General features: G+C 35.6%; 3 protein-coding genes across 3 annotated transcripts; 2 read left to right on the forward strand and 1 right to left on the reverse strand.

Moving 5' to 3' along the window:
• Positions 1 to 2,785: 2,785 nt before the first annotated feature.
• LOC132300690 (aquaporin PIP2-7-like) lies at positions 2,786 to 4,282 on the forward strand. Its single transcript, XM_059797886.1, has 4 exons — positions 2,786 to 3,203; positions 3,304 to 3,599; positions 3,702 to 3,842; positions 3,959 to 4,282. The coding sequence occupies exons 1-4, from the start codon at positions 2,909 to 2,911 to the stop codon at positions 4,076 to 4,078; spliced, it is 852 nt and encodes a 283-aa protein (XP_059653869.1). The 5' UTR covers positions 2,786 to 2,908; the 3' UTR covers positions 4,079 to 4,282.
• Positions 4,283 to 25,090: 20,808 nt separating this feature from the next.
• Positions 25,091 to 31,118, forward strand: LOC132300691 (uncharacterized). Its single transcript, XM_059797888.1, has 5 exons — positions 25,091 to 25,247; positions 25,354 to 25,450; positions 29,646 to 29,724; positions 29,862 to 29,943; positions 30,763 to 31,118. The coding sequence occupies exons 1-5, from the start codon at positions 25,215 to 25,217 to the stop codon at positions 30,901 to 30,903; spliced, it is 432 nt and encodes a 143-aa protein (XP_059653871.1). The 5' UTR covers positions 25,091 to 25,214; the 3' UTR covers positions 30,904 to 31,118.
• Positions 31,119 to 51,957: 20,839 nt separating this feature from the next.
• LOC132300692 (probable 26S proteasome non-ATPase regulatory subunit 3) lies at positions 51,958 to 69,376 on the reverse strand. The gene is made up of 10 exons (XM_059797889.1): positions 69,259 to 69,376; positions 69,088 to 69,167; positions 68,907 to 69,002; positions 68,519 to 68,709; positions 55,441 to 55,578; positions 55,210 to 55,346; positions 54,949 to 55,003; positions 54,758 to 54,868; positions 53,255 to 53,494; positions 51,958 to 52,843 (listed from the first exon to the last, which is right to left on the reverse strand). The coding sequence occupies exons 3-10, from the start codon at positions 68,989 to 68,991 to the stop codon at positions 52,331 to 52,333; spliced, it is 1,470 nt and encodes a 489-aa protein (XP_059653872.1). The 5' UTR covers positions 68,992 to 69,002; positions 69,088 to 69,167; positions 69,259 to 69,376; the 3' UTR covers positions 51,958 to 52,330.
• Positions 69,377 to 72,089: the final 2,713 nt, after the last annotated feature.

Here is a 72,089-nt window from a genome sequence, read left to right on the forward strand (position 1 = left end):
TATTATTTTTTTCTAATGGGAGTTTTATGCATGATTTTGATAGTAGGAGGAGATTTTATGATTTTAAACCTAAAAATTAGGACAATAGGAGTAAAACATAATATATACTGTAACTTCATCTAAAACATAAAACGACATTTTTTTCAAAACTTAATTTTTTTTTTAATGCTAATCTAATGCATATTGAAAAATTGATAAATAAACGTCTGGTCGAACTAAACAACAAAAATACAATACACCATGAAGCATTGGAAGGGAACTCACACTGAATTTTACCAGCATTTGGTTCATGGAATTGGTTATTTTGGATTTTTCAAAATTAATTTTTGTCTTTTATTTAGACCCTAAATTTAAATTTAAAAATTTAAGCCTAGAGGTTTAGAATATATATATATATATATTTAATGCAGGGTTTTTCGAATATCCAAAAAGAAAGATGCCATAGAAAAGATTGCGGCTTTGGGTAAAGCTGATGTCATTATCGTATGATTCGTATGAGAGGCTTATTATTATTATTATTATATTATCTAGATATATATATATATATATATATATATATATATATATATATATATATCCGTCTCGATTATCTTGTGGAGAATGGCGGGTCGCTTTCCAGAAAGTGAAAGGCATTTAACGTGCGCCAGGGGATATCTTCACTCACTCTGTCGTAACCACAAATTTGAAAAATGACCGTTGAATATGAAAAAGAAAGAAAAAAAATGAAAAGAAAAGCTGAGAGACCAGTCCCTTTCTTCCCAATCTCCAACGGTTAAAAAATAATAGCTTGGAAACATCCAGGGTTTTGCAGTCCTAATACGTGTCACTATTGAATTGGTTTGAATTTAATTAAAATAAATTACAATAATATTTTTTAAGTTTGGATAAATATTATATATGAGTAAATCGTGCAAAGTTTATTAGGCCTGGTGGTGCAAGTACTGAAGGGTTCAGGCTTCGTGTTTGAGTGACCTTATTTTTATTTTTCTTTTTCTTTCCTTATATTTTTAGTGATTAATTTTAATTCAATTCTTATTAGTTTAAGTTTAGTTTGACCAAATTATAGAAGAAGTATATGAATATATGATTAATATATATATCGAGCCACACAAAAAATGTATATATTTTTGCTTTCCAATAAAGCCCCTGGACCACTAGAAGATTCCTGCAAATAACTAAGATACCGTTACATTCGTATGATATAAAGATGAATTTGTCTGTATAATAGTAGTATAAAATTACACGCTCTTCTATGAGGAGGTTATCGAGGGACATTTTGGGAAAAAAAAAAAAAAAATCTTTGGGACAGATGCATGATTGATCCGGGTAATATGTCTGTATGGTTGGTTAGGAGGAGTGCTAAGATATAGTGTGTGTGTGTATATATAGTGTTCTACGTCTTTACCATTCATTCATTCAGTTACATAAAATAGCAAGGATGATGGATGAGGACAGATCAAAAGACAACTTTGAGGATGCTTCCACCTAATAAAGAGAGTCATTCTGCAAAAATATTATTGATTTATTGGTACTAGTAATTAAATATTGAACATGCATGACTGTTTTTTTTTTTAATAAACAGGAGTCAATTTTAATTTAATCTAATAATATCTCAGTTTTGGAAAAATCCTATTTAGACCAAAGCTTAAGCATCAAGTCGTATTCTCCTTTTTTTTTTTTTTTTTCATTATTTTCTACGGAGAATTATTAATCATTTCTCTGGTAATACTTAGTTTTTTAAAATTACTTTTAATTACTTGTTCACATGTAAGTTTTGGATTTTGTTAAGCGTTTTTGATGGATGTCTCCCTATATGATATATATGATCATACTTTCTAAGCCTATTTTTTTCTAATTTTATCACTAATAAGAGTGATATTTTCTCTAATTTTATCACTCTTAACTTTGTGATATCCTAAACAATTTTCGTATATGATGTGTATGTCCTTGCTTCCTAGCAATTTGCTCCGTGTAACACAGATATCTTAATAATGTTATGCTTCACTTATGCTCATATGTATAATGTTAATTTCCATTATAAAAAAAAAGTTGAACACCTTGTGTTAGAAATGTTACAATGAGTTAAGTATCCAAAATAATAAAAGTATATACAAAGTATTGGACATGTGTTCGAGAAGTGTCTTACAAATTAAAGTATCTATATCGAATGAACACGATTCCTTTATAAAAAGTGTGTGTAGTTTTTAAGTTATCACTTACAATATATAAAAGAACTATATATATATATATTTACAAATTATTTAAGACGGGATTATCAAAAAAAAATAATAATTAATTAATTTTTTTAATTGCATATTGACTAGGGTCACAAATAACCCAAAATTTTTCCCTTTTTTAAGCATAGGGACTAGGTCACAAATAAATCCCAAATTGCAAATTCACCGCATTATTCATGTGACACCCCCAGTAAGAAGGAGAGTCCCAACTGTTAAAGTAAAAAGGGTGTGCCCTGAAGGGCAAAATTGGAAAACAAGGAATAAATATTTTTAAAGAGAGAAAAAGTAAGCAACAGACAACATATAACCGTTGTGAGGCGTGGCTTTTAGTTGGAGGCCAGGCTGACGAATTACAGTCCCCCCGGAAGAGATGATTAGCCATCACATGGTCTCGCTGTCTTAGTGGTCCCCACACTCCACTTTCTCTCTCTCTCTAGAAATTAAACAGAACCATCTCTCTCTCTTTCCTCAAGACATATATTCTCTCTCTCTATATGTATCTATATATTCACAATATTTAATTCCCAAAAAAGCCCCTAACTTATCCATAAATGCTCTATCTCCATTCTTAAAAGCAACTCAGTCTCATCACTGCAATTCCACTCCAGAGAGAAAACAAGCTTAGCTAGAGAGACACAGATTTTAGAGAGAGAAAGTTGTAGAGAGATAAAATGTCGAAGGATTTGAGCGAAGGAGCATCCGATCAACACGGCGGCCGGAAGCAGGACTACGTCGACCCACCACCGGCACCGCTGATCGACATGGCGGAGCTGAAGACGTGGTCCTTCTACAGAGCCCTGATCGCCGAGTTCATCGCCACCCTCCTCTTCCTCTACGTCACCGTGGCCACCGTCATCGGCCACAAGAAGCAGAGCGGCCCATGCGACGGCGTCGGCCTCCTCGGCATCGCTTGGGCCTTCGGCGGCATGATCTTCATCCTCGTCTACTGCACCGCGGGCATCTCCGGTAAATAAATCCCCACAATACTCCCTTCAAACCCTTTTTCTTCTTCTCATCATCATCTAATCCCTCTATCTGTTATGGTTTTTTCGTAAAAATTGCGCAGGTGGTCATATAAATCCGGCGGTGACATTTGGGTTGTTCTTGGCGAGGAAGGTGTCCCTGACAAGGGCAGTGGCTTACATGGTAGCACAGAGTTTGGGTGCTATCTGCGGTGTAGGGTTAGTGAAGGCTTTTATGAAACACTCCTACAACTCACTGGGCGGTGGCGCGAACTCGATTTCTACAGGATACAACAAGGGCACTGCCCTTGGTGCTGAGATTATTGGTACTTTTGTCCTTGTCTACACCGTCTTCTCAGCTACTGACCCTAAGAGGAGCGCACGTGACTCTCACGTGCCTGTAAGTAGAACTCCATATATATAAGATGATGAATATCTGTATATATTTATATTTACAGATGTATGTATGTATATATTTATGATGGGTTTGATTTGCATGTAGGTCTTGGCTCCTCTACCTATTGGATTTGCTGTTTTTGTGGTTCATTTGGCCACCATCCCCATCACTGGAACTGGAATCAATCCTGCTAGGAGCTTTGGTGCAGCTGTCATCTACAACAACGACAAAGTTTGGGATGAACACGTGAGTTCTATATATATATATATATGTGTGTGTGTGTGTGTGGGTGTGTGCGTGATGTGTGTGCAGTTGTGTGTGAATGTTGTTGTATTGACATATGGGTTGATGTGTGATTGCAGTGGATTTTCTGGGTTGGACCGTTTGTGGGAGCTTTGGCGGCGGCTGCATATCACCAGTACATCTTGAGAGCTGCAGCTCTCAAGGCTTTGGGATCCTTCCGCAGCAACCCCACCAACTAAGCCACAAGAGATCTGTCAAAAAATTTCTTTTTATCTATTTGTTGGCCTTTGTGTGTATGATGACATCTTGTTCATGAGCTCTCTCTTCTCTTTTTATTTTTTTATTTTTAATTTTATGTTCTCACATAGTTTGGTTTCTGTTGTTAATTAGGGGTTTGTTGTGTATTTATTTGGTCCCACTAGTGTTTGTGTTAATTTATTTCAGTCTCTTCTCTCTCTCTTTTATTTATTTTTATTTGTGTTAATTTGTTCATGAGCTCTCTCTTCGCTTTTTATGAAAAAAAAAATACCGTTTAATTAAAGTCCTATCTATTCCATTTTTTTCTAGTCCTTTATCAAAGAATTTCAATTTTCCTCGGTCTAGAGATTTTTAGTCTATTCTAGATAGAATTTGTTTTTCTTTTTTTCCTAAAAACATTTTAGTAATGGTCTTATATTTTCAGAAAGACTAAATATTATTTCATAGTTAAAACATTTTCTTTTTCTTGCAGCATTTTGCTATCGGAAAGAATAAATAAATAAATAAAAGAGGGGAGAGCGACAGAAGAATAAATAAACAAGGACAAGTTCTTAGTTCTTACTTCGAAAATCATCAAAACTCACCATATAAACATTAAATCAACAACTTGGTCATTAGTGTAACCGGTATACTTTCTTGTACTTTTTAAATAATAAGTTATAATGATATTTGCGTGTATGCCTGCGAGTATTTATCCAATCAAATATTGTATGTTTTAGGGGGGACTGCACAAAACACAAAACACTATTGAAGTATGTTTTTTTGTAACATTTTTATTTATATTTAAAAATTAATAATATTTTAATATTAGACAAATTTATTCATCATAAATTTAAAATAAATTAGTATTGTAATATTTATTTTATCTTTTTATTTTTCTTAAAATGCTCGTGCAATCATCTTCTGTCGTCTTGTGCTCGCCGTCTCCACCATTGATCCTTGTGTTTCACGCCAAAAATTTCGGTGTTCACACCTGATCCGTCTGCCTCAAACCTGACTATGAGAACCCCGTAAGGACCAAGGAAAACAGTAAAGAGAGACCCAGATCAACAGAGGCCTTTTAGAAGGTTCTCAAGAAGCCAGAGTAGAAAAAGACCCAGAGCAATCGACGACGTTGGCCTTGGAACACTGCCACAGAAGACGATCTCCACCGGTCCTGTTCACTGGATTCACCGTTAACATCGTGGCTTGACGTCATCTAGATGAAGAGTAGGGGCGGCCCGAGGAATCGACAGTGCTATTCGCATCACGACCGCTGCCATCACTGCATCTTCCTCCGCCTCACCCGGATCCGAACTCTCACTAGAGAGAAATTTCCCGGTGAATGGTGGTCGAGGATGGTGGGGTTGTGGTGATTATTGATTAATTTTTGGGTTATGGCATTAATTGATTCTGGTGTTGGGTTGTGGAGAGAAGATAGGGGTAGTTGTTGAAGATGAATTATAGAGAGAGAAATGATAGTATCTTTAAAAACAAAAAACAAATCTCACAGTAGATTTTTGTGGTTGGGTGAGGATGCTAACTGGTTCTGGCAGACTCCCACCCAAGTCAAAGACAATAAGCAAAGGCAAAAAAGAACCAGGTCTTGTGTGGGGAGCAGGAAGAGGAGGCGGTGACAGAGTTGAAGAGATGAGAAGGGAAAAACAGCGTCTTTTTTGGTCTTTTTTCAAAAATAATTATTTTTATATATTTTATAAAATTATTCAATAAGGATAATTTGGTTAATTTAGATTTTAAATGTTTCAGGAAATCTAATTGCATCAGATTGAAACTTGAGTAGTGTTTTTTTGTACGTAAAGGGTATGATATGCACTGTAAGCATATTTTAAGGATGTTTTATGCACTTGACCATATGTTTTATAGTAAATTATACAGATATCTCTCATAGTTTGTCATAATTACATGAGTCTTTTTTGTGATTTGAAAAATTATTCGAACCTCTTACAAGGATCTTCATAGTGACGAATCGTCAAATACACAAACAGATTTATCTAATTACTGAAATAACTTCAAGCTGTTATAGTAAATGACTGTAGTACTAATATGGATGTATGAGACAAATGGACTAATGATAATGTTTAAATTTCAATTTTTCAATACATGACATCAACAAAGTTCATCATTAACTTATGTTGACTGTAACAAAACCATGGGCTGTAATTATGATAAATCATAAAAAAAAGCCCATATAATTTACCCTATGCTTTATCATCCATGGTATAAAAAATGCGTATTTTTATATAAAACAGTGTTGCAAGTTACGTAGTATCAAACTAATAATATTGCATACGTTGCTATGTTATTGAGATTTTTGTGACTTATTGACGTCTTCTTTATCTCTCAAAATTAATGGTAACAATCCGAGTGAGTAAATTGTTAGTAAGGTGTTAAGCAATTATATAATAAAATTTACTATATATATATATATATATATATATATATATATATATTTACTTACACGTAAGAATAATAATTAAGCGAACCAATATGACCGTCTAAAATCTTCTCATGCAACAGAGGGAATCTGGATTCATAGATGATGCTGGGGCGAAAATTGTCATGACAATAACATCTGGTGTGTGCATTAAGACACGTGTCACTTGTAAAGCACCTACAAATTAATGACCTATAAGTTATTACATGGTCAAAGATTATTGATCCTAATGTAATCAGAGTTAGACAGTATAAAAATAATATATAATTTTTACTTAATTTTATTTTAAACTTATATATCTAATAATTAACGAAACTAAGAACTTACTTAGTTTACAACTATGAAATTATTTTTTATTCTCGAAAAATTATTTTCTGTTGTTAGAAAACTAAAAACAGAATATTGTACAAAAAATTTTGTTTGATTCAATTTTTTAAAAATTTAGTTATAAAAATGTTTGTTTTTTTTTTAAAAAAAATTATTTTTTATTTTTAAAATTTTTAAAATTATAAATCAAACAAACCCTAATAACGTGGAAGCATCTAAAAGTTTATGAGCTTAATATGAATTCACGGATGAATTGATGCCTAGGGCATAGGGCATGGGGTGAAAATTATGAGCCCAAGTCATGGACATAACATCTGGTGCGGTGCATCGTGACACGTGTCACGTGTAGAGCAATAAATATGCCATAACGTGTCTTTGGGTCCAAGCCAAGTAACCAAAACTCTTTTCTTTTCTTTCTGAGTCTCACTTCTCTCTCTCTCTCCATTGTAGCCTCTGCAAAGTGGTCTTTAAATTGTCATGACAAGTGCCTGTCTACTTTTGGACTACAAGACAACCCAATACGGCTCGTGACTTTGCCATCTGTAATGGACACGTGTTTCATGTCTATTGGCTGCGGTGCTGTGTGATCACGTGGATGGGTAAAAGAAGAAGTAATAGAAATTATAGAAGAGATGGTACAAGGAAAGTTCAAAGTTGTGTTTCATATCGAATAATAATGGAGAGAGAGAGAGATAGTTGTGTTTCACATCTAATAATAACACAGAGAGAGAGAGAGAGAGAGTTGTGTTTCACATCTAATAACAATAACGAGAGAGAGAGAGGGGGGGGGGGGGGGGGGGGTGAGGTAGGTCCGCTTTTATCCAGCAAAGGCTTCTTCCTTCCACAAAAGCCAAGAGAGCAAAAGATAGCAATTCTTAGCTTTCAAGAGGAATCATCTCCTCTTTTTAACCTGTCCAGTCAAACCCAAACTTTTGCAGTAACCAATATCTCACACACACACACATATATATATAATTAAGGCTCCTTTTGAAAAGAAAACGAAATAAGGAATACTCTCAAGTGTGTTTGAATTATCTTAAATGAAGAAAAAAGAAAAGATTTTGAGAGAAAAATAGAAATATTTAGATTAAATAATAGTTATTAAGTAATATTTTAATATTTCAAAATTATTCTTAAAATAAAAAAAAACTTGTTAGGACACTTCTTATCTTATGAAAGGGCATAATTGTAATTTAATTGTTAATTTTTTTATTTTATTCTCTAGTCTATCTTTTCCAAATAAAAATATAATTGGTATTCATTTTTTCCTTTTTCTTTCATAACTAAAGCTATTATTGGTCGCTTTTTTTTCTTTTCTCTTTACTCATGTTTATCCTAACAAAGCCTAAGCAAATTGAAAGCTCGTATGTGTGTATATATATATATATATACACATAATTTGTATAATTACGCGTCTATATATATATATCATGATCTTCCACATTGTATTCTGCCATTCTGGGTTCTTATTTTTACCACATTACACACACACACACACACACACATATATATATATAATATTAAGAAGCATGGTGGTACCAAACAACATTTTGTACGTCCCACTCAAAATGAATGAGTGTATTATCAAATTTATTTAAAAGAGAGGGACGCAATATATGCTAAGCCTAACGGGAGAAGAGGATTGGAGAAATCATCATTTATTTTTTACTAATAATTGCGTATGAATGTCAAAATCATTTCTAACAACTCTATTTAATGTTAATTTCTCTTGTTATTTGTAAGTCTAGGTTTTCGTTGGAGATGTTTGTAAACCATAAATTTACTTAATTTACTACATATTTCGTTGGAGATGTTTGTACCTACATTAATGGCTAAAATTTATAAGTTTTGTTTCTTGGGTCGGGCTTGTCCTGGGTTTGCTCTAAAATTGGGCTTGAGTTGTCAAGGCATGCTTGATTTGTAATTCTAAGAATAATTTTTTGTTTTCAGAAAATTGTATAAAAAAAACTCGAGCTTGATTCAGTTTTCTAAAAATTATTTTCTGAAAACTCAGTTATAAAAAGACCAAACTCTGATAACAATTTTCTGAGAATAAAAAAATGTATAAAAAAAACTCTGCTTGGTTTAATTTTCATGAAAACTATTTTCTGAAAACTCAGTTATAAAAATGTTTGTTTTCACAGAATTATCTTTGTTATTCTTTGAAAACTGTTTTTGTTCTCTGAATTATTGAAAACTGTCTTCAGAGTTACAAACCAAGCAAATCTCTATTTTTAGAGAACATTTTATTGTTCTTTGAAAATTATTTTTTATTCTCTGAATTCTTGAAAACCTTTTTTAGAATTACAAATCAAACAAGCTCCAAATTTCTGGGCTGTACATCTTGTAACATTTGATTATTTATACAATTGCTTAATCTTTTGAGGAAAAAAGAAGAAGAAAGAAATGAAATAGATCTCCAAACTCATCTATTTTAACATATTTTTTTTTAATTTTATAATTGTTTCCGCTACTCCAACAAAGTAAATAATAGTCCAAAGTATATGACTCATGCATGAAGTTTATTTTCATATTCATAAATCTAATTAATGAGAAGTTTTTATATTGTCCCGGCATGTTGAACGCATAAGCTTACGTGTCCAATGTTGATTAGCCCGGATCACGTAATAAATGAATCTAAGTTTGATCCCTCTAAAATATTTCAGTAGCGAATTTGGCAATGAGTCCAAGTGCAGCTAGGGGAAGCTTTCACAACTTTTAAAATCTGCTACTACTTTATGCGTGTTCTGTTCTGGGCGAGTACTGAAGTTAATACCATTTTGTGGTCCAATTTCTTGAATAGGTCACCTAAGGGAGCTTGAGAGAACGAAATGTACTACCGCATACCAGGTTGCAATGTTGGCCCAAATGTCGCATACCAGGCTGCAATGTAGGCCCAAATGTGTTGACTCTGGACTAATGTGCGTGAACAGAATTATTAGATTCAGGATGTAATTATGCACGTGAAAGGTGTTAGTCACCTCATAAAGGTTAAACCAAATCAATTCGTGAAAGAATCTAATGCGTGCAATAGGTAGGCGCTTGTTCATTTATTCAAAAGTTTAAGTTATTGGGTACTACTGCATACCCACCCAGCTATACTCAATCACTTTTTCATTCGGATCTAATGTGGGACAAATGCCCCTTGTTACATTCTCCTCCACTCGCAACACCCTCGTTGCAGTTCGGGTTACCCTGCCTACCTGGACTGGCTCACTCGGACGCCTTCCGGGCCTGACGCTTGACGTGACACCGGATCAAGAATTAGGTTTGACTCTGATATCAACTGTAACGGGTGGATGTAAACAAAAATAATAGTCTAACTATAATTAATTAATATACAGTTATCCATGTATTTAATATAGGTGTCTTACACCATATTAATTCTTAAAGGTGCTATTAATTTGAATGAATAGTCACATATGTATATATAAAGAGTTATGTTAGTTGATGGAACCAACACATTTCTTCACGTAAATATTGAAACGGTCCCAACCCTCACTATATAAGCAGATGAAATCCTGGAGTCCATTATCCAGTTTTGCAGACATAGGAGAGAGTTGAAGATCATTTCCGCTGTAATCTCTTCAAACTAAGTTTCTATATCTAGTATGTCTCTTCTATCAATTTATGCATTAGACCATGAATTCTATTTGTGTAGAAATTTCTCTTGTAATTACTTTTGATGCTCTGATACCACATGTAAGAAAATTTCTGCATGTGGTATCAGAGCCAACATGGACTCTAATGTATGAATTCTGAATATTTTAAGTATATTATATTCCTGATGTGTTTATGAATTTGAAATAGAATAGAACACCAGTTGGATTACAAATTATATTAAAAGTATACGTATGGCATATATATATATATATATATATATATATATATATATATATTAATATATGTACGTTATTATTTTGGGACAAACATTTGTATAATAAGATAATGCATATGCATCTACTGAATATAAAATACATGAATAGTTTTTATACAATTGTTATCATAATTGTTTTAACGTGGATGTGTTGGACAACAACGTGAATGTAACTTTAGGTATTTATGCCTCTATAACAGTCATGTGTTGGACAAGAACTATGACAGTTACAGAAACATGAACACATTCTTGAAAGAACTGTCGCTTTGGGTGTCATACATATCACAGTAGGCGGCAACATGAATTTCTAACATTCATGTACCAGTGTTACGTATTGTCAATAATATCAAATGGTCACGACTGTTTATGACAGTTATAAGTGAAACAGTACCACTCATAAAACAACGTACCTTGGCATGTTTTGATTTAGGTGTTGATGTAATGTTAGACAGTAACATTATTGTGACGTGAATGCAATTTCTTCTTCGGTATCCATACATATCACGTTAAACATATCAACACAAATCTTTAACACTCACGTACTTAATCAGTGGAGACGGTTGTAAGTGAAACAGTACCATCGCATATTTTTATTTGGGTTACAAATGTTCTCAAAAGTTATAACTTTTGATGTTCAAATTAATAGTCATGTCTTTTTGAGTTTCAACCAACAGACATGTCTTTTTGGTTTGAACCAACAGACATGTCTTTGTACCTACAGAGTCATACATGTTGCATGCGCATGGCATGGTATTTTAGAGATGTTTTGCTATAAACTCAATTGTCTTGCTATAAACTCAATTGGAGTGTGCATGACAACAATAACATGCAATTATGATTGTGAAGGGTTATATATTTCAACGTACCATTACATGTTTTAGTTTGGGTTACTAACGTTGATTTGTTATATATATACATGTATATCAGGTCTTTTGAGTTACTTTGAGTTGCAATCAATTGTCATGTTTTTTGGGATTAAACCAACAGGCATGTCTTTTGAATTTAAACCAATACTTATGTCTCTCCACCCAGAGTCGTGTTTCATGCACCCCTACTTACTCCATCAATAAGGGTCACTAATTTAATATTTATAACATGTATAAATTTTGGATCTTATATTGTCCCTTAAATAATAATTTTCATAAATATGCCATTTTTCTTAAGTTATCATCACTGGTTGAATGTTTTATATATTTGATGATATACATGGCATAGTCAATGATTAATTTAAAGTTTCATCGCATATAAATTTATGAAATTATGCATGTAAATGAAATTATATACATAATTATGTATGTGTCTCATGCTATAAATTGTTGCATAATATGTATATGTATATGTCTTGATTCATTCAGGAAAATTGAATTATATTTTGCAATTCTAAACACAAGTGTCATTTAGTTTGATTGAGTGTTTAGTCACCAAAGTGGCACATTTATGAAAATTTTAATGATATTTGTAACTAGTGGTAAAATTATTATTTTGTTAAAGTTAAAGGATTGTGTTGACGTTTAGCAAAGATGAGCAATGATCAAGCCTAAAGGTGGGTCATTGAGTTTGTCTAACTAAGCGGATTGAGGTAATTAGTGTAAAAGACACAACTGATGACTCACTACGCCCAAAGGAGTATAAGTTATTATTGTGTTTTTTATGATTAATTAGCTTCAAAGGTGAAAGTTATTTCACCAGTGGGAGACTAATATATGATAATTTTAGCCCAAAGGAAATATTATTATATGTTATGTTGATCTCATTCAGAGTTAATTACTTTGAGGCATTATTTAATTAACTTTGGAAAGTTTAGTTGACCTTCTCATCAATTAAACTGTAAATGTGTGACCTTAGTTATTCTCAAAGTCAGTGGGAGAGTAAAATTCATCTTTAGTGTTAAATGTGGATGACAGTTGTACATGAGATTAAACAATTTAACTTCTCAAACATTTGAGATGAAAGTGTTGGTGAAGCCTTTTTATTGGCATTAAGTTTCACCTAAATAAATCTTGTGAGATTTTGAATTGTCACAATTAAAGAACCTACTTAGATAAAGTTCTGAAAGTATTTGACATATAACACTGTAGAGGTGGAATTGCACCCATTGTAAAAGTTAAAAGATTTGGTAATCCAATTACCAAGAAAATATCTATAGCAGTATTAGGTAAAAGGAATTTTCCTACGCCTTTGGGAACCTAATGTATGCTCAGGTTTTGCATATGGTTAACTATAATATAGCATTTACTAGTTAAGCAGATATCACAGTGATCCTGGTATGGATCTATAGTACGCGGCAAATAAATTTGTAAGGTATCTGCAAATAATTAAAGACCATATTTTTCTAGGAGTGGTGAAAATTGACTTTGTTGGTTGTCAGAACAGTATACAAATCCACTTCAAGTATTGTTTTACTATTATGATAAGTGATAGAAACGGAGTTTATTTGCATGTTATAAGACCACATTTCATGCTTTATAAAGTATCAATTTTGTACTTCAGGTCAATAATTCCGCTACAGTATTGTATTAAAGAAACAACAAGGGTTCAAGGAAGTCTAAAATATGACTGTTAATATCTTGTTATGAAATAGAGGAATTAGAACCAGCTAGTGTCTGATTGAGCACATAATACACAACAAAATAGTGTTGATCCCATGACTAAGGGTTTGCCACTAATGTTGTACAGTATGCATATTTCTCTTTGACAACATTAATTTACTTACTTAATGGGAGGTTGTATTTGGCTCAGGTAAAGACAATTTTATTTTGTGATCACATTTATTATCCTTATTTAATAGATATTTTCCATAATGGTGCACATGTGTATGGAAAATTGTGATTTAAGTGTCCTGTTTTAAGACATGGTGTGTCCTTATTGAAATACGGTAGGACCGATGTATTGCATAAATATTGTGTTGAATATATGCATATGCGGTATATATGTGATTTTGAAATTGAGTTTGTTAGTATCAATGACCATTGGTGTCTTATATCATTAATGATATAATAACCCCCTTGATCCCATATTAGTAGACTCGAAGGTACTTCAATTTGATGGAAGATGAGTTTCTTATATATATGGATTAACTTCTGGAGTTCACTTAACGATCATTTTGATCGTGAAGTGATCAGAATTAATTATCGTTAGACTAAGTGGGAGAATGTAAGCAAAAATAATAGTTTAACTATAATTAATTAATATACAGTTATCCATGTATTTAATATAGGTGTCTTACACCATATTAATCCTTAAAGGTGCTATTAATTTGAACGAATAGTCACATATGTATATATAAAGAGTTATGTCGGTTGATAGAACCAACACATCTCTTCACGTAAATATTGAAACGGTCCCAACCCTCACTATATAAGCAGATGAAATCCTGGAGTCCATCATCCAGTTTTGGAGACATAGGAGAGGGTTGAAGATCATTTCCGCTGTAATCTCTTCAAACTGAGTTTCTATATCTGGTATGTCTCTTCTATCAATTTATGCATTAGACCATGAATTCTATTTGTGTAGAAATTTCTTGCAGTGGACGTTTGCCCATTTATTCAAAAACTCAAACTGTTAGGTAGTACTGTATACCCACCCATTTATATCCAATCACTTTTTCATCCGGATCCGATGTGGGACAAATGACCCTTGTTTCACTTACTATGCGTGATTGAAGAAACTTGAAAGGGAGTATTTTGACTTGGATGAGATGGTTTTGAAATTAAGGCTCCGTATCTATCGACGTAAAATATATATTTTTTCAGGTAAAATATTTTCTTTTATTTTTATTTTTCGGTGTTTGTCAAAGGTCGAGGTTAAGGTCGAGTCCATCCGGTGGAGTATGTAAAATAGTTTGTTGAAAGTTGATGAATAATTTATTTTTGTTATGTTTTAATATATATTTTTTTCATAAATATTTTACGACAATCAAACATTAGAAAACAAATATATATATATACATATATATATTTCAAAAAATATTTTTTAAGCCTAATACCAAAGAGAAATAGAAAAGTCTTGTAGAAAACTTATGTCTTATTGAGTTGGTGCTAAAATGATTCAAGAACTAGCCGGTCAAAAGCTGAAAGTATTCAAAATCAGGCATATGCAGTAGTTGAATGTAGATGTGACGACCCTGGATTTTTCAACCCAGTGTGTCATGTGATGACCCGAACCGGATCTGAGATGCGGAAGAAAAAAAATAAAACAATGGTCTCAAGAGGCACAACACATCCCTAAGACGCCAATGTGACACTTAATGAGGTCACGAAACCCAAGGGAAACAAATGCGGAAGCAACATTTCAAAAAACAGACAAGAATGGACCTAGGGGTAAAAACTTCATTTCCAACTTAAAAGTGGGTGCCACCGAGTACAACATTGGAAAGACAACGAAAAATTAATAAACTTAGATTCAAAAATCGCTTGATTTGGAGTCTGGATGAAGAAGATATGGCTAACGGAAGAAATAGGGCAAAACGGTCAAAAAGTCAACCCAAGACCATCTAACCGGTTAGGAGACTCTTTCTAACCGGTTAGAAAGCAAAAACTAGTGACCAACTCACTGCCCACGCTCATCTAACCGGTTATGAGATTCACCACCCGTACACTTGACCCGCACACTTGTACTACAACTCAGCAAAAACCTGGCAGCAGGGGTTTTTCCGGAAAAAATGGGATTTTGAGGCCCTAGATGACATTTTCTGAAAAAACACAAAGAATAAACCCCTCTCAAAATTCAGTTTTATACGTGACTCGCAAGAAAAATTGAAAAATACATACTGTGAAATGCCCAAAATGCCCTCCCAAGAAAACTGGTCCAGAGGGTCCAAAAAGCTGCTAAATGGAAAAAACAGAAGCTGAACTCTGCGATCGATTTCCGATACCAAGATGGCATTTTCTGGAAAAGCACGAAGAAGAAACCCCCCCTAAAATCACATTTTCTAAGTGATCATGTGAAGAACGGAATTTATTTCCCAAAGGAAATTTCCAAAATACCTTTAGATCAGATTATGCAACAAAAGTGTAAAATGAGTCCGTAGGAGGCTCATTTCACCAAAGAAGTTTTACCCGGAAATGACCATGCACACAAATGTAACTTACCTAATAAGATATGCTACAATGGTCCATGGCTCAAAAATATGGCCGATACAAAATATGACCCCCCCAACAGCCAAAATGCCAAAAATGAAGTTTGGAATGAAAACTTGGAATTTAAAATCTTGAAATGACTTCAAAATACCGTTTGGCCTCATACATGTTAAATGAATTCTAGATAACGAATTTCATACACAATACACGCTCTGGTGCAAAATAGCATATTAAAACGCATGATTTTCATATAATTTCATTAAGGGCAAAAATTTAACATCCATGATACAAATGTAATTCCAAAAGAAGTTTGGCCATTGGCCTCATGTCATATACATAAAACGAGAATCAAAAGTGTGCTTAGGCACACGTTACAAATTTAGAATCAAATATACACATTTGACATATAAAACTACAAAGGCATTTCAAGCCAATCTTCACAAAATGGAAATCTTCAAGTCCACAAGTCATCCAAGCATAATGGGAGTCTCAACTTTAATTCTTGTACCTGAAATATGCCCCAGTATCGTAGAGGTGAGTAACATAAAGCTACTCGTAGGAAATGAGCATGCATCGACCTACGTTTTACAAGTTTGCATGATTTAATTATTGTGGTTCATTCCACCTAACGTCTATGTCAAAGGTGAGACTCAAGGAGCATCCTAGCTACCTAAGATCATTTCTAGCATCAATCACCTCATTCATGCAATTTTAGCAACATAGGGTCATGCTTACACAAAGCAACAACATAGGAGCATGCCTACACAAAGTAACAACATATAGATTCTCAAGGTTATCAACTTGAAGTCTAAAATACAACATTAACTAAATATAACAATTTAGCATAATTAGAATATCTAATACCACACATCAAGACATAGATTCTAGAGGTTATCAACTAGAAATCTAAAAGTGTAAAATCAACTAAATATAGCAATTTAGTATGGATGTACTTAACAACATTAAATCGCCAATAACCAAAATCACAAGTCACAATTTAACATGATTGTCAACTTGGAATTGAATGCGAAAACAATTAGTGGAAGACTTGGACATCACGTCTAGGATTTCCGCTGAGAACAAAATGGTTGTTCCGGGTACTAACCCGCATGGAAAACCACCCTAAGTGCGCACTATCTCAATTGGGGAGAACTCATACCTCCCGCACTAAAGCCGAACTTTAGCCATATCACATGTAACAATAATGTCCCAAGACTCCAAAATAAACCAAATAAGTTTATAACTTATACATATTACTACTACATAATAACAAATTAGCAATATAACTCTCAATTGTGCATAATAAGCATTTCATATCCATAATGCTATGAAATCACAAACCAACAATATATTCATATTAGAAACATACTCTCATGAATATAAATTTAACAACAATGCTTTTCAATGCATATAACACAATCAAGTGAATACATCACAAGTCTAAATCCATACTCTTAAAATAGAAACAACTTCTAAAACATGATTAGATCCATGTATAAACAAGATAGAATTTAATTACATCAAAATAATCAAACTCTCTAGATTTCAAATCATTTCCAAATGGCCTCAATTTAATATATGTTAAAAGACATATCATGATCATTACATATATTCACATAAAAGCTTAATTAGGCCCATGAAACCACAAAATAGATTTTAATTAATTCTCTTAATTAAAGTCTCTAGATTTCCAAAATGCTCTCAAATTAAAGTATATTAACAAACATGCCAAAACTTAATTTAGAAGTATAATACAACTCAATTTCATGCAAGGTACGGCCATGAACTTTAATCTTTTACAAAAGATAAATATTAATTAAAAAGTGCAATTCTTATTTAATTAATCCAAATTTAATATATGTTAACCAACACATTAAAACAAGATTTTCTAGCATGTCACAATTCAAATCGAAGTTACACATCATCATGAATTTTAAATCTTATATAAAGAATTAAAAATTACTAACTTTCTAGATTTGATACAAGGCATACATATATGTTATATAATCATGGCAAATACACAATACAACACACAAATAATCCTAAAACATTCCCTACCTCCATTTGAGGTGAAATCTCAAATCCCCACCAAAATAAATCGGCTCTGAATTCAACGAAACTCTTAGGTTTTGTCGGGGACAACACCACGAACATGAATCCCAAGGAAGTACCATCAAAAACACAACTTGACTCCAAACCTGAACTCAAGAAATGGCCAAAACGAGATTCCAATCGGTTGGAATCAAAGGCCTCGCCGAGTGGAACAATAAACATAAAGACATCACCACTTTTTAGTGAGGGGAGGAAGCTCAAAAGAAGAGAGAGAAGATGGCAGCCATGGGAGGAGCTTGGACCGGTCATAAGAGAGGAGAGAGAGAAAAATCTGATTTTTCATCTACTAACCCTCTATTTATAGAAAAACTCAAAAAGTGCCCCGAACGGGCCTCGCCGGGTCTGAAAAAGTGAAATTTGAACAGACGCGCTCAAACGGAAAAACTCCGTCAACGAAAAAGATTCCAAATGAGAAAATATAAACAATGGAAGAAACGACGTCGAAAATCGAGTCCCGAGTAGAGAGTTATGCCCAAAACAAGTTTGGCGCAAACTAGGGCCCTGAAACTGGAAAACATCGTCCAGGAAGAAATTCTAAGAGTCCACGACTCGATGAAATGTGAAAATGAATCCCATATGAGGATCCAGGCTCAAAACAAGGCATTGAGCAATAACTTTTATTAATTGCACAATGGCCCCTCCAAAAAGTGAGAATTGCGAAACTGCCTCAGAATGAAAATATCTTCCAAAAGATATTTTCTTAGATACCCCTGAAATAAAATATCTTCAAAAGATATTTATGAAATACACCCCAAAAAAATAAAAAGTTTCCAAAGAACTTTGCAATTATGCCCCTATGGGCACCGGGAACAACCAGAGTACTTTCTCACGAAAGTAAAGATATGTATCTTATAGAAATCATTGAGAATGAAGATACGTGAAGTCAGAAACCAACTTCGAACACAAAAAGTGTGGTTACGCAAACAGAGTGACAAACGAGGAAAAGACGAAATAGGGAAAATGACGAAATGTGGAAAGGACGAAAAGTGAACTCGAAAAACGAAAAATGTGGAAATGACTCGGTCCTCAAGGGAAGTTGCCAATCCAAAGAAAAGAGTCTCGGAAATCACTCCAGAGCATTCGAGACGACACTAATCGACAAGAAACCAAACTCAGAAGGGAAAAGACAACGGAAAAAAATTATCCGAAAAATCCGGGTCATTATAACCTTCCCACCTTAAAGGGATTTCGTCCTCGAAATCCAGCCCAAACAACAAAAGGCAAAATCAGGATAACTACGGAGTACATCTCCGAGTACCCCACACAACACGCTACACCAGGACCTCAAAGCTGAAAGGAACACACAAACCAGTGTCATCTGCACCCACGTGCTCATGATAAGACAACCTCTCAAAGGAAAAGTGACCACATGGCCACACGACAAGTCTGAACTGTGATACCCCCGAATTTCCGGATGCGGGTTGGCCAAAACCTTAATAAAAACCCCTCTGTTTCCCTCACCACTCTTCTCTGTCTCTCTCTGTTTTCTCTCTATCAACTATACGTGTATAGGATTCTCACCCCTTGCGAAGACATATAACAGTATATATATAGGTACCCACTAAAACCCTAAGCCCAATCCTAATCCATCATGGAAACCTAAATGAGTCTTAGTCTTAGTCAGCGTGAGATAAAACTGCCTAGAATCCTAATAACCTTACAATTTTATACACTAATAATTTAAACCTAATTACCTTATTAAAACGAATTTAATCCAATTACAGAAAATAAAAATAAAAATACAATTAAACACATAAATCACTCAAAATCAATTAACAAATAAATTTAATTAATAAACATTCCAATTCACACAATACGTAATTTAATTTCACCTAAAAGAGGAAACCACCAAAACACCTAGTCACAAAAACACCTAACAATACTAAAATAAATAATGAAAACAATAAAATAAGTAGTAAAATTCCAATTATACCCCTTTTTAAAACTTGGGGTATTACATGAACTCACATAGAGAACCCAAGGTCAGACAAAAGAACGGAAAACAACAATCATAAGCGTCCCTCCTGACAAACCATCATAAGGAACCAAAAACAACCACCAAAAGAACTCCAAGATAACCACATATCAAATCAGGGTACAGAACAAACACAACGTGGCAGTACGAATAGTGACCAAAACCCGCCCACGACGTACTCAAATGTGTGGTAGCAATGACAGTACCTAGTGCCCGCCCACACTTACTCGTCAGTAAGGTAGCATCGAAGGCAACTAGTACTCGCCCACAACACATAACTTTGTACGGTAGCATGACAGTATAAGGCACTAGTTCATAACCTGCCCCCCACTAGGTCTACCCATGAAACCTCTCGATACCAATGACATCAATGTCAAAAATGATCATTACCAAAAGCACTACGGGGACCAACATTTTGTGAGAGTTGAGATATGGTCCAAAGATGTCTGGCCGGACCATCCTGGCCAATCCCAAAACTTTGACAACAATGCTATAGGTACCGCTATGCTTAAGGCCCCAAATCCTCAATACAGCAAAACCAACATCTCCAATGTCTCAAAATATCCCTATTAACAACATTAATCAGGAATCCAAAACCTGACAAGCAAATCAACGCCTACAGAAATCAAAACAAACGTCACAATAAGACATTTCATCGAAAGTCCTTCATATCTCCCTGAAACAGATCAACTACAAGACTACACCGTAATCAAACATCAGATCCGCATCCCTATCATTGATAACTAAATCCTCAAAATACAAATCCACCAAGTGGCACACACATCAAAATGCAAACAACCAAGGTCACAAAATAAATCTCTCAAAATCGTACTTAGAAACACCAAGTTAAATCAAAATTCCTCAATTTCTATCGATCCATAAACAACCACTGGAACTACGATTCCTCAAGACCATGCCTAGTTATAACTAGGACGAGAAGACTCCACAGACAAGCCATATCCAACAACAATCCTCCAAAACTTTTCCTAAAAATTAACCACATCCAGGTCTCCAAAACGGAAACAAGTCTCCAAAAGACATTCTCAAAAGAGCATCGAGCTCACCTCACAATCAAACAAATCCTCAATGATATGGACACGAGTTCCTATAGAATGATCTCACACCAATCAACTCACTCTGAGCACTACAACTCTGTCAACAACTACGGCAGAAACTCCCCAAGGGAAGACACAAAAGAAAGGGAACTACCAGTCCTAAAAAGGACAACACCATGACTCCATCTCTAAAATGAAAGACAACAAGGTCAAAGACTTCACCCCCTACATGGAAGTAAGTCGACCAAAATCCATCAAATCCTCACCAAGGACTTAAGACAACGATAGTGATCCTCACGGACCAACCAACCCCAAAACTGTGCACAATGCAACGAAGAGAAGAGACTCATTCCTTGTGAAGTCCCTAACACGAACCAACACAAAACCCTTGTGGAAACCCGCATACACACTACGTGGGACCGAGGGAAACGAATGGGAAAACTAAACCTGGAAGTTATGCATATGACAAGGAAATGCAACTACCAAGAAGAAAATCTACTCACATAGATAAAAATCAAAGGTACATGCAACACGTCTCCACGTAAGCACAAAAACATCTCACAAAAGTACAATAACAACATGGCATCTCTAAGTATATAAAGAAGGCATGCTAATGCCACACAACAAGAAGGCAAATGTGGATAGACCTCCACCTACTCATGCATCAGAATAACATAAATCATACTACTAACATGGTAGTGAACGAAACTGCATAAGACAAAATGATGCAACAATGAACCCTATAGACATCGTGTCCTAGAGTGTCTAGGTAAAATGAAGGACGATTCCTAGTCATAAACTGTCTCCAAAACCAATGCGACAACAACTTGTCTCCAAACAAACGTGAGCCCTTACCACAATGGTAAGACTCTAACAATCTAACTCCGAATCTAGAGGTGACACTACAAGTGACACTAACAGTGCAGTGCTCTCACTACCCGTAACATCAATCAATCGACTTGATCCCAAAAGCGTCATTACGCAAGAACTCCTCAAGGAAAATGGCAACTACAGCCATACCAATAACAACTAAATCAATCACCACGACTGATCCCCAAAACAACTATCATCATCATCGATAAAAAGGACAACGCCTATCAAAACAAAACCAACACTGATTCCATCTGAACTGCGCTTGTTGCTAGCCAGCACGATAGCATGATAGTGCCATGCACCCACCCACAAACGTACTCGCCCACGAAAAATGCAAGTTCCAGAGGAATCATCCTGGACAATCAAGGATCCTAAGAGGTCCATAACCTCATAATGGCCCAAAACCAACAAATCCACCGTTACGGTAACACCAAATAACTCATCTCAGAAGAGCCTAAACAAAAGGTGACCATCCACCTACCTTAAAACCAATACTAGGTCGACAACAACCTAAACCACCACAAAAGTGTGACTACAATCACCATCAACCTCAACTCGTGCCTCAATGACCAAACCCGTGTCATGCCAAATATGCAACATAATTATGCATATACAAATCTAATCTAGCATACATCATATGTCATGCTCTTTACGACAAATTTAAATCATGCTAAACAAATAGCATACCACATGTAGCACGTAAGCACATAAACATGTTATCAAACCAAAACATGTTATCATAAAGCATATAAGCACATAAAGCATGGCAACATAAGCATGATATGCACCCAAAATTCGTCGTCCAAGGTATTCAAACCAAGGAACTCTGATACCACCTGTGACGACCCTAGATTTTTTAACCAAGTGTGTCCTGTGATGACCCGAACCGGATCCGAGATGCGGAAGAAAAAAAATAAAACAATGGTCTCAAGAGACACAACACATCCCTAAGACGCCAATGTGACACTCAATGAGGTCACGGAACCCAAGGGAAACAAATGCGGAAGCAACATTTCAAAAAACGGACAAGAATGGACCTAGGGGTAAAAACGTCATTTTTAGCTTAAAAGTGGGTGCCACCGAGCACACCATTGGAAAGACAACGAAAAATTAATAAACTTAGACTCAAAAATTGATTGATTCGGAGTCCGGATGAAGAAGATATTCCTAATCGGTTAAATGGTTTTGGGTTGATTTTTTGACCGTTTTGCCCCTGTTTCTTCCGTTAGACATATCTTCTTCATCCGAACTCCGAATCAAGCGATTTTTGAGTCTAAGTTTATTAATTTTTCGTTGTCTTTCCAATGGTGTGCTTGGTGGTACCCACTTTTAAGCTAGAAATGATGTTTTTACCCCTAGGTCCATTCTTGTCCGTTTTTTGAAATGTTGCTTCTGCATTTGTTTCCCTTGGGTTCCGTGACCTCATTGAGTGTCACATTGGCATCTTAGGGATGTGTTGTGTCTCTTGAGACCATTGTTTTATTTTTTTTCTTCCGCATCTCGGATCCGGTTCGGGTCATCACAAGATACACTGGGTTGAAAAATCCAGGGTCGTCACAGTAGAGCACCATTTGTAATTAGAGAGGATATTAGAGCATTTCTAATGCAAAATGCTATATTTTTATGTCAAATTTACATTTTGAGAGGAACTATAGTGTCAAGATATTATATTTTTGCAATTATGCTCCAACATCCAAAATGTTATTTTTTTGACACAACAATCATTCCATATTTTGAGAGCACATTGGAGTGTCTTATTTTCATTTTAGCAACTTTTGACAATTTCAAAATATGAGAGGTCTTTTGAGAGAGTCCATTGGAGTGCCTATTTTCATTCGATTGCTATATTTTGAGTTTGAGAAGCCATTTGAGAGCTACTATATTTGATATTACATTTGAGAATTTCAAAATATGAGAGGTCTTTTGAGAGGCGATTGGAGTTTCTTATTTTCATCCACCTGTTTTATTTTAAGTTTGAGAGCCCATTTGGGAGGTCATTGGAAATGCTCCTAGTAAGTTACTAGGAAGGCCAATTCCCAGCAAACCATGTTGAGAATCTTTGCAAAATACGAAACTCTATATACACAAGGCCCTTTCAAATACATAGTCCTTTATACAAGAGGTCCTTTTAAATATGCGGCCAATGTCTTAAATTTGAGGCCACCCTGAATGGATCCAAGACATGAAAATTTTGATTTTTTGAAAAAGTTTTATTAGCTTAAAATAATGGCATTTCTTTTATGATAACTTGATAACTTTATTATTATTATTATATGTTATAATTTATAAAAAAATTCATGCACGCATTTATCTATACGACCTATGGGACTCAAGCCAACTCGACCCTTAAGCGAGTTAAGCGGTTGCCTCATGCCCCAGCTAATAGGAAGGTTTCAATTTTTTATTTTTTTTATTTCTTTATATTATATTATTCCTATTTTTTTTTTCTTCCTATTATCAGACTCTAGCTAAATAGAAAGGTGTCAAAATTTTTATTTCCTTATATTATAACTTTCAAATAAATTTTTTTTATTTTATATTATAACCTTCTTAAAATTTTTAGTTCCTTATTGCCCAACAAAAAGGCTCCAAATTTTTTTATTTCCTTATTAACTTCTTTAATTTTTTTTATTTGTATGTATTATTAGACACTGACCAACAAAGATTTAACAAGGGCCAAATGAATTCTATCTTTATCTTAACTCTCTCTCTCTCTCTCTCTCTCTCTCTCACAGCTTCACCACATTCACTTTTGGGAATTTGTAAAATTTTTCATATTCTTCTTTTAACTTTTATCTTATTTGTTTGTTTATTTTTTTTTCTTTTTATTTCTTATACATTTTTACCCCTTTTTCATTAAGTATAAGTTGTATAACTTTAAGATGAATTATATGATAAGAAAGATTAATTGAATTGACTATATATTAGATATTAAAAAGTCACTTTTATATTTTTTGGTTAAGGCCACAAATTAGATTGAAGGTCACAAATTAGATTGAGCCGCCCCAGGGACTCCAACCCTATCCTAGCATTTCTTTTGCCAGATAGAGAAAATACAATGATTTTAAACATAGAATTATATATATATATATATATATAAATTTTGTTGAAAAAATTTCATACGTCCTTTCATTCTGTTACTGTCGTTTTTATTATTAATTTTCATAGGAATCTTACAAAATTTGAAAAAAAAAAAAAAAAATACTAATTCCTTATCAGTTAAAATTATTTACTACAGTAGTATTTATGTATTTTTTTTTCCTCCTGTTTTAAAAGGAATACTACATTTGATTAGGAAGATTCATTGACCCAATTACATCGTCGAGGGGAGAGAAATTTACATCGTTGATCGGCGGTGATCGGCCATCAACGACGGACCTCAGAAGATGATTGTATGCGTAGCCGTAGTCGGCCATCAGGTAAAGCATTCTTTATCTGTTTCTCATCTATGCACACATATATCAGTATGTGTATATGTGTGTGCGCATTGAAATCTGACGAATCCGTACCATTTCCGGCGAACAGAACAATCCTCTGTACATACAGAGCTTCACGGAAGGAGATGATGCCCTAAAACTTCATCACATAGTACACTGCTCTCTAGATGTCGTAGACGAAAGAGGTTCTCTCTCTTTCTCTTTCTTTATATACATAATTATATAAATATATATTTTGTTATCTTAGATTGTTTGATTTGGCTGATTTATTTTTCGTATGGTACCAAATTAATTGTGGAATTGTGATTAGGGTTTGGGATTTTGGATCAGTTGATTTAATTGTATATTTTCAAAAAAAATATAGATTTTCTGTTACAATTATACTTTATAAAAACATCCGTTTGTTTTATTTGCAATTAGAACCCTGATCGGAATGAAAGTTGCATTTCAAGCTTTTCAGTGAAACAATTGTCTACCTACTCTATCTTAGGTTGCCTTTTGTGTTTTATCCCTCATTTGTTCAAGAATTGATTCAATTTCAAATCTACTATCCTTCACTCAGAACCTTAAACTGAATGAAAGAGTCACATTTTCTACTCTCAGTGATGGGGATTGCTTTTCATAGATTTATCCATGTTAGAATGAGCTTGAGTTGGTATAGAAGAGAGGAACTCTTTATGATTTGTATTTAATCTTTGAACAGAGATTTTTAACCAACAGGCCATTAGGTTTTCTGATGAAGCACCATGTTGCTAGTGAGGAGGGTGGGCTCTCGTTCCTCAAGATTGAGCTTATACGGTTATACCCAGATCAGTCTGCTCTCAGACTTGGAGGAATTTTCTACTGTTTTTGTCAGGGTTATTAAAAACAACGTAGTTCTAATTAAAACAAGCATATCAAGAGTCAAGTTCTTTTTTTTGGTACATTAAAGAATGAACTGGAAACCAAATTCATAATAACAGACTATGTTACATGAACTCGGGTACGTGTGTCGTGGGAGGTGTCAAATCTCCAAACAAAAGGACACATAGACACTACTAAATATTCATTTTATTTAATTAGTTTATTATATTTTATAGAGTAAAGTAATGTTTTTTTTTATTTTTTTATTTATCTAATATGGTATTCAATATAGGCTTTTAACTCATTTTAAAGTAATAGTATAATATAATTGAATGATTGGATATGCTTTTAAGTACATGTTCAACAAAAAGTGTCGGACACATATCTCATACCCATAACCAAGCAAAATGTGTCCGAAACGGGTACTTCACTTGTTTTGAAGAGTTGATGTAACATAGATAATAGATTATTAACAACCATGTAATCCAAAAGCTTAAGTTGTTAGAGTGGGTGTAACTATAATATTTAATCCTTCAACACGCCCCCTCGCACGTGGTCTTCTTTTGGTCCAACATGTGTTTCAATTTTCAAATATCAAGGTAGTGGTGAGATTTGAACTCGATACTTTTGGTTCTGGTACCGTATCAATAACCATCTACTCCAAAAGCTTAAGCTATTATAGAGTGTGTAACTTTAATATTTAATCCTTCAACACAGATAAACTGGAAGGGACCAAATCAGTGATCTGGGTGCAGTTCTTCATTAAAAAAGTTAGTAGTGGGCATCTGATTTAAAGTAGGGTACACAATGTAGTAAAAGAAGATTAGTAATCAGTTAAAAATAAAACATAATTCTGAACTTGGGATCTACTTGGAAAGGGAAGACTAATCAGGGGCCAGTGAGAACTTGGCTTTCCTTTTGATTGGTGGTCGGGACGGGTTCCATGCTTGCATCTAAGATTCCAAGTACAAAATACAAACACATGGCTCCTGCAGGGGTATAGTGCCAAACACCATTGATACTACATGACCAATAGTAATATGTGGATACAGCTAAATTGCTAATAGGATTTGTGTAAGCCAGCCCTGACTGGTTAAGGTATATGACCTTTTCGGAATGAGTTATATGTGCATATAGATATAGATAATATTTTTGGTACACTGAGAATTTATATATTTCATGTGAATCAGATTTTAATGGCCATTTTGTTTTTCATACGTATTCAGAAGAATTAAGGAAGCAAACTCTTTTCCAATTTGGAGAATCATGCTATTTGTTATTAATTATATCAATTGGTTCCGTGGTAATTTACTTATCATTGTTGAATATTATGTAGTCGTTAGAAACTTTAGGGTGCATTTCTATTAACCTGTTCAGTTACATCTTTCCCATCTCCATTGTAAGGAGGTTAGAGAAGCTTCAGTGGAATTTCTTGTGGGGTGGTATAGGCGATGTGTTCAAATACCACCTTGTGAATTGGAAGCAAGTTTGTGGGCCTATTTAGCTAGGCTTGTTGGGCATTAGAAGATTGGAGAAGTTCAACGAGGCCTTGTTGGGGAAGTGGCTGTGGAGGTTTGGGATGGATAGACCCAAGTTGTGGAGAAGGGTCATTGCTAGCAAGATTGGGTAGTGCAGGGGCAAGTGGTGTCCTTTTGAGGTGAGGCAGCCAACTGGGGTGGGTGTTTGGGAGGCCGTCCGAAAGGTTGGGACGAATTATCCAAACACATTCGTTTCAGGGTGAAGAGTGGGAGGGGGGTCGCCTTTTGGAAGGATGTATGGTGTGGGGATCACTCATTAGAATCCATCTTTTTTGCTTCTACATCAGGACAATGAGGAGTCGGTGGCTGACTACTATTGCCTTGATTGTTTTGGGACGTTCAGTTTATGAGGCCATTCCAGGATTGGGAATGGGGAGACATCGGGGAGCTTCTGGCCATATTGTAGTGTTGGTTGGAGTCCAGTCATGGGATCTTTGCGGTGCACTCTTTCTACAGGAGCCTAACGGATGTTCATGGTCCTTCCTTTCCTTGGAAGGTAGTGTGGCGCACCAAGGCTCCGCTCAAGGTGGCCTTTTTTGGTTGGACAGTTGTCCTAGGGAGGATTTTGACTATAGATAATTAGAGGAAGGGGGGTCAAATTATAGTCAATTGATGTTGCATGTGTAAGAAAGATGAAGAGTCGGTTTGTCATCTTCTCTTGCAATGTCTGGTAGCTCTAGATTGTTGGGCTATGCTTTTTGCCCTTTTTGGCGTTGTTTGGGTTAATGCCCAAGTCCCCGCAAAGCATGCTTGAGGCTTGGAGAGGGTGTGCAGTGAGGAGGCAGATCCGAGATGCTTGGAGGGTAGCGCCCCTTTGCCTTTGATGGGTGCTGTAGTGAGAGAGGAACCGGTGGTCCTTTGATGGAGTTGAGGTTTCGGCTTGGGTGCTCAAGTTCTCTATTCTTTTACTTTTTTATATTTATATTTTTGGGTCCAGGGATGGAATCGTAAATCAGTGGGGGATATAGTTTCTTTTTGTGGATACTTTGATTGTATAGCAGACCCTCTTCATCTAGCTTTTGTTCCTGGGCTGCGCTCCCCTTTTGAGCGCTCTTTAATAAAATCTCACTTATCCAAGATAATAATAATAATAATAAAAACAAAATTATAGGCGTCCTAGTAAACAGAAATGCTTCCATATTAGTTTCTTTTAAGTAAACTCTCTCCAGAGTATCTTTTGTTTGGCATTTTTCGGAGGGTTGAACTGAATATTTGATTCTTCTAGATATATCTGTTGTTGTATGACTGCTAAAATTTCCTTCATGGTTTAAAAAGGATTCTTGCTTTCTCCAGTTATTTGAAATTCAGTATGAGAGCTCTGTTCACCTCTGGCCTATAAGCTTCTGGTGAGCATATTGTATAGAGTCTTATAATTTTCCTGAGTAGTTGGAATTAACACCAAGTTGAGTTGAGTGATCGTCTATGCAGATATAAGTTTCACATGAAAATAATATATAGGAGACCGTAAAGCTGCCAAGGGGAGAAAACAAAAGAAAAGAAAAGAAAAAAAAGCATGCTCGCTTTTGACAAGATCCCGAGCCATAATATATATATATATATATTATGGCTCGGGATCTTGTCAAAAGCGAGCATGCTTTTTTTTCTTTTCTTTTCTTTTGTTTTCTCCCCTCGTCAGCTCTGCGGTCTGCAAATACTGCTTTCCATATCTTCATGTTGTTTAGATGATATATATATTATGACTCGGGATCTTGTCAAAAGCGAGCATGCTTTTTTTTCTTTTCTTTTCTTTTGTTTTCTCCCCTCGTCAGCTTTACGGTCTCCAAATACTCTGCTTTCCATATCTTTATGTTGTTTAGATGATATGTACAGTTTCTACCTCCAATTTGCTATTGTTTTTCGTTTTTTTTTTTTTTTTTGAACTGTTGGAATTATTATTCTGAACTAGTTTTTAAAATTTTTAATGATATTAATGTAGTTGAATTTTAGGATATCAGAGCAGCATCTGCTTGAACTTGACACCTGGTTTGTTATGTTATAGTGAACAATCCGAAAAAATCTGGACCGACGCTAAATGAGACATTTCTTGGTCTGCTTTATCCAACTGAAAATTACAAAGTGTAAGCATTCTTCAGTTGAATAAGATGTCTGGTTGGCTATTGAACTTACAGATGGCAAGCTCTTTTTCAATTTCATCTTATTGGTTTTTTTGTATGTGTATATAGACAATCTGTCTCTTATTGTACACTATCTGCAGGTATGGTTATTTGACCAACACGAAGGTGAAGTTTATCCTGGTGACAACAGATCTTGATGTCCGAGATGCAGATGTGAGAAATGTGAGTACTATTGTACATAGGTGAAGTTTCATCTTTGTAGCTTGCAGAAGCTATAGTAATAGTACACACACTCACGCATGGTGTACGAAATAAATCTATACCATACTGAATTAATACTCTCATCGTTTAGTTTTTATATTGTTTGTCAGTTGTAATAGATATGACTGGGATTCTGCAATATCATTTAGAGTGTCTATATGGCATTAACAAGGAAAAAGCAATTAGCTATTGTGGAATGTTCTTTTGTCTGTCTGCATTTGGAGTTAAAGAAGTTATATTTCCTAGGTAAGATATATGGTGCAGATTGGCTTCTTGCAGCAAGTATTTCAGGGATATAAATGTTTCTAACTTCTAAAAGAAATTCGATTAGCCTAAATTTTTTGTATTGTAACCAACTGAAATCTATTATAGTCTATGAATCAACTCTGCATATAGTTTTCCAGGTAATTGAAATTAGGGTGGGCTTTAACTAGCATTTACATTTGACTAAGTATTTTCATCACAAGTAATCTAAGGCAGAACTGAAATATGCAGACTGGTTGATATATTAGGTTGGTGTATTTAATGAATTCTTGCGTTATTATATACACAAGTACATGTTATCCTTGAAATTTTGTACGTGATTTGCTTGCTTTTGCCGATGTTATTTGTTCTGTTAATTTGTCTCTCAAGTGGATGCTGTTATTTATGTTAATCTCTCTGTCATGTGGATGCTGTTATTTATTCTGTTGACGTCTCTCTTATATGACTCGTCTTGAATATAGACTTTATGATATGGCCTCTAACTTCTCCTTATGTTTGCTGGAACGACTTGAATAGTTTTTCAGGAGGTTCCACTCTGCATACGTGGATGCAGTTTCCAACCCGTTTCATGTGCCTGGTAAAAAGATAACCTCCAGAACTTTCGCTGAAAGGGTTAGTGCTATTGTCAAGTCATTCGGGTTTAGTTCAGCTGGATGAAAGACTGCTGGCGTGTGTAGGACTGAAAATTCTCAAATCATCTATAAAACCGGTGGGTTTGTTCACTTCCTTGTTTCTTGTCACTCTGTACCTTGATTCATTTCAGCTATGGGTTGGAGGTAATTTAGCTTTTAATCAAATTTCATTCCCAAGAAAACATATATACAAGTGACTTTGTAACATTTACTGAAGTTATTGTGATTTTTCTTTTCCCATTCCTGATGGAGATGATTTCTTTTCTTAAATCTTTTAAACTTTTATATTCATGGAAGATATAATCAAAAATTTGAGAACTGTTAATCTATCAACCTTTATTATCTATAAATTCCCATAATATTCTGAGACTGATACGATCGGCAGCTTGGTGTGACTTTCATGTTGAAAATATTATCACAAATTTGGAAATGTGTGGTTAGGGTTGAAGGTAATGTGTGGTACTGTGGTTAGAGAAGTGCTGCAAAAAATGAAGAGAGAGATGGGCTGATCATTGCTAATAAGGTCTGGCACCATTTGGGCCTTAGTTGTATCAGATACTTGTGTTTGGGCTAAACATAAATCATGTGGACTTAACTACTATTTAAATATCAGATTTTGAAATATAAATTCCAATATATATATATAGAGTATTTTTTAATATTACATCGGCAATAATCCAGCAAAAGGGGGATTATTCCGGGGCAGGCTCAATGGATAACGGGATGGAATAGCAGTTGGATGGTTAGGACACCCCATCTTTAGAGATAAAGGACGTGAACTTTTTGTACGCCGTATGCCTACCTTTTTTGAAACATTTCCGGTCGTTTTGGTAGCAGGAGACAGAATTGTTAGAGCCGATAGTTTGTTCACGAGTTTAATAAGCTGAGCTGTATTGTTCAAAACCGCATCATTTATTAAAGGAGCCTAAAAAATGAACTTGATTTTAGGTCATTTATTTAATGAACGAGTTCAATTCGAGTTCGAATTGTTTATCAACAGTTCGGTTCATTTGCAGCACTAAATTTGAGTATAAAAGAATAATGCATTGCCTATACTAAAAGGGTAACTACCAAATGTCTTGTAACTTAGTGGTATTTTTTCACGTTCTTCATCACTTTTTAGTAGGGGTGGCGAAATAGTTCTTAACTCGCCCATGTTTTAATGAATTTGGGTAAACCATATTAGTTATGGGTAAAAAATGGATTGGGTCAACTTATACCACTTAATTAGTGGGTCAAAACGGGTTGAATATGGGCTACCCAAATTCAACCCGTACCCTATAAAAGGGGGCCAAAAATTGTGGGAAATTGACAGGCAATCAGAAGCAAATAATTATTGTATAAAGTTTTCTGTAGCATCAGAAGGTTATATACCACTCACTCTGCAAATAATTAAGATCAAAGGGTATGACCAGCATAGAACTATGCTTAGCTTGGTTCATCCCTTTCAATACTCTCATTCAAAGTCACAGACTCACAGTGGTGGAACGGATGACATTATATTTTCTTTTTTGATTACCATGGACAATTAGAGAAATATATATATACAGCTGTCATGTTTTGACATATGTCATCATCAACTTTAAAGCATGATACAATTTTATCTCTCTAATTCTACTCCACACAAAGTTGTGTGAGACGGAAAAGTTGCGATAACATGAACTTGATGAAATTGTTTGTTTGAAACGTAAAATTTCAATTTATATATATAAATAAGAATAATCAAGAGCAACCCATAGTTAGCATAGCTAACCACCAGTACAAATCAGGCCATAGAAGACCCAAGGATATCAAAAGAAATGAGCTTCACTGGCCAACATCACATAGCAGTGCAAACATGGAGGATAACTCCTCAAATACGATGATCAGGGGGTTTCGTCGGCGGACGAATAATTGACGGAGAGAGTTCCCATTCTTCAATTATGCGCCTAGCATTGGGGGAGTCGGTGATGGGTGAGGACATTAGTTTCAGTCTGATCGTCCCCAATGTTTGATGGAACAACGAGTTTTGAGCAAGTGATTTCTTCTTGAAAATTCTCCCGTGTTACACGCTCAATTCATATGTAGTGATGCTAGAGCCATTTTAGATATGGAGTCGCAGTAGAATCCAGAGTTGCCTCGCCAGTGATGAGTTGCCCAGGTTATTAAGTTCATCCAAGATGATGGCTGAATATAAAACCCACAACGTGCTTGAAGGAAGAACCGCATGGGCTTAGTAACCTGGGCCGTTAAGACAACTACTACAAGAAATTTTTTTAAAAATATTGTAAGGAACAAAAGAACTTTAATAATAAATGATATTTTCATAAAAAATTGTTCATACAGCTGTTTTGATTTTTTTTTTTTCTTCGTAAATACTTTTCTTTAATTATTATCAAGATAACATATTAAAAGTTGAAAAACTTCTAGGAAGACTCATTTGTACTCTTAATTTTTAAATTTTAAAAAATAAAATTGTGAATTTATATAATTGGTATGATTAATGATCATAGTTTTTTTTTTTTTTCCTTCTTTTTTTTTTTTTTTTTTTTTTTTTTTTTTGTTACTGGTTTTTGCAGACGAAAGACAATTTTAAAAAATTTGTGGTGAACCAACATTCAATTCAATAAGTCTACCATATTAATAAAAGATAGGAATAATTTCATTGACACCCCTTAGGTTTGGTCAAATATCACATTTAAATATTTTTCGAAAATAACTATTACTTACATTATAAACTTTTGCTCCGTTTTTCACTCACACTCCTACGGTTACCTCTCAGAAGTATCAGACAACTTTTTTTTATATGAAAAGACATATTTACCCTTTGACTAAATAAACTGACATTTTTACCTTTTTTTTTTTTTTTGGAATTTGACATTTTTTTCCTTATTGTTCCATTAGAATTAATTAAGGAAAGTAACCTCATTAGCTCTAAAATAATAAAAAAGTAGACCTCTAATTGAAGAGTAAAAATGTTGTTGTGTAATTAGTAATTCCTTTATAATTGCTGATTTGAAGTGTAAAAATGCAAGTGAATTGTAATACTATTTTTAACATGTAATTACAAATTTATATTTAAACCTGTGATTGCTAAAGCCCATAAATGTGGAAAAAAATATCCTAATAAAGTCATTACATATAAATTTGAAAGCATCCCAATCGAGGAAAAAAAAAATCCCCTAAACAGAATGAAAATTATGGTTAATTAACCCTAATCTAGGAAAAAAAATCCGGATCAATTAACTCTTTAAATAGCCTAATTTGGGTTAATTAACCCTAATCAACTAGGAAAAAAAAAACCCTAATCTAGCAAAAACTCGCGAAAAAGGCCGATGGCTTAATTGACAGTTTTTTTTTTTTTTTTTTTTTTGCATGCAAAATATTGTGATATTATTGATAGATTATGCTTTTGCATCTGTCATTCTTAACTATACATAGTTGTTGTGTATAATTTTTTTTATCAATACAAATATTGTCTTACAATGGTGAGCAAAGGAATAAAAATATCCAAGGATATACCCATTTGCATATATAATATATATGTGTACCATAACCATTCAATCCCAAAATACTACTTTGCGATCCTTATTACCAAAACCTCATTTGACTTCACACGGATGACCTTGAAACCCAATTGGGCATTCACGAATCCAAGTAAAGCACCACCTAGATTGGAGCTTATTTAGAAGTAGGAAACCCCACATGTATTATCTGAATTTATGAACACCCACTTCTTTGAGAGAGAAACTTCCATGGCAAGAATAGGTCAAGAGAGAACCAATTAAAGAAGTGCAAGAACGTCAGTGAGTTTAGGTTCGTCAATTCACATAATTTCACCTCCTTGGGTTCATGGAAGCAATCCTAAAAAAACCCAATTTTATTTTGAAACTAAAAATTGACAAGATGGTTATGAAACAGGCAAAATCGTTAATGGGTTTGGCAGAAACTTAGAAAAATATTAGTATAGTGTTAGTTAGGAATCGAAGAATTTAGAAAGAAGATTTAATTATAACATCAAACAACGTCCTAGCCTATGCTCACAACATCAAACCTTCCTTATTAAGACTGACATAGGCTTGATCGATTAAAAAAGGTCTCTGAAAAGGCCTAAAATGGCGTTCATCGATACGAAGTTGGATGGAAGGTATATGGGTTTGATCGGTGATGTATGAGGATGGACTCTGGAACTATGAATCTAGGGTTTCATGGTGGTGTTGATCTATAGAGACATGGCAGTGTTGATCCGTAGAGAAGAGAGAAGAGAGGGCGTTGATCTAAAAATCGAGATGCAGCCAAAAATGTACTAGAGGAGAGAGAAAGAAAGGGTGTGTATGGGCGGAGTTGTGGTGATAGGTGGGTATGATAATGATGGGTATAATAGTCATTTGAGTAAGATGATATTTTGGAATAAATTGATTTTAAAAAATAGGGAGCAAAGTTGTCTTTTTTAAAGAAACTATAAGGGAAAAGGTAAAATGGACTTAAATAATAATTATTTTCGAAAGATGTTTGGGAGTGATATTTTGCCAAATTTAAGAGGGTGTCAGTGAAATTATCCCTAAAAAATAATTAGAGAATCAATAAATAAGTTTAGGGAGAGATTAAACAAACAACGATCTTTAATTTCCTTCATTTAAGAGATTTTACAAAAAAAAAAAAAAAAAATTAATGGTTGCAGAGTAATAGGATTTTTAGAAAAAGTTCAGGTATAAAATATAAATAAATCAAATCAAATTTAATAAGACATGCATGTATTGTAAATCAGAAAATAAAGAAAATTAATATCACAAGGCATATTATTAAAATGAATATATAAAATATATTAGCTTAAACCATTGTAATTCAAGTTACATTTGTATAGTTGCATAGCTGCATCAGCTTTGAGTTTGCTATTTTGCTCATTCTTTAAACATGCAACTAGATCCAGACTAGTGTTACCCATCAGGCCATGTTAAAAGAGAATTGATAATAGGCCTGTCAGAAAGTCGATAAATACGTTTGATTTGAATACATTTATTTGACAGTTCAAAATTTTGCAATGTAAAATAAATTATTTCCTTCTTTGTTTTTACTATATATTGTTTCAGGAAATATTGGAACGATCTCTTACTTCAAGAATCCCATAAGTTGTTGCCGCAATTAGTGATCTTCTAATTTTATCTCTAATTTTTTAGAAATCTAATTTTCCATGTTCCATGCAAAGATGTCTAGCAAATTAAAGTGCGTTGTCATGTTCCGATGAATAATTTAGTAAGGATGTTTACAGTAAAAATACTAACTAAAAAGAGATATATTCTTTCATATTACTGCAGAATATTAAACTCCTCACTCAACATGTTGGATATAAAAGAGAGAGTATATAACTCTGTATGGTATTAATATTCAAGTGGGTTTTATATAGGGGCGGTTATGTGTGAACAAGTAAACCCTATATGTATATGATAACTATATATATGGTAATCCTATATAATGTAAACTTATATATGATTAGAATATATTTTATTAGTAATAATATATTCTACAATATATTCTAACACAACATAACTTTGTATATTTTCATGATGGTCTACATTCAACATTTTAACCCACAAAGATGCGATCCCCTATATATTACCTTCTGCGCTCGAAGAAGGTTAACAACAATAGGTATAATTTGTTTCATGTTTCAAAGCACACAACCAGCTACATGTCTTTGTCTCTTTCTCTTAATCATACCTCTGTATATTTTTCTTCATAAATTGTTATATGTTTCTTTGTACATAGTTGTTCTACAACCCAAAGAAAACAAATGAGGAAGCGACGTTTCAAAAACGGACAAGAATGAACCTAGGGGCAAAATAGTCATTTTAAAAATGAAAGGGGGTACTTGACATGGACCACATATTTCATTCTTAGGCATCTTCAATTTAGGCAAACCTCGAGGATGAACTGCGAGTCGAGAGTGGTGAAAATCCCAAAGAACGTCTTCACGACAAGACAAATGAACGAACAGCCTTCTTGGTCGGCCTTCGCAAGGGAATCGTCGGAGTAACCTTCTTCTTCCTGTTAGGATATGTGTGCCCTAGCATAGCAAATTCTAATTTTGGATTGTAAAAGTCATGGTTTCTTATCTGGATATTATTATTAAAGCATTATACAATTGGTGAATGGAATGTATTATTTTTCGATTCATTATGGAATTGATTGTGTCCACTTGATTACAAAATATATTTATATATGTATGTAATGGCAATTAATACTATGTTATAAATTAGTAATCATAAATGGTTTAAAGTCGGTAATTATAGACGGACATTTAATTAGTTAAGACTTAAACCGAGTCCACGATAGATTGAGATATATTGTGAGAGCTGTCGTATGCAATTGCTCTCTATCACAGTCATGGCTTTTGACTCTCAAGTATGAGAGAAGTATAGACTCTTTTATTAATTAATAATTACTTTGATTTGTTCGGCGGATATCTCGGGATCCTTAGATCGACACTTTGGGTAGTTATGTAATTAATAGTTAGAGGTCTATATTCTCAATATTTGTATCAGTGCTATTTGTATTTATTTTGTTTTGATTATGGTTGATCACAAATTAAATTCGAAGGCCTTCGTATATTTTAGACAAATGTTTTCTATATATATTTATTTAGTAAATTATTATTTTTTGTCAAATAAATATTTTATTGTGATCGAGCCGGAAATAATCAAAGGTAACAAAATAATTATATTAATTATGTTGTCGGATTGATGGCTTTAATTATCCGATAAATAATTAAGGATAGAGAGGTCAAAGTGCAACATTGACTTAGAGGTTATTTACTATTTAATTGGAGTGCAATTAATTTCTTTTAGTGGAGTAGAAATTAATTTATGAATTAATTGAATTGGGTCCATGGTTTAATGGACCAGACCAATTATTAATTTATAGGAGCCAAGAAAATAGTAAGCCCAAAAGGATTCTCACCAATAGCTCAAGTTGATATTGGAGTCCTGTTAGAATTGAGAAAGTTGAATTAGAGATGGAGAATGTTTTATTGTTTCCTTATTCTTATTTTTATTTTACCTATATATACATAAGTTCACGTATATTTTAGGTGTGACTTTAAGAAGAACAAGAAAAAGGAATACACTTTCTCTCTCTAGATTTTAGGGTTTTGTTTTCTCTTCTAAAGGAGGCTACCACAAGCCAAGATTCCAAGGTCATTCATCAAGGCATATTGGTGATTCCTAAAGGGAAGATAATAATCAAGAAGAAGGAGAAATGATCTTGCTAAAGGGATCTACAATAAGTGAGAACATTCACTTTAGAGGAAAGTTCAAAAGGTTTACTCAGACCTTTGATGTAAGTATTCAATCTGTTTATTGAATTATACATCATCTTTTATTTATCTTTACATAAAACTTGTCTCTATGTGATGAATCAAGATCTATGATTGCAAATCCCTCAAAAAAGTTTTAAAAACTTGCAAGTTTCCCAACACTTCCTTGGGTCCTTCTTTGTTTTCATCGCGGACCACAGATGGGCTCATCTAATCGGTCAGATGGATAAACCACAAAGTATGTCTTTTAAGAAGGACAAGGAGAATCAGCGGCGGAGGATTGGGATTTCGGCACAACCGAACACATCCAATACCAATGAGAGAGAAAAACAGAATTCGGAAAAGAAAATTAAACAGAAAAAATTTATTTGAGGTATCTAAATTTTATTTTAGTTTTTTATCTCTTTACAAAAGCAGATGTACCTATATTTTTAAAAATAGCCATGATTTTGGAATCTATGGGTTTTTTTTTTTTTTTTCTATAATAAGGGTAATTTACATAGACCTCCCATATGGTTTGCCATAATTACAGGCAGTACCCTTCCTGTTTCGGAAATTACTCGGACCTCCCTTACTTTTGAAAATATCCTACATGGACCACCCTTCCGTTAGTCAACGACGGAAATTGATGACGTCATCTACTTTTTTTTCTAAAATTCCTAAAATAACATTGTCTATATAATTTCATATATATATCTATTTGATATTATATATATATATATATATATATATATATATATATATATATATATAACACATATATAGCCTTATTTCATTAGAGGATGGATCATGGTTTCATCAGAGGATGGATCTTCAATAATCATATCTGAATTGGATTTTTTTTCTTCTCCCAAAACCACACCAAATTTATCATCTTCTATGATCATATCTTTATCACCTCCCAATTCTTTCAATCCAGAGTTAGACATAAAAACAGACCAATCCTCCTCTGCCTCCACTTCTTTAAAACCAAAACCACCATTGACCTTAGAAACCCTCATTTGATCATCATTCTTGTTTTCAATTTCATATCCATTCACCACACAATCTGATAGTCGAGTGCATCCACATTCGACATTAATGGGAATACTTGTTTTCCTATAGAAGTCAACAAAAGTGACCCCCATCAAATTCCTGAATGTTGGAAAAATTAGAATAAACTTGACTTTGCATAGTACTGCTCCAAAAGAAGATATTAACCCTAAATATATTTAGGAAGAACATGTAAAAGCCCCTCCTATGGAAGTCAACAAAAGAGATCCCCAATCAAATCCCTGAATATTGGAAAAATTAGAATAAAAACGACTTCGCATACTGCTCCAGAAGAAAATATTAGGGCTAGAAATAAAGATTTCTTCGATACGGCGATGATGATCACCATCATCATCTTCATCGTCCCTTGCTTTTGTAATCAAATTCCCTTTCTGGGTATAATCCAAAACACCCTAAGAAGGCTTGATCACAATACAAGGAGGGTAAAATTTTCTCTCCAACCAAACACCACAGCAAGAACACTTCAAACCCACCTCACCACCATTCTCAGCCACCTTCTCTCCTTCTCTCTGAACCACTCCAATTTGCTTTACTAATGGAAAGAAAGCATAATTCCCCGATGACTCGTCACGGAACTCCGGCCGCGAAGATGAACAGTGAGAGAGTCACAAGCATTTGATTTAATTTTCTTGAATTTTGAGAAAGTTCTAAGCAACCAATTTTTTATTTTTTTTAATAATCATCAGCTAATACATTTCCAGTTTGTTGGATTCTGAGTCCATGGCTGCCTAGAGAAAGAAAGTGAAGATAGAGAGAGAGGCGATAGTGTATAAAAAACTGATGTCATGCCTACTCAATAACTTATGGGGGTAGTTTAGTAATTTCATATGCCAAGGAGAGGGTATTTTAGTAATTTTGACAGCTCCGTTAGTGTATTTAACGGTCCGTCACTCATAAGGGAGGTCCGTGTAGGATATTTTAAAAAGTAGGGGAGGTCCGCGTAATTTCCGAAACAAGAGGGTTGCTGCCTGTAATTATGGCAAACCATAGGGGAGGTCTGTGTAAATTACCCCTATAATAATTGTTAAAAGATTCGAATAGGCCGGGTCATACTAAAGGTCGGGTCTTGTAGATGGACCGAATCCATGCTAACTTGGATTCTTTTTTTCCTTCACGCTGACTTGAATTCATGAAATCTAAAGGTTGAAACTAAATATTTTGGTATGCATTTACAATGAATTGGGAATGATCACTGATCAGATCTTTATAAATTATTGAAAGGTTCCTTCTAGTAGGATTAGTTTAAAGGTTTAACGGGTCGGGTTGTATAAATGGACCGGGTTTTGTAAAATGGGTCGACCTGTGTAAATGGTTTACTTGTGCTAACCTAAGTCACATGAAGCAGGAGCAAAAACGAATTCGAGAGCGGGGTATGAGAGCGGCATAATTAAGTAATAAGTAGGGAGAATTTGAGCGAGAGCGTGCGCGTAGCGTGAGAGCAGGAGCGCGATTGGAGCATGAGAGTAACACCTATTGAAAAAGATTGTGTGACTTAAGTGCTAACTCAGACTACTCACGAATTTTGAAGGTTAAAATTTCATAAAATAGTATAAATATATATAATCCTTAAGCAAAAATTGTAAAATATATATGGATTTGGTAGGTTTTGTCACTTGAATAGCAATTAAAATTAATTATTTTAGTAAATAAAGCAAGAATTAGATTAAAATATAGTAAGAATTGTTTTTTTTTTTTTCCCCTTTTTTTTCTTATTAAAATATAGTAAGATTAAAATATACCCAAATCCGACCCAACCAGTCTGCCACCCCTTTCTAGTAATCTTTTCTTCCTAAAGAAACATAACCATTGAGAAGAAGAAAGGGAAGGAAATAAAGGAGTTAACATTTTCTAGAAATGGGAGAAAGGAGCAACAAAACATCTTCTTTCATTCATTCTTTTTTTTTTTTTTTTTTTGAAAGTTAAAGCAAAATTATTTATTTAAACATTTTTAAAAGAATGAAGGGTATAATGGTCAAAATCATTGCATACCATTTGCCTGCCTTATTTCCTCTTTACAATCATTATTTTCTGAATGCCTCTTCCGTTTAGGGATGACAAAATACCACACCTCGTTTAGGACGGTTATGAGGGTGGTTAAATGTTTTTGGGATGGGACATGGGGGTTAGGATTGAAAACCCACATGGTTATAGGGTGGGGAAGGGGAAATGTCACCCCGCCCCGCCCCGTTTATATTAATAAATTACAATTTTATCTTTATATTATTTTATATTCAATCAAATTAGGTATATATTAAGCAAATCATAGTTTATTCTTTTCCAATCACTAAATATTGTTTTGTATTATTTGTGTTTGAGAACTTCTATGTATTATTTTGATGTTCCGACAATAATTTTAGTCTTGAGTTTCAATTGAGAAGTTGAATCTTATTTTTATCTGCATAAGAGAAAAAAAAATTATGACCATAGTTGAAAATTTATTTTCTTATTTACTTTTGTTAGATTCATATTACAATTACGAAAATACTCTATAAAACCCACCCCGCCTCGTGTAATAAACAATTTTAGGGCGGGGATGGGGGTAGTTATTCTATGCGGAGATGGGGATGGTGTTTCCTGCCCCATTGCCATTCGTACTTCCATTTATGGGTACATAAGGTCTCAAGGACCAAATGGATCCCAACAACAACATAAATTATGAAACCAAATGAATCATCCATACTATTATTGGAACTGAACCACTCCAAATATATATCTTGATAAATCCTTGACCACAACCAGGCTTAAAATTCTGAGGACAAGACCTTGGAAAGTTGAAGGGTTATCTGACCAACGTATGGTCATGATTATGAACTCTCGATCATTAACTAGGAATGCAAACCCTAGGTCACTAACACAAAGACAAAAGATTGACCTCAACCAACTAATGCTAAAAAATCTCTACTAATAAAATGTGTATATATATAGTTCTACACACACATACACACACACACATTATTGTATAACTTATAACCGTAAGCATGAAGGGCCTCAGTCTACAAGTTCATAATAGGTCGGCGCTCTCACGAGTCTCACCAAAAACCCTCGGTCCCTCGCGTCCTCACCAGTCATCATTCACCATAGATTATGGTGATATTGTTTTTGGTGTTTCGGTCCGTCGACTTCTGAGTCTGTTGTGGAAGATCTAAATATGAATGCAAAAAATAGGGCTAGTCTCTTGAAGGTATATTTAGAATTGATAATGATACGTGATGCTATATGTTTTCTTCAGAAGGAAAACCGTGAATTGAAGGCCTCGGTTGATCAGATCCATGAGAATCATGGCATTCGTGGTGGTTTTGGTGGTTCGCTCGGTTGATATGATGGTCAGAGATGTGGGCTATGTGGTAGGACTGCTGATTACCATTCGCAGTGATTATGGTAACTGTAATGGTGGTTGATCGACCGAAGCTAGTGGCTAGAAAAACAATGGTGATGTGTAGAAAAATTACTAATGGGGCGGGGCGGGGTAGGCACGGGTACAACTATCTCCCAACGGAGCGGGAGCGGGAACGGGTTTATAAATAATCAGATGGGGCTCAAACGAGTTTAGGCAAATCCTCCCTATTGCTATCTTTATATGTGGTAAAGGAGCTAGTGTGTTGAGTGGTTAGGAATCACATGATCAAGATAAAATTACTGGTTAGGCCTTTCAAACCACATCACTCATCACTTGGGAGTCTCAACCATGATCCAGAAGGAATTTTACCATTTCAACCATAATCAAGAAAAATATTCATTAGTCTTGACCATAATTGAAATGGAATTTTGCTTTTAACAATGGTTAGGTGTCTTAACCACGATCTCAAAGGAATTTAGCCTCGACCATGATCAAGAAGGAATTTCACTTCTAACCGTGGTGATTGAAATCAAGTCATGGTCAAGGCCAATGAAAACGTTGATCGAGAAGGAATTTTACTTCTAACCATGGTGATCGAAATCAAGTCATGATTAGGGATGGTAAAACACCTCGCCCCATCAGGTACCCACTCCACCTCGCCCCATTTAGACGGTTATTGGTGTGGTTAAATGGTTTTGGAATAGGGATGGGGATTATGATTGAAAATCTACATTATTTGCTTTAGTGAGCCACAAGTCATCAAATTAGGTATTTTGGTAGTTAATGAATAGGGGCATTAGAGCATGTATTCTCAAGATGGAATCTATGCGAAATATTTATTTTGACTTGAATTTTTTATCACACCCAATGGTTTTGATAAAATTATTTTTAGTGTGTGTGTGTGTGTGTGTGTATATATATATATACTATTTTCTCAAAATAAATTTTATGTGATCAAACGGAATAAATCAAAAAGTCAAAATATAGATTAATTAGGTTTTGAATTAGGAACATAATTTTATCCAAACACTAATTAGCATGTAGGGATTAATTTGTAAATTTAGCACAGTGTAGTTTTACTATTCATTACTTAGAGTGCAATTAATTTTATATAATAGAGTTAAAAATAATTAAAGGCCTTATTAATTGGTGAAGAATTGACTAGACATTTAATGATCCCATTAGCTAAGTAATGGATAAACCTATTTAGATCTCACTCTTAGCGTAACTTGAAAAACAATCAATTTAGTTAGTTAAGGATAAGGACAAGAGAGAGAGAGAGAGAGGGAATCATATAGGGTTTCTTAGGGTGCACAACCAACCCTTCTATAAATGTGTGGTTTGTGTATTTTTTGTACACTTAGAAAACTATAGGACATAATTGTTTACAAGACATACTCTCTCTCTAGACTTAGGGTTTATTTACTCTTGTGGAGACCACTCTTTCATAGCTTGTGGAGTCCATCAAGATCATAGGAGCATAGATCTGGGGAGTGTTCTTGAAGCCATACAAATCAAAATTGTTATTCTAGAAGGTCTACAGGCATTAAGATTCATATTCTTGGAGTTGTGCAACATTCTATTTTTGAGGATTTCTCTTAGTATACTTGGAATTTGGTGATGCACATTATATGATTGGAAATTAGACTCAATAAGCTTTTCAACCATCTTTTGTTGGCTGGATTTGGAGTTTGTTTGGCCCCTGAACTAAAAACTCTAAGTTGAAGTTGATACAAATTCACCCTTCAGTTTTTGGGATCCATCTTTCAGAATATGTGGAGTTTGGAGCTAATTATTTTTTCATTGGAAAGTATACTCGAATATCTTTTTAGGTATGGGTAATTTGGCTAAATTTTGAGTTTGTTTGACCTGACAACGAATCGTTCAAAGTCAGGTTACCTGTTATGGTAAAAAGACACGAATTTGTACGAGAAATATTTTTTAATCAAATTGATGGTGGTTTTGTTCATGTAATGTGATGGGCCTTTTTCAATTCAGAATTCTCCTTAGAGTGTTGTTGTGTTGATGATCTACCAATCGTCCCGAGCCAAGCCTTTCGAATCCACTCGAAGTGCCAATGAGTTAGAGAACTTTCCTTGGGACATGGAGTAGTACTTCAAGGTTGCTCGTGTTTTAAGGGAATAAAGGGTTGCTATCACTAGCACGTACCTCTTCGGGGATGACAAGCTTTGGTGGTGCACTCAAATGGCAGATCAGCTCATTCCTTGCAACATAGCTTGGGTTACTAGGGAATCCTTCAAAAAGCTGAGACACACAAGCATTATACGGGACTATGTGAAGGAATTCAACTCATTAATGTTGAACATCAAGAATTAGTCTAAGAAGGACAAGCTCTACAACTTAATGTTCGGGTTACACACTTTGAGGTACAAGCAAAATAAACTACCGTTGTGATGCAACAGCTCTTGTCAAAATTTGATGAGTTCGTATTGCAGACGAACTCAAAGATCTCCACCATCATAGATGATGTTTTATCTATGACAAAAGTTTTTTAGGGCAACTTGAAAGATATGGAGGATGACGTGGCTCTAGTGAAGAAAGCACTTCACAACCAAACGGTGGTTGGTAAGGCAATTGCCTCAAAGATAAAAATCCCTAAACTTAAGCTTTTCGAAGGCACTCAGAGTGCTAAGGAGCTGGAGAACTTTCTTTGGGATATAGAGCAATACTTCAAGGTTGTTTGTGTTCCAAAAGGTAACTGAGTTACTATCACTAGCATGTACCTCTCCAAGGACACCAAGCTTTGGTGTCGCACTCAGATGGAGGATGATGTAAGTTTTAGTAGACCTTAGATCAAGACTTAGGATTCCCTGAAGAAGGAACTTAAGGATTAGTTTCTTCCTTGTAACACAACCTGGGTTGCTAAGGAGTCCCTTAAGAAGCTGGGATACATAAGCGGGATTTTGTGAAGGAGTTTATCTCATTGATTCTAGACATCACGAATATATTTGAGGAGGACAAACTCTTTAACTTCATATCCAGGTTACAAATTTTGGTGTAAGCAGAATTGAGACAATAGAGTATGCATGACCTACCTAAACCCATGGTTTCGGCCGATGGCTTTATGGACTTCAAGATCAATGGGTCGAATGAGCGTCAGACAAGAAGAAGTCCACTAGAGGCAAGAGTAACGAAAAAAATGCCTCTAAGTTCAATAAGAAGGGCGACAAGAAGAAGAAGAAAAATGATAACAATGCTAACAAGTCTAAGAAGGGCTCAAAGCAACCTAGCAGTAGTGGCTACAGACCTGATGGCTAATTTATTTGCAATGGACCCCACAAGGTGAAGGATTGCCTTAAGCGGGAGAAGCTCAGTGCAATTGTATCAGATGACAAGATAGCGACAGTGACGAAAGGGTTCCAAATCACACCAATCCTTTATAACTTCTAAATGTCGTAGCAGAGAAGTCTTGGACATTATAAATGCTAGTGCTTCCCACAACTTTATTAGAATTTCTTGTCCCACATCAGATCTTAATGAGAGGGTCATGGCTTATAAGGGTGAGTATGCAGCTTTACCTATCAGCTTAATCTTTTAGGTTGGCTAATAATCACACAGACCGTTATAAGTGGTATCAGAGTAGGCCCGGTCTTTGATCCATTGTGCGCCAACCAATCTTCTAGATGACGTCCAAATTCGAGTTGTTACTGGGTCCCCGTCGTTGGGGGGACAGGTAGGCACGGTGGACTGACCACAATGAGGTTGTTATGACTTTGGGTGGGGAGGGGGGGGATATTAGAGATTTTTGTCCTTGATAGAGAGGGCCTTGAGCTTATAAAGACTGGTAGCCAACTTTTCCTAACAACCATAAAACAAATTTATGCATAAACCGAACCAAAACTTACCCTTTCTTGGTTTTTGGAACCAAAATTGAACCATTCACTACTTTGAAATCAACTGGTTCAGCAGTTTAAAAGATTTTTCATGCACCCCTCTTCCATCCCTTTTAGATTCCCTTCCTATCATCTTTATACCCAATTTAGCATCAACATTGGAAATATCAACCGTGGCATAGTCATCATGTAGCATTCCATTATTTACATAACTTACACTTCATTATTTACATAGCATAGATATTATATCTCATATTGGCATCATCCTGCATTCTAAAATATCATATAGGCATCATCATGCATCCATTATTCCTGTAGAAATTGGTTTAAGGACATTAGTTTTTTGAACTTCTACCTTATTTGATGGCATCAGAGAACAGGCGAATATTTAATGGCATCAATGTCTTTTTTTCCTAGATGAATATTTTGGACATGGAGCAGTACTTTAAGGTTGTTCGTGTTCCAAGGGGAGAAAATGTTGTTATCACTAGCACGTAACTCTCCGAGGATGCTAAGCTTTGGTGGTGAACTCGAATGGAGGATGATGCAAGTGCTTGTAGACCTTGGATCGAGGCTTGGAATTCCCTTAGGAAAAAGCTTAAGGATAAGTTCATTCATTGCAACATAGCATGGGTTATTAGGGAATCCCTCAAGAGGCTAAGATACACAAGCATTAGACGGGACTATATGAAGGAATTCAACTCATTAATGCTGAATATCAAGAATATGTCTAAGAAGGACAAGCTCTACAACTTTATGTTTGGGTTGTAAACTTTGGGTACAAGCAAAATAAACTATCATTGTGATGCAACAGCTTTTGTCAAAATTTGACGAGTTTGTGTTGTAGAAGAACTAAAAGATTTTCACCATCATAAATGATGTTCTATCCTTGACAAAAGTTTTCTAGGACAACCCGAAAGACATGGAGGATGAAGTGGCTTTGGTGAAGAGAGCACTTCACAACCAAACGGTGGTTGGTGAGGCATTTGCCTCAAAGATCAAAATCCCCAAACTCAAGTATTTATTAGGCACTCGGAGTGCCAAAGAGCTAGAGAACTTTTTTTGGGATGTGGAGCAATACTTCAAGGCTGCTCGTGTTCCAACGGGTGACCAAGTTAGTGTCACTAGCATATACCCCTCCAAGGATGCCAAGCTTTGGTGTTACACTCAGATCAGATTTAAGATTCTCTGAAGGAGGAGCTTAAGGATTAGTTTCTCCTTTGTAACACAACCTGGGTTGCTAGGGAGTCCCTCAAGATGCTAAGATACACAAACACTTCGCGGGACTATGTGAAAAAGTTCAGCTCATTGATTCCAGACATCACAAATATATTTGAGGAGGACAGACTCTTCAACTTCATGTTCAGGTTGCAAACTTTGGCATAAGCAGAATTAAGATAATAGGGTATTCATGACCTACCTACAGCCATGGTTGTGGCCGATGGCTTGGTGGACTTCAAGATCAATGGGTCTAATGAGAGTCGGACAATAAGAAGTCCATTAGAGGCAAAAATAACGGAAAGAATGCCTCCAAGTTCAACAAGAAGAAGAAAAATGGTAACAATGCTAACAAGTCCACAGACACAAAGCAACCTAGCAGCAGTGACTTCAGTCTTGATGGTTACTTTCTTTGTAATGGGCCTCACGAGGTGAAGGATTGCCCTAAGCGGAAGAAGCTTAGTGCAATTGAATCGGATGGCAAGGATAGCGACAGTGACAACTGGGTTCCAAATCACACCAATCCTTTGTAACTTCTTAATGCCATAGCAGAGAAGTCTTGACCATTGTAGATGCTAGTACTTCCCACAACTTTATTATAATTTCTTGTCCCACATTGGATCTGAATGGGAGGGCGGCTTATAAGGGCGAGTAGGCAGCTCTACCTATCAATTTAAGCTTTTAAGTTGGATGATAATCACACAGACCGTTACAAGTGGTATCAGAGCAGGCCCAGTCTTTGATCCATTGCACGTTAAGCAATCATAAGAATGGCGTCCAGATTCGAGTCGTTATTGGGTCCTTCCGCCGTTGGGGGGACAAGTAGGCAGGGTGGACTGACCACACCGAGGTTGTTACAACTTTAGTTGGGGAGGGGGGGGGGGATATTAGATATTCTTGTCCTTGATAAAGAGGGTCTTGAGATTATAAGGACTGGTAGGAAACTCTTCCTAACAGCCAAAATAAAACATATTTATGCATAACCCGTACCAAAACTTACCGTTTATTGGTTTTTGGAACCAAGATTGAACCATTCTTTACTCTGAATTCAACTGGTTCACAGGTTTAAAAGATTTTGCATGCACCCCTCTTCCATCTCTTTTAGATTCCCTTCATATCATCTTTATACCCAACTTAGCATCAACATTGGAAATATCAACCGTGGCATATTCATAAGGTACCATTCCATTATTTAAATAACGTACACTTCATTATTTACATAACAAAGATATTAGATATCATATTGAAATCATCCTGTATTCCAACATATCGTAGATATTATATATCATATAGGCATCATCATGCATCCATTATTCTTGTAGAAATTGGTTAAAGGACATTGGTTTTTAGAACTTCTACAGTATTTTATGACCTCAGAGAACTGGCGAATATTTGATGGCATCAGCGTATTTTTTTCCTAGATGAATATTTGGGACATGAAGCAGTACTTCAAGGTTGTTCGTGTTCTAAGGGGAGAAAGGGTTGTTATCACTAGCATGTACCTCTCTGGGGACGCCAAGCTTTGGTGGTGCACTCGAATGGAGGAAGTGCTTGTAGACTTTGTATTGAGACTTGTAATTCCCTAAGGAAGGAGCTTAAGGATAAGTTCCTTACAACATAACTTGGATTACTAAAAAATCCCTCAAGAGGCTGAGACACACAAGCATTATATGGGACTATATGAAGGAATTTAGCTCATTAATGTTGAACATTAAGAATATGTCTAAGAAGGACAAGCTTTACAGCTTCATGTTCAGGTTGCAAACTTTGGGGTACAAGCAAAATAAACTACTGTTGTGATGTAACAGCTCGTGTCAAAATTTAACGAGTTTGTGTTGTTGTCGAACTCAAAGATCTTCAGCATCATATATGATGTTTTTATCCTTAACAAAAGTTTTCTAGGCCAACCTGAAAGACATGGAGGATGAAGTAGCTCTGGCGAAGAGAGCACTTCATAACCAAACGGTGGTTGGTGAGGCAATTGCCTTAAAGATCAAAATCCGCGAACTCAAGCCTTTCGAAGGCACTCGGAGTGCCAAGGAACTAGAGAACTTTCTTTGGGTTATGGAGCAATACTTCAAGGCTACTCGTGTTCCAAATTGACCAAGTTACTATCACTAACATGTAGCTCTCTAGGGACGCCAAGCTTTGGTGTCTTACCCGGATGGAGGATGATGCAAGTGTTGGTAGACCTTGGATCAAGACTTAGGATTCCCTAAAGAAGGAGCTTAAGGATTAGTTTCTCCCTTGTAACACAACCTGGTTGCTAGGGAGTCCCTCAAGAAGCTGGGACACACAAGCACTTTGCGGGACTTTGTGAAGGAGTTCAGCTCATTAATTCTAGACATCATAAATATATTTGAGGAGGACAAACTCTTAAACTTCATGTCCAGGTTACAAACTTTGGTGTAAGCAGCATTGAGACAATAGGGTATGCGTGACCTACCTACAACCATGGTTGTGGTCAATGGCTAGGTGGACTTCAAGATCAATGATTCTAATGAGCGTTGGACAAGAAGAAGTCCACTAGAGGCAAGAGCAATGGAAAGAATGCCTCCAAGTTCAACAAGAAGGGCGACAACAAGAAGAAGAAAAATGGTAACAATGCTAACAATTCCAAGACAGACTTAAAGCAACCTAGCACCAGTGGCTCCAGACTTGATGGCTACTTTCTTTACAATGGATCCCACGGGATGAAGGATTGCCCTAAGCGGGAGAAGCTCAGTGCAACTATATTGGATGTCAAGGATAGTGACAGTGACGATGGGGTTCCAAATCACGCCAATCCTTTGTAGCTTCTCAATGCCATAGCAGAGAAGTCTTGGCCATTGTAGATGCTAGTGCTTCCCACAACTTTATTAGAATTTCTTGTCCCACATCGGATTCGAATGAAAGGTTCTTGGATTATAGGGGCGAGTAGGCAGCTCTACCTATCAGCTTAATCTTTTAGGTTGGATGATAATCACACAAACCATTACAAGTGGTATCAGAGCAGGCCCAGTCTTTGATCCATTGTGTGCCAAGCAATCATCCAGATGTTGTCCAGATCCAAGTCATTACTGGTCCCCCCATCGTTCACGCGCCGCAGCGGGGGGTTTAGATTCTTGTCCCTGAGGGTCTTGAGCTTATAAGGACTTGTAGGCAACTTCTTGTCCCTGAGGGTCTTGAGCTTATAAGGACTTGTAGGCAACTCTTCATAACAGCCAAAGTAAAACAAATTTACGCATAACCTAAACCAAAACTTACTGTTCCTTGGTTTTTGGAACCAAAATTGAACCATTCATTACTTTGAAATCAACTGGTTCACTGGTTTAAAAGATTTTTCATGCACCCCTCATCCATCCCTTTTAGATTCCCTTCCTATCATCTTTATACCCAACTTAGCATCAGCATACCATTCCATTATACCCAAAATTCCATTGACCATATGTTATAATGGAGCTAAGCCTGGCTTAATGATGCAGCCGTCTGAACATAGTAGCACCATATCTTTGGACAAGGGACATGCCATCACACCAAGGATCATGCAAGGGAGAAAATTTGGCACCACACCCTAAGTCAGGTTGGAATGCCTATAGAGTGCAGTCTCAACCTTTGCCTTGGTCTAAGTTATGTGGGAAATTCTGTAGGCCTAGAGTTGCTGTGGTTGTTTCATTAATACTTCAACATAGGAATTTGACATTTGTTCACCTACAGAGAAGAGGTATAGTGTTGACCTCAATTTGTCATAACTACTATGCTGCTCTGGATGATGATAATCACCTATACTGTCCTTGCCGTTTTGCTGTTGCTGCTTGGAGTGAGGGGTTGGGGTAGACAACAAAGTGGTCCATGCCTCTATGAAGTGCACTCTTGAGGACATGCTTCTTATTTTTTCTTTGTTTTTATGTTGTGCATTAGGATTTTATGCTCTGAGCCCTATTGGAAATGGGCTTTTTCCTTGACTTGTGTTTGTTTCTAAGGGGTATGTCCCTTAGGCATCTTGTACTTTTATCACATTTATAAAACAATCAAAAATTTAAATTAAAGAGAACACACCAAGAATTGTGTACACGCAAGAGGAGTTGAACAGATGCTTCAAGAGACCAGAACAAGTGCTTACCCACCAGAGTCAAACCACCTTGGGGGTTTGATGGCATCACTGTCTCCACCACTACTCTCAAATAGTGATTGATCATTACCTTTTAGTACCCTTTGTTATAACTGCATAGGAACTTGAATACCACACAGAATCTGAAAGTAAATTTCCAGAAACCACAAAAAACAAGAAATAAAAAATACGCAACTTTTTTCTCCCACATACGCAACTTAATCATGCTCTTTCACTAATGAGAAGTCGAGTAGAGCAGTCATGCCTCCTATTACCTTCCTTTGAAGCAAGTATACACTAGCGTCCAAAAAAATTGATGCAATAAGATGGTACCTCTATTGACCATTAAAATTCATCCTGAACAGGAAATTCTAGGAAAAAAAAAAAAAAGATGAATGAATCGGGGGATAGGATGAGCACCGGGAATACAATCCCGAATAGCAGAGCAGTAATGACATCCAATTGCATATTTTAGAAGTGAAAGCGAATTATAGTCATTCAGTCCATGAAAACTGAGATTTCTTACTAGGGAATATCAAAGGAAGTTGCTGCACTACCAAAAGAAATAATTGCATAGTCAATCAGATGTCTTTGAAGATCATTGCTCCACTAGAACTCATCATCATCCTCTTCGGCTATATGCTTTGCAAGCTCTTGCTCCTGTTGTTGCCTCTCTCTCCTCTTCTCGGCACTTTCCTTCTCCTTATGGGAATTAGGCGGAAATCGAAGTGCACGCACTGCCTCATTATGCATGTTAAGGCAAAAGGCAATCCTCGAGTTGAACGCAATTTGAGGTTCATTTGTAGAGTAGATGTCCCCAGTCTCCTTTGATACCATCCACCCATTAGCATGATCTACCGTGGCATCAATTGCACCATCTCGGATTGCCTTGGAGACGATACTTTCAGCATCAGCAACAGGGTTTGCGGAGTCCAATCTCAGTTTTTTTGCTACATCAGCCAGTGAGATGCGAGAATAAGATATGCTGATGTTACGTAGCCCTGTCCTTATAACATTATGCCGCAGCCTAACGATCAAATTGTGGGTCCGGTCTGAACTGAAAGTACTGGAGAACTTCTCCGCAACAGATCTAAACAGCTCCAGATCTCCAATCCGAACAGCCTGAAAAAACCCACATATACTACTAGTCATTGGCAAAAACTTGTTGAGTCTGTTGAGACAACATGTGACCCAACGCTCAGACGCTATTATAAGGACCAACTGCATCAAATGACGGTTTTATGCTGTAAGAAAATTTGAAATAAGAATTCTAAGAACCTAAAGTTTAGACAAAATAACTGACACATGTATCTACCAACAACAATAGAAATGCTGCTCTTTTCTTGAAAGAACCAGCTACAAAGGGTATTACCATCTAACTCTCCGTCCTCAAATGATAAACATCCATAATTTGTAGAAGAATATTTATTATAGCAAAACACGGCAATCTTCAATCATCAATAGTTTCAGACATGATTCTTGGAGGAAGAGACAAAAAGGAAAGATACTCAAGTTTGATAAACGCAGACTCACATTTGTAAGCTCAAAGTATGGCCTCAAAGCCTTCTCCATGCCTTTCTGCATGAAAACAGTCCTCTCGGGTATTTCTCCTAGCAGAAGGCGGACTATCACAGCCCACTTGTTGCATTGAACTCGAAAACCAAGAGCTGCAACAGGGGCTTTCCGAGCAGCTTGCAGGAGGGATTCTTTTGCATCTGTATATTCCAACTGAATTGTCCTAATTTTTCCAAGATAAAACAGGTACCGGCAAAACTGCAATGAGAATGGTCAGTGTCAGGAAATAATAGATTGCAGAGTATAAAGATACTAATGTGCAAAGGTAAGGAGGCCAGAAGTGACATTGCAGAGTATAAAGATTCTGATGTGCAAAGGTAAGGAGGCCAGAAGTGACCAGAACCGTTGATAATAATGAGGACCAGCCACCAAAGTACACACACATGCATAAATATAATATACTGATCCCAAAATATGGAAGGAAACTGTATCTAAGGTTCTTCTTCAGTCTCTCAACACAGCAGTAGGGCTATCAAAACCACCCCTCTGATCTCTATGAAAGTAGAAGTATAATACCAAACAGCCAAGGGAAACACATGTATAAAATAGTAGAAAAGAGAATAACAATGACTTCTTTTATGTGTAAAAAACCAAAATAATAATAATAATAATAATTAATAAATAAATAAAACACACTTGATGTGTCTATCAAAGATTCAACTCCTCCTCCCATTAATATAGGAGGTAGACTAGCACAACAGAACTGGATTCTTATTGCCATCTAGCATAGAGGCCTTGATCCAGCACGTATGCTTCTTTTATGATGTGCACTTTGGAGAGCTTATGTGGGTTTAGTGGTCATTTATAATGTTCTTTCACTAAAAAAAATCTACTTATCTGCACACTTTCAAATTTCTAAATTTTCTTCGTGTTTCTCTTGCTTGAATGGGGGTGATTGCCAAGTTCAGTGGTAAAAGCTAGGACTATAAGCATGTTCCAGCCACTTGGTACAACAATAATGCCAAAGGTTAAGTCCGTATCCAATCTACTCCCTCCAAGCATCCTCAATAACTGAGACTACACTGGGAAATGACCTTTTTTTTTTTTTTTTTCCTCTTGTTTGAATTTGTAACTTCTTATTATTTTGTTTTAGTATTTCTCAAAAAGATCCATAATTTGACTTAAATGTTTAGCACCCCCTATCTCTCTCTTATTCCACACACGCGTGTTTATGTAAATGTATATTACTATTATTGTTTTCCCCTTGTAAGTTCCTACCTTCTCAATTCAATCCTTGGGTCCTGAAAAAACAAATCTGACAACCTCGCATCGGCTATGTACTGACCATGTAATTGGAAGCTTGAGGCAACCAAACCTAATTCAAGGTTAAACAAAATCATATATGTCCAAGTCAGACAGTTGTATATGTAGCAATGCAACCGAGTATTTACCAGATAACTGAACCATATTCCACACAAATTGGTGTGCCTTCAAATTGGTGAGAACGATAATAGGAGTTACCTGCTGATTAGAATGAGCTTCAAAACGGGGTGCCTTTGACCTCAGCTTCTCTGCCTGATCATATAAGTTGTAGTGCAGGTAATTGCGAAGTAGCAGGTTGAGAAGTGTTTCCTGCATAGCACCATTGAACCAAAAAGATAAGACACAAATATTAGGACATTAAATGATTGCTAATTCATTTGAAAACAAACCTGACCCAACTCGTCATGGCGCAATGTTGCGATCCGGTGCAAAGCAAGGAGGTTACTGTTGAAAAAAGAAGAACAGATTAGACAAAAAGAAGGTGAACGCAAAAGAGGTTATACAATGCATGCATACCAAGAAAACAGATAAAACAGTATTCAACTCCAATCCTGTTGTCTTTCTGGAACATGCAAGTACGCATTATTCGCCAACAAATATCGCAGATGATGCAGCTAATATTAGGGAATTCATATTAATAAAGAACTCACCCCCGAATGTCAGCTAAATCACCAGTAAGTTCATAACTAAGAGAGTAATAGAAGTAGAGCCGGGCAGCTAGAACATCAACAGTTCGCCTATTCAGGTTCTTCAGCCTGGCAATGCTTGCTGAGGAACATGCTTTAGCCTGAAGGACAACAATAACACTACTGAAGTTTATCAAGTGTTACAATGATTAGTAAACGATTTGCAACCTTTGACATAACCATACAGTGTTATACCTCAGTGTATTGCTTCTGATCAATTAAAAATATTAGCACACCCAAGTAGCAGTAAATCTCAAGCTCAGGCAAAGAATGTTTCACAGAAGCTTGAGTAGCTGATGTTGCCGTATCAACTTCCATCTCATGCTCATCTTCCTATAAAACAACATTTAAACTTGAAAAATTAAGGTCGCAAAAAGAAGGAAGTATGAAATTTGTAGTATTATTAATGGATACTAACATGAAGTTTTAACTATTGAAACAGAGATGGAAATTGTGAGCTCAGCGATTATCCTTTTTGTGATTGTTTTATAATGAAAGATCCCTCTTCAGGTATCCATATAAATTGATATCACTATAACATTTTCACATCAAAATGTAATAGGATTAATATCACAATGGGACTTGATGACATATATACTACTACTAGTACAAGTATTCGGAAGCAGAACATCTTAAATTACAGAAGTAATGACCATTAGAAGAGGCACATAACCACTAGCACAATTTGCCCATTTTCCAATTTTCTTGCAGTAAGCCCAGCTATTATTAGAAGATGTGGCCCTGGATAAAGCTATATATGAATAAAAATGATTCACCAAGCCAACACCGGATGTAATGAATATGAAGTCTTACCAAGTTGATCGAGTTTAAAGTGGTGTTTATAACAGTTATAGGACCACTGCTAAATTCCACAATAAGTCGCTTAGTGGTTAGACAACCAAGATAAGAGGATGCCTGATGGTGATTGTGTATAGTTTTGTGAATCAAGAGGATGAGCATTGTTGGATGCAAACAGGGAGTCTTATAAGCTGGTCAGCATTCTTGCCAATTGAAAAGGCAAGGGATGCTGGTCAGTTTGAAATGGACACATACTGTTAGACAGCAGTAGGAGGCTCCCACATACAATTAAAAGCTTTCAGTTCATTTAAGGGCAGAAAATAATAATTTAATTTTTTATTACTTATCAAAAAAAAAAAAGGGCAGAAAATAATAATAGATAGAATCTATATAAAATACTCCAACATAGACACATATACAGATTAGTGCTATCAGTACTTGACTGGATAAAGGCAAAGAGACCATTTCACACCAAAAAAAACACTTCTCGTTTGTATAAGAAAATATAACTAAGAAGATACAAGAAATTGAACACTGTTGGATGCAAACGGGAGTCTTTTCTTCTCCCTGTTATTGCCAATGTAAAAGACAAGGTGTCGCTGGTCAGTGTTTGACATGGATGCAATCTTGTAGACAAAGCCATGAGAGGATCCCCATGCATAACTAAAAGCACAATAGTTCATTTAAGGGCAGAATAATATATTTGAGAAAATTCATATAAAATAACTCGTACATTGAAAGAAGTAAACGGATGTTCGTACTTAAATGGATGACAGCAAAGAGACCACCCAGCATGAAAAAGTTTCTAGTTTGTACAAGCAAATATATAATAAGAGAATAACAGATAAATCTTCATATCATATAGATGGATATAACTAAAAACAACAAATAATAGAGTCTCATGTGTGAAAAAGATGGAACCCCACCTGTGGATGTAACTGCTGGAAAAGTAGGACGCTCAAAGGTGTTTCGATAAGGAAACAAATCCTCTATGCTGAAAACTAAACTAATACTCATATCTTATTGTAAGTCAAGTATATATGCACTAGGCCCTAACGTATGAATAACACGGAATGGTCAATTGGCTCATGCATGCAATTCCTTGAAGGAATTTTTAGGGTAACATTCTGGACGTATACAAGACAAAACATAATCTCCTTTATTAAATTCCTCGTTCCTACAATGAGGATTTACAGCAATGTTTTTAATTTTCATTACTTAAAGCAATTTTTCATCATATATCAGCATGAATGTCACAGATATGCTGGGCAAATGAATCAACAGACTCAAAAGGATATCAGGAGGCAAAGGAATAAGGTCCAGGATGGTGAGAGAGAGAGAGAAAACATACATGATCTCAAAGGGACTCTTAGCATTGGACCTACTGACTGAACTATTGTATGCCAACTCAGCGGTTGGCAACAATTAATCCCACGTACCCGAGCGTTCTCCAACAAGACACCTAAGCAAATCTCCTAGACTTCGATAAACAACCATCAATCTGAAGGTGAAAAGCATAGGAAAATTTCATATAGTCCCAAAAAGTTTCTAAAGTGTTCCAAAGGCAACTTACAAACTTAACCACTCTATCAAACACAAGGAAAGTGGGTAATCCGTAAAGCTGATTGATCCCTTTACAGAACAACTTTTCCATATGTGAGGCATCGACTGTTTTACCATGGAGTGAAATGTGCCAGCCATCTTTTTTTTTTTTTTTTTTGATAAGTGAAATGTGCCATCCACAGCAACTAAAATAGAATCATGTCCTCTAACTATTTTAGGTAAACTAAGGGTCAGTTTGGTGCGATGGAAAAGGGAGGAAAGGGAAGGGAAGGTGATGGAGGGTGTTTAAATAATTGTGTTTGGCTAAAATGGGTGGAAGGAAAAGAAAGGAGAGGGAAGGCTTTGGAGGGTTATGTATAGGTTTATACAGTAGTTTTCTTATCCTCCCAAAAATGGGAGGAAATGGAAGGAAAGTGAAGGCAATGGCTGATGGAGGAGTTATGATGCCAATTTTACCCTCAAGATTACACAAGTTTGCAAAACAATATACATACAAGTTAGCAGTTGCAGAGAGAATGAGAGACGGCGGGCCAGCAGCTGAAGCTTGCGAACGGTGAACCCGAACTGGAACAGCGGCAATGGAAACTGAAAGATATGGGTTTTGATTTTCTGAACAATCTGAAATGATATACCGATACAGGTTTTGAACTTTTGATTCTTGTAGACAGATAGATAAACTGAAATATATGGGTTTTGAACTTCTGATTCTTGTAGTGCAGAAGGGGAAGGGGAAGGGGGGGGGGGGGGGGGGGTGGGGGCAAGTTCAGAGTTGAGAACGAGAATAATGGAGGCGAGATTGGGGAGGCTGACATGATTTGCCCTAATTTTTTTCTTTTCTTTTCTTGTGGCCCATCAGGTATAGGAGTTTTCTTGTGCAGGTATAGGAGACTATATATATATATATATTTAAAAATATAAAAGGGTATAATAGTCAATTTATTAAAATAATTCCCTTTCCTTTCTTTCCCCTTCTTTTCCCAAACATGATTATTATCCTTCCCCTTCTTTTCCTTCATTAATCAACCAAACACAATAGAAGGTTAAAATTATCCCTCCCTTCCCTTTCCTTCCTTTTCCTTCATAACTAATGTTATCATTTCCCTTCAAACCCACCGTATCAAACATAGCCTAAGACAAAATACATACTAAGATCTTTCTACGGTGTGCACGGGACAGGTAGAGGGGTATACAATCAAGTGTTCCTTTTCTTAGCTTTCACTAATTGACTTGTTGGACACTGGGATACAATTCGAGCAATATCAACCTGTAAACTTTAAAGACGCCAATAAAATCTATCCTACACTAATGCAATTGTCTTATCCCTACCAAAATGACGCATTTCCTTCTCCGTGTAAATTCCAGTCTAAAAAGTCTTTAATAGAGGTACGAGGAAAGCATAGTCTTGTCCCACGAAATAGATAAATGTCTCAGATTACAAAGTCAATATAATCTCTATAGTAACTTCTTGAATTTCTTGAAAGATCCCACCAAAATTAGGACAACTAGAAAATACTCATCCTTCATCCATTCAAAACCTATGACATTGACACTCGGGGCTAGTTTGGTGCGCTGGAATGGGCTAGAATGGAATGACCATTCCAACTTCTGATTACTTTTCCCTTGTTTGGTGTGGCATTTTAAAGGTGGAATAACCATTCCAACTCATTCCCTGAGAATGCTCATTCCATCAAAAAGTTGGAATGGCCATTCCACTTCTTGACCAAAGGAATGGCCATTCCATTCCCAAAAAAAATTAAAACAAAATATGAGTAAAACAGAAAAAGAAAAAAAAAAAACCTCTAACCTAAAAACTTCTCTCACACATGACTCATGAAATCTCTGAGACAACCTGCCACCGCCTCCCTCAGCCGTCTTCCTCCACCGTCTCCCTCAGCCATCTTCCTCCACCATCTCTCTCTTTTCCAATAAATGGCAGACACTCCTAAAAAAACTTTCCTTTGCTTCCACTTCTCCCCTCACAGTTCCACACTTCACTCTCTCACCACTATATATCTGTCTTCCTTCTCTGTCACCATTGCCGGTGGGCGGCGGCGGCGGAGGGCTGTGATGCCTATGCTTTATTCAATCTCATTGTTGTTTTCACCGGCAAAGAATTGAATTCAGATGAATTCGATTCCGCTGAAGAACACAGCGATGAAATGATCAGAGAAAAAATTTCTAACTTTTTGAGATTTATAGAATAATTAAGGTATATAGTATTCACAGTCGTAGCAATAGTGGAGAGGAGGTTTGGTATCTCTATCGCCGTCTCAAACACTGCCGGTCAGATAAGGTGGTGATAGATCTGTGATTTGGGAATGGAAATTCAAATAGTAAGCACCATAGAGATAGATGCATAGAAGTTCATTAGAGATATCAAGCAGATTGATAAAACTCAAAGATATAACTGATGTTGGCGGATTCATACTACAAATTGAACTGTTGAACAATTCTTATTCTTATTTATTTTTAGTTTTTTTGAATTTTGAAATTTGATAGGAATATTTTGAAAAAAAAAATTCATTCCATTCTAGTTTTAGGATGCTCCAGCCAAACATTGGAATAGAAATAAGCATTCCATTCCTTATCATTTCACGTTTGAAACCAAACAATGGAATGAGAATGACCATTCCTTTTCCATTCTCATTCCATTCCATTTTATTCCTGCACACCAAACTAGCCCTGATGGCTTGAATAACCAATATAACTTGACTAAGAGCATCAACTTGTTTATTTTCTATTCCAGTCCAACAATTGAGTACAAAGGTTTACTCTTGCATAAAAGCAACCCATTTCACAATTTTGGTTAAGATTGGGGGTAACTCAAGGCTTGTTGATCAGAGTACAAAACAAACTCTTGATGTAACAAATATTATGGCCAATGGTAGAGTGCCCATAAAACAGTATAAAACTCTTTCTCATATGTAGAAGATTTCTTTTTAGCCATTAAGCTTTTCATGAAATACATGACTGGCTAACCCTCTTGACATAAGACCCTCCAATTCTCATTCCTGATGCACCACATGCAACCTCAAAAACTCTAGAGAATTTAGGGTGTCAGAGAACTTTTACCTCAGTCATCTACTTTTTAATCTCCTCAAAGGCTCATATTGCTGCTTTAGCCCTCTTGAACTCCCATTTCTTCATATAGTTTGTGATAGGAAACTAAATCCTAGATGAAAGTTGAAACGTCTACAGAAATAGTCAAACCATGAAAACTACGAATCTCAGAAATTGTTTTAGGTTCAGGACACTCCTTTATTGCTTTTGAAATCTCAGAGGCAGCCGCAATTCCTTGCACAGAAACGATAAATCCTAGGAAAATCACTCGAGTCTTTAGAAAATAACATTTCTTGAGATTAACATATAATTTCCCAACTCGTAGAATCTCAAGAACTGTCAAAGGTGACTCAAGTGTTGAACTTTAAATCGGCTAAGATCAAAACATCATAAAGGTAAACCACCAAAACCTTTCCTATGAAATGACGTAACACTAGTGTCATTGCCATCAAAACGTACTCGATACATTTGACAATCCAAAGGGCATGACTAACCACTCATAAAGTTCATCTCGAGTCTTAAGGCAGTTTTTCGTTCATCGCCCGATTTGATTCGGATTTGATGCTAACTACTGCACAGATCAATTTTAGAGAACCACTGTGAACCTGCCATTTGATCTAACATGTCATCAAGTTGAGGTATAGAAAATTTGTACATGATTGTGAGATTGTGATCTTGTTAATGGCACAATTACTAACGTTCTCCGAGAGCCATCTTTCTTTCTTTTTTTGATAAGTACTCTGAGAGCCATCTTTCTTACCAGCTAAAGTAGAAGGAATGACGTGGACTAAGACTCTCTCTAATAAATTATAAATCCTTTCTAAACAAGTACATCAACTTGCCGTTTCAATTCAGCAGCTTCCTTAGAATTCATTAGTAAGGTGGCATATTAGACAGTTGTGATTATGGGACTAAATGAATTGCATTTTGAATATCCCTTGTGGGCAGTAACTCATCAGGTAATGCCTTTGGTGTCATATATTGAAACTCACGCAACAATTTATTGACTTCTAACGGAAGGGAATCCAACACTTCACTAGAGGGATCTCGAGGAACTTCTATTGCAACTAGGGCTAATACAAAACCTTATTTTTTTTCTTCTTTCTCAAACTCTTTCCGGGTCAGGATATGAAGGGGTTTCTTCTCACTAGGCTGAGTGGATGACCTATTTTTTGGCTTACTATCTTTCGTATGGGCTTTGCAGGTCTTAACATGATAGTTCTACCCTTATTTTGAACATATAAAAACTCTCTCTACCATGATTGGTCACATCCAAATCAGTATGTCCGCGACATCCATAGTTAGGACGTCAGTGAAATCTTATCAGAGTACTCACCCATCTGGTTAGGAACCAAACACCCCTTTGAAACTGATAAGGAATTATTGTCCTATGTTACCGAATATGGGTGCATATCTAGGGGTCGAATTCATCCACTTATCAAATAATAAGATACAGGGACTCGAATTAAAAGTGTCCAAAAAATGGATACCGATACCTAGAGCATTAAAGAATATAAGTGTAATTATTAACAAATTTAAGTCCATCCACATAATAATTATGTTCACTATATTTTATGCATTCTTTCGTTGTCTTAGGTTAATGTATCAGTTTGCTTTTAGACATTTAAATGATTAATTTGCATGAAATTATATTACACTCTTTTGTTATTTTATTCTGCATGACACATTATACAAAATATTTGATTTCCATATAAAAGATTTGCTTTTCCAGGTGCAGTATTAAAATAATTAAAGTGATTGAAGAAGTATGAAGTTGAAGGGATACAAGATATTTACAAGTCTTCCATTACGCTACTCAAGGTAGTGGGTGTCAGCACATACCAATTAATAGTGTAGAAGCTGAAAAGATAACATGGACCTAGAAGATTCCCAACATTGAGTGGCAAACCACTTACAACTAATGTCAACGTGGCAGCATCACAACCATTAAAAATTTTATCAAGCACATTGATTATACCTGCAAAGCGCATGAACACTATCTTTTGACCAGATGGAAAACTAATGCAAGCCAGCATGTGAATAGCCACACATCTTCAATCTAAAAAAATCACCATTTTTTATCCAAAGTAGAGTTGATTTTTCCCTTCACGCAGACAAGAAAGACAAACAAAATACAATCCAACTCCAACAAATTCACTCATAGTCATGTCTAGTAATACAACAAAGCATTTGACGCATATCTTATGACAGTGTTCACATCGTGTCGTGTTGATACAGACACCTTGGACTTCAATGGCATGTCCAAGTAACATAGGTCTTCTCTAACCAAGCTACCCTATATGGTTGCGAGTGTGGTTCAGATAGTTGTTAAAGGCGCGCCTAGGCTCCAAAAAATCCCCAGGCTCATCAAGGCTAAGCTAGAGCGCCTCAATCTACTACAGGCCAAGCCCCTTCAATCAAGCTCACATAAAGCCCTCAGGCTCATGCGTTTTAGTAGGCTCCAAGCTTAAAAAAGGCATGCCTTGTATTTTTTAATCATTTATTCATTTCATTTTCTTTTTTATTTAATGACTACTAAATTAAAAGGTTTTGTATCATATATCGTATTGTTTAACCTTATGAAATATTTGACTAAATTCATAAATTTATGGTTCACTACTTACATTAACTGCAACTACTGCTTGATTAGGAATATATATAATAATATATGTTTAAATATGCATTATTATATACATGCGCCTTACTTCAATCAGGCTCGCACCTTATACGCTTAGGCTCCAGAAGGCCTTTGGCACCTTAGTGCGCCTTCATCCGAGCAACACCTAATTTTGAGACCACATTCATTGAACTTCCTCCATCAATGACTATTTTGTAAATTTTATCTCCAAATCTTAGAAATGTATAAATGATTCTTGTGCACTTCCAATTATCCTCTCTTGTTAAAGTAGATAGAATGCACCTTTAACATTAATACATGTGTCATCATTTTCAATATCTTCCTCAATTCCTCTACAAACTCTATAGGATCTTCAATGACATCAACAAAATCAAGACCTTACCCTTCTGCAGTATCATTTACCTTGGTGTCTATGGTCAATGTCCGATGGGGACAATGTGAGGCAATATGACGCTTATTGTGGTAGTGGAAACAATCAATGAAGGATCCACTCTGGTGGGAACTAGAAATTGAAACTTCTTTTTCCTTAGAATTACTAGTTCTCAAGTTGAAATTGTTGCTACCTCTAGAGACAATTGTCCTAATTCTGCAGATCACTCTAAAGAGATTAACCTTTTGAAAAATATTATATAGAGATTAAAAATACATCTTCTCTCCCAATTCTTTTTTTCTTCCCTCTCTATCCTCTCTTCCAGCTCTACATCAGCAGTATATGTGTATTACTGAAACGCTAGATCCTAATTATTGTGTGTGTGTAAAGCAGTATCTATCTAAGGGTGGGAAAGTCACCCTTATAAAGAGTACTCTTTCATCCCTTCCTACCTATTTTTTGTCTTTGTTTCAAATTCCATGTTCTGTTGCTGATAGAATTGAAAAAATTCAGAGGGATTTTCTGTGGGGTGGAAGGGGAGAGGAGTTTAAGTATCATCTTGTTAATTGGGATCAAGTTTGCCAACCATTGAGATTCGGAGGGTTAGGCATTCGAAAAATTGTTCCTTTTAATCGTGCTCTCTTAGGAAAGTGGTTATGGCGATTTGGAAGGGAACGACATCGTCAGTGGAGAAGAGTTGTCTCGTGTCGTTTTGGTGAGGGGAGTGGGGGTTGGTCATCTCTTCCAGTTACTATTACGGGAGGCGTTGGTTTGTGGAAATTTATTCGGAAGGGATGGGATGTTTTCTCTACTCTTATTAGATTCAAAGTTCGTAATGGCAGGCATGTTCGTTTTTGGGAGGATCTTTGGTGTGGCGACCAGTTGCTTTCACACTCATTTCCTAGGCTTTATAGCATTGCAACTAATAAGCATGTTTTCGTGATTGATTGTTATCATCTTGATAACAATGGAGTTACGTGGGATGTGCGGTTTAGGCGGTCTTTTCAGGATTGGGAAATGGAGGAAGTTTCTGCTTTTTTGGATATTTTGTATAGGCAGAAGGATATTGGCAGAGGGTGTGATGATATTTTGTGGGTTCCTTTGGCTCATGGTCGGTATGATGTCCACTCTATGTTTATTCATTTATCCAATTTCGTTGGTTCCGAGTTTCCTTGGAAGTCCGTGTGGTGCTCTAAAGCCCCTCTTCGAATTGCGTTCTTCGCTTGGACAGCTACATTGGGGAAGATTTTGACTTTGGACAATTTGAGAAAGAGAGGTAACATCATTGTTAATTGGTGTTGTTTATGCAAAGACGATAGTGAATCCGTGGATCATATTCTTTTGCATTGTCCTGTGGCGTTTGGTTGTTGGAGTTTTATTTTCAGCATTTTCGGCATTTTTTGGGTAATGCCTAAGCACTCCTCTCAGTTGATTAACGCTTGGAAAAGCTGTCTTGTTAAGAAACAAGCTCGTGCTTATTGGAAGATTGTTCCTCATTGTGTCTGGTGGTGTTTGTGGCGTGAGAGAAATAACAGATCCTTTGAAGGAAAAGAATCGTCCTTAGCTAATTTAAAAATTCATATTCTTCGTTCTTTATTCTTTTATGTTAGAGGAAGTACATGCTCCTCGATTGATGATTTCTTTGATCTCTTGGATTCTATTGGTCCTTAGATCTTTTCTCTTGTATTAGGGATGCGTTCCCCTTTTGAACGTTTTTCTAATATATTTTTACTTATCAAAAAAAAAATTATTGTGTGTGTGTATATAACTGTCAATTCTTGCGGGTGCTACCCTATGTTACATGGACTCGGGTATGGGTGTCAGACACGGGTATGTATCCATGCGTCGGATGTGTCAAATCTCCAAACAGAACGACACATGGACACGGCTAAATATTCATTTTATTAATTATTTTGTTTTATTTTCTAGAGTAAAGTAATATTTTTATATAATATAATGTTCAATATAGGCATTTAACTCATTTTAAAGTAATAATATAATGTAATTAAATGATATGATATGTTTTTTAAGTACATGTCTAACCAAAAGTGTCAGACACATATCCCATACCCATGCCCGAAGGATATGTGTCCGACACGGGTACTTCACTACTTTTGAAGAGTCCACGTAACAGAGGTGCTACCAACCAGAAAGGGGAAATCGATATGATTAGAGAACAGACATAATCTATGTTACCTTAACTCGTCATTGAAACCCAAGGTGTACATGTTGACTTGACACAGACACACGCCAGGCACTCTATTATATCTACCGGACATGCCTACAAGGTAAGCAATTTATGCAGATGACTGTATTTTGTTTGCCTTTCTCGTCTAGGGGAGGGGGAAAAAATAACCTCTGGTTAAAAAATGGTGATTTTTTGAGGTTGAATATGCATGACTGTTCATGCACTAGCTTGCATGAGTTTTTAAACTGGTCAAAGAGTGGTTTTGTCATGCATGGCTCTATTAGATTTTTCTTTTTTCTTTTTTATACGTGGCTTGATCAGATTTTTCATAGTTGTGATGCTGCCACGTTGACACTATTTATGAGTGGTATGCCACTCGATGTTGGGAATCTTCTCAGTCCAGTTTACCTTTTTAGCTTTGAAAAATTAATATTCAAATTTTGATTTGGATGTATTGAGCAACATAATGAAAGACTTCCTTTTATTTGAAATTGTGTATGGAAGATTTCTAGAAAATCATGTATCCCTTCAACTTCCTACTTTATAGTCACATTGATGCTTTTTAATACGACACCCAAAAAAAAAAATTTGATTAGTTTTTTTGTTTACTATTAATACGACACCCAAAAATAACAAAAGAATGCATAAAAACCAGCAGAAATAATTACTATGAGGATTGATTTGGATTAGTTAATAATTTACTTATATTTTTCAATGAGTCTAAAATTATGTCCGTCAATATTTGTATATAGTGTCCAAGTAGCTGTACCTGATTTTTGGACACATTTAATTCGATTCTTCATATCTTTTTTTTTATTTTTTATTTTTATTTTATATAAGTTCTTCATATCCTATAATTTAATAAATGGATGAACCTGACCCCCAGACACGCACCTGTATACAACAACCGTACCTGAGACCAAGTGACATAGGCCATAATTATTTCTTTTCAAACTCATTTTGTTCTTGTATAACAAACATATCTAATAAGCTTTCACAATGTCTTCAGCAAGCTAATCCGATAGGACTGTTAACCACCTTTGAAGCTGACCCATACCAATCACCCCCATATCTTCCAGCAATCCCCCTTCTCATCTACATCAATCTATTACATGTCTTCGCATTCACTTCCTCGATAGGACTTCCATTAGAATTACCCATGTTCTAAATAGTTAAGACTTAGCTATTTAACTGAAAATCACACTAAATTCCATTCCAGTAAGCGACCCTTCAACCCATCCTCTAGCTATCCAACAAAAAGTCGCCTTGAAATTTTTTCGAACCTCTTCATAAGAAATCTGAAATTGTAAAGAGGGACATTAAGGTTGTAAGTCCTACCCTGAAAGGTACTTTCTCTTCCAGGTTCCTATTTGCTAATCTTCTCTCACATTTCTCCAATACTGCATCCTAAGTAACTGTAGCATTAAAGGATGATCCCAACAAAAGACCATTTTTTCTTTTATCAGAAACAAAAGACCCGAATCTGAAGGAGGAGAGAAACTATGATACACCCAAAGGTAACCGCCAGTTCCTTCATGCTATCCATCTTCCCAATGGATGCCATCTCAAACTTCCCCAAACACATATGAGGCTTCTAATATACTCCTCTCCCCATAGAAAAAGATAATACCATCAGCAAAATAGCAACTGGAAGATAGAGATTATCTCTCCACCTTGGTCTCAAACCACAGACCTTTAACCACTCGGCCTTAATTTGATCCAAGGTAGCTTAACGCATTATTCTCGATAAAAAATCAAAGTCTGTAATATTCACAAATTTTAAGATCTTATTCCAGATTCAAATCATTTTATATTCCCAATATTACCGGATTTTGAAATAATTTACCTCTCTTTGTCTGCAAAATTCATCAGTCCAGCACTCCAGCAACATCCAATGAGATATCCTAATTCCTCTTTATTTGTTGTAATGGACCAAGCAGGCAATTAAACCATAGGTTTAAACCTTAAAAGCCACCAACAAACTACAAACAGGGTTAACACTCAAGCTTGACTTTCTGATTCTAATGTTTGTCATCTCATATAAGTTAAGTTTTTGCTCGTATTCAAATTGTTTCCAGAATCACAATCACCATTGAAAACTAGTTATTCAAATTTCCAGCTAAATGGAGCTATATGTACATGTGTTGAATTAGGTAGTATAAAAGAACCTACAGATGCCATCCCAGTGCTATTTGATGTTCCCAACAGCCATTGGCCATGAAGACAGACGCATCAAGGCAAAAAACTTAAGTTTCCAAATAGTTATCTGTATGTTGTGGTTAATTCTCAACAAAATTTATAAGTGAACATCATGTTTGTGAATGTTTAAAAAAAGTTAACTCAATAGACAACAACATAATTCATGAGGAGAAAAAAATACAATTGCAATGAAATTCACATCCGTCATTACTACATGACCACTAGGGAAGCTCTAATGATGTGATTGCTGACTTTTTTCTGGAACTCATGTATCCTAAGAAGTAAACAGGGAGTTCTATGTGCCAACCAATAAAGGGTACTTGGTAAAAATTCGAAAAAGCTGATAAGAACCAACCTTTCTGGAACTCATGTATCCTAAGAAGTAAACAGAGAGTTCTATGTGCCAACCAATAAAGGGTACTTGTTAAAAATTTGAAAAATCTGATAAGAACCAAACCTTGGGAAGATATGAGGATAACCGGCCATGCAACTCAGATCCAGGAGTAAGGGCAAAGTTCAAGAATGCAGAAAGCACGGAGGCCTTCAGCTTCTGCCTCAATGCTATGGTTTGGCGTATGGCACGGACAATCCGACGAACCTCCCGTGCATATGCGCCAGTCTCAATGAGTGATGCAATCTCCTTCAAAACTGAAATCCCAATACACCCATATAATAAAGAACGAAAACCATAATCTATATTTTATTTATGTGTTTATATAGACACACATCTGAAATCCCAATACCACGAAAACTATAATTTACATTATATATATATATATATATATATATATATATATAGACATACATACATATATATATAGTTGTATAAATGGTTTGTTCCTTACGCTGCAAAGTAGAAGGAGAAGTCGAAGAAACGGAATTGGAAACAGCTGGAGCTGGAAGCTCTTTCATCTCCACGTCTTGAGTCATCTCTCAAAGCTCTACCAAATCCACACAAAAAAATTATATATATGACTGATAAGCTCATAAAACTGCGTATTTCATTCTTTTGAGAGAAAGATTTACCTGGAAATGGAGGGAGTGATTCAATTAGGTTGATCTATAGCGATCAGTTCCGGAGAAACTAGGGCACCCACTGCCTTCCACTGCAAGTCAAAATTTAAATTCTCAAATACGAATAGATTCACATACACACATATGTAGAGAGAGAGAGAGAGAGTGGGGCATGAATCGAACCTGAGATTCACTGATTGTGATTAGAGAAACCCTAAAACGTCTGATAGCGCACTTTCAGTACCTTTCCTAAGGAGCACGAAAAGAATATAATAAAACCATAGATGCGTTCATAAGAAATAAATATAAAAAACAAATAAAACAAAATAAAATATATCGATGTGCTTGTGCTAAAATGAAAAAAACAAAAAAAATAAAATTATTTACTTTTCATATTACTTTTGAGTCCTCCTACAAAGTACAAACCTTCAATTTTACCTTTTATATTTTTCACTATATTATCTTAAATTTTATATTGTGTACAAAGTTTTATTCTATTCTTTAAAATATTAATATTATTTTTATTCAAAAACACATTTGAATAACCTTCTTGTATTTTTTAAAATAAACTAATTATTTAACGGTTAAAATTTATAAATTGAAGAAAAAATTTCATTGCTTCATTGTGAATTTGTGACGGGGCTCACATTAATTGCCTAGAAAATAATAATTAATTGGAGTTAAGTCTTAATTTTAAGAGTAAAATATAGCCACACCCTTGAGGTTAGGTAAAAGAATACATAGATGAAAGCTATCCATTTTTTGGATAAAGACGCCCCTTCAAGTTTGAAAAATAGAAAAAGAGCCCCTGACAATGGTGAATTGACTTTATTATCCTTTGATATAAAATTGATATTTTAATTGCCTTAAATGCCTTTGGATTAAACCCAAACACAAACCTTTATTCCTTTATCTTTGTATATATATACACACATACACTCCATAATCACTGCCACTGCTAAAACCCCGCCTAATCCCAACCCATCACCAATTGTCGCCGCTGCCACCACCCACACAATCCCAATCATCAATTGCCGCCGCCACCACCCGCACAATCATCGCCTCTCAAACCCACCACCAATCCACGGCCTCTCCCTTAAACCCAGATTTTGCATAGCCCCTTTCTCCTCGTATATTTATATATACACACATAGATTACAAACTTTAAATAGTTGAACTGAACACGTCTAAGCAATATCTCTCGTGTTGGGAATTTATTTTAGTCGTAAATTTGATTCAATTTGATTGGGTTCTTGTGTTTGGGTTTATTTTTTAATATATCCGATCAATATCCCGCTCGGCAGACGACCCCTGCCCTTGCCGAGCCGGTGTTGGTTGTGATACCCCCAGATTTTCGACTGCGGGTTTGTAATACCCCTAAAATTAAAAAGGATATAATTGAGATTTTACTATTTATTTTAAGTGTTTTATGCGTTTACGTGGATATGTGTTTAGGTTTAATTGATTAAATTATTTGTTCGTTCTTTATTTGATTTAATTGTTTAGTCTTTAATTGATTTAATTGTCATTTGGGTTGTTTTTGAATTATTTTGTTGGTTAATTATTTTATGTAATTTAATTGTGGTTTTAATTAATTGGTTAATTGTTTTTTTTATTTTATTTAATTAAATAGGTTAAATTATTAGGGTTTTGTCTCTTTACTGTTACGTTTGAATAAAGCCGCCTTGTTTAATTAAGCCGCCTTAGAGATGTAAGGAATTGTTGATTTCCGTCACTACGATTAAAGTAAAATTAGGGTTAATATATTTTCCTAAGCCTATAAATAAAACAATAAGGGTCTGCTTAGGGTTGTAAGCACAAACCTTATTTACGAATAGTGAAAATACAGAGAGTGAAATAGAGAGTTTAAGGGAAAAACTGAAGGAGAGGAAGGTAGGGTTTGAGCCAAGGATTGTAAGCCGGACTAAGGAGGAAGCTTGAGGGTTGTTTGAGGGTTAGAACCGGAGCAGAGGAATCCTTGACGGCGGTCACGATCGCCGGAAAGTCTAGGAAGAAGACGACGTTGAAAGGTTTCAAACCGAAACCGAAAGGCAAGTTCTTTTCTTCCTCCTTCCTTTTGGCTTGTGTTCTGTGCACCTAGATAGTCTCTAGGGTTTAATTAATCAGAAACTGGAATTTACATGGTTAATATATACTATATTGATGGCTGTTTGTTGTTGAAATTAAATCTGTTACAATTCGTGCAAGTCTGTTTAGTTTTGTTTTCTTAAAGCATGTAAATTCTATTGGAATTTTAGTTACTGTATTTTCTTTCAACAACTGTAAACGAATGATTAGGATGCTACTGGGATTAGATAAGACTCCTAAGTTCAGTAGTGAAGAGGAACAAAGGGGATTGGAATGGAATTGATATTGCAAAATAGTTTTAGTTTTGTTCCTAAAGCATGTTTTGTTTCGGTAACAAATTTAGTTTTAATTTGATTTCAACTTCTGTAAACGAATCATGGGAATGTTACTAGGGTGTTATAAGACTCTTAAGATGAGTTTTAGAAATCAACAGAGTGGTAGGAATGGTCCAGAGATAGAGCAAATAGACTGAAATGAAGCAGAAACGGACTGAAGCTCTCAGAGGGGGACAAATTCAGCTTTCCAATGAGTAGAGCCAGCTCTAGAAAGAGTAAAGCAGGTTCTACCTCAACAAGAGCAGGCTCTAAACTCCTCTGAGCCGGCTCTAGGCTGATTAGAGCCTGCTCTAATTTTCCAAGAGCAGGCTCTACCCAATTTCATGCGTACTGTGACTTTTTAAGCTACTTTTTGGGCACTTGGGGTTTCTAAACAGTTTTAAAACTTTAATAGGGTTTTCAAAACATTATTTTAACATATAATCAAGGTCTTGAATTGCATAAAATACCCCTTTGTTTTAATAGAATTAAAAGTGCGCTAATTAACAATTTTGCCTACGGTTAACGGCTGGAAGGAAATAAATTGTCTAATTTTAATTTGACAATTTGGGGTGTTATAACATGATTCTAAATTAAATTTTAGATGCATAA

Source organism: Cornus florida, unplaced genomic scaffold (genome assembly GCF_030987335.1).
Source record: "Cornus florida cultivar Cherokee Brave unplaced genomic scaffold, ASM3098733v1 CherokeeBrave_3.0.0_Hap2_Chr03, whole genome shotgun sequence".
NCBI lineage: Eukaryota > Viridiplantae > Streptophyta > Magnoliopsida > Cornales > Cornaceae > Cornus > Cornus florida.

What these genes read in the sequence shown, in the direction of transcription:
- LOC132300690 (XM_059797886.1), top strand. Translation starts at nt 2,909, where the DNA reads ATGTCGAAGGATTTGAGCGAAGGAGCATCCGATCAACACGGCGGCCGG. An exon ending in CTGCACCGCGGGCATCTCCG is followed by an intron (nt 3,204 to 3,303) that starts GTAAATAAATCC and finishes AAAATTGCGCAG; the next exon opens with GTGGTCATATAAATCCGGCG. An exon ending in ACAAAGTTTGGGATGAACAC is followed by an intron (nt 3,843 to 3,958) that starts GTGAGTTCTATA and finishes GTGTGATTGCAG; the next exon opens with TGGATTTTCTGGGTTGGACC.
- LOC132300691 (XM_059797888.1), top strand. Translation starts at nt 25,215, where the DNA reads ATGATTGTATGCGTAGCCGTAGTCGGCCATCAG. An exon ending in TAGCCGTAGTCGGCCATCAG is followed by an intron (nt 25,248 to 25,353) that starts GTAAAGCATTCT and finishes TCCGGCGAACAG; the next exon opens with AACAATCCTCTGTACATACA. An exon ending in GAGATGCAGATGTGAGAAAT is followed by an intron (nt 29,944 to 30,762) that starts GTGAGTACTATT and finishes CGACTTGAATAG; the next exon opens with TTTTTCAGGAGGTTCCACTC.
- LOC132300692 (XM_059797889.1), bottom strand. Translation starts at nt 68,991, where the DNA reads ATGACTCAAGACGTGGAGATGAAAGAGCTTCCAGCTCCAGCTGTTTCC. An exon ending in TTCTCCTTCTACTTTGCAGC is followed by an intron (nt 68,710 to 68,906) that starts GTAAGGAACAAA and finishes TTGGGATTTCAG; the next exon opens with TTTTGAAGGAGATTGCATCA. An exon ending in CATACTTTGAGCTTACAAAT is followed by an intron (nt 52,844 to 53,254) that starts GTGAGTCTGCGT and finishes GGGTTTTTTCAG; the next exon opens with GCTGTTCGGATTGGAGATCT.